The sequence below is a fragment of the Hyla sarda genome, chromosome 2 (genome assembly GCF_029499605.1).
Source record: "Hyla sarda isolate aHylSar1 chromosome 2, aHylSar1.hap1, whole genome shotgun sequence".
Lineage (NCBI taxonomy): Eukaryota > Metazoa > Chordata > Amphibia > Anura > Hylidae > Hyla > Hyla sarda.
This window is the reverse complement of record NC_079190.1, coordinates 108,263,428-108,335,516: the sequence shown is the minus strand read 5'-3', so window position 1 is coordinate 108,335,516 and position 72,089 is coordinate 108,263,428. Positions and strand designations below refer to the sequence as shown.

Here is a 72,089-nt window from a genome sequence, read left to right as displayed (position 1 = left end):
GCACATGTACTTCAATTCCAGCCAAATTCTCTCTCCAAAAGCCCAATGGTGCTCGTTTTCTTCTGAGCCTTTTAGTGCACGCGCAGAGCACTTTACGTTTACACATGGGGTATTTATATACTCAAAAGAAATGGTGTTACAAATTATGGGGGGCTTTTTTTTACTATTTCCCCTTGTGAAAATAAAACATTTAGGATAACACCAGCATTTTAGTGAAAAAAAAAATAATAATAATTTTCACGTCCAACTTTAATGAAAATTCTTCAAACACCTGTGGGATGTTAAGGCTCACTATACCCTTGTTATGTTCCGTGAGGGGTGTAGTTTCCAAAATGAGGTAACATGTGGGTGTTTTTTCGACCCCGTTTATGTCAGAACAGCTGTAACGATCAGCTACCCCTGTGCAAATCACCTCACATGTACATGGTGCGCTCTCTCTCCTGAGCCTTGTTGTGCGCCCGCAGAGCATTTTACGTCCACATATGGGGTACCTCTGTACTCATGAGAAATTGCATTACAAATGTTTTCCTTTTACCTCTTGTGAAAATGAAAAGTATGGGGCAACACCAGCATGTTAGTGTAAATTTTTTTACACTAACATTATAGAGTAGACCCCAACTTTACCTTTTCATAAAAGGTAAAAGGAAAAAAAGCCCACCAAAGTTTGTTAGGCAATTTCTCTCGAGTACAGAAATAACTCATGTGTTGCCGTAAACTGTTGCCTTGAAATAAGACAGGGCTCCAAAGTGAGAGCGCGCCATGCACATTTCAGGACTAAATTAGGGATTTGCATAGGGACGGACCTGGATGCAAGAATGACACTTGCCTCCGATACTCAAATTACCCCATGGAAGTGTTTCCCAAACAGGGTGCCTCCAGCTGTTGCAAAACTCCCAGCATGCCTGGGAGTTGTTGTTTTACAACAGCTGGAGGCACCGTTTTGGAAACAGTGCCGTACCAGGCGTTTTTCATTTTTTTTTAGGGGGATGTGTAGGGGTATATGTATATGTAGTGTTTTACTTTTTATTTTGTGTAGATGTAGTGTAGTGTATTTTTTTTAGGGTACATTCACACAGGCGGGGATTCACAGAGAATTCCCAGCTGGGAATTTTAGCTGCAGAAAATTTGCTGCTTCTCAAACTTGCAGCGAGAAACTCGTTGTAAACCCCCACCCGTGTTAATGTACCCTGTACATTCACTTGGAGGGGGGGGGGGGGGGACCTTCAGCTGTTGCAAAACTACAACTCCCAGCATGCCTTTTGGCTGTCTGTGCATGCTGGGGGTTGTAGTTATGCAACAGCTGGAGGCCCACTGGTTGCAAAACACTGAGAGTCTGTTACTTAACTCAGTGTTTCACAACCAGTGTGCCTCCTGCTGTTGAAAAACTACAACTCCCAGCATGTATTGTCTTTCAGTGCATGCTGGGAGTTGTAGTTTGTAACAGCTGGAGGCACACTGGTTGCGAAACACTGAGTTAGGTAACAAACTCTGTGTTTCGCAAACAGTGTGCCTTCAGCTGTTGCAAAACTACAACTCTTAGCATAGACTTACAGCCAAGGCGTATTCTGGGACTTGTAGTTATACAACAGCTGGAGGCACACTACTGCAACTCCCAGCATGCCCTTTGGCTGTCAGTGCATGCTGGGGGTTGTAGTTATGCAACTGCTTTAGGCACACTTTTTCATAGAAAAAATGTGCCTCAAGTTGTTGGATAACTACAACCCCCAGCATGCACAAACTACCAAAGGGCATGCTGGGAGTTGTAGTTGTGCCTTCTGCTGTTGCATAACAACAACTCCTAGCATGCCCTTTTGTGCATGCTGGGAGTTGTTGCTAGGCAACAGAAGGAGGCACAACCTCACCTCCTGCTGCTGCTGGACCTGTGGATCAGGGGACCCATGTCCAGGTGAGGACTACTGGCACCCGCTCTCACCCTCCGGACTAGGGGCAGAACGGGTGCCGTTAGGGACACCCCCATAGCAGTCCGTCACTGCCCGATAAATCAGGACAATCGTTAGGTGGTGAGGTGCCACCTCACTCCTGCGGATAAAGGGTGACAGGTGTTGTCTCAGACGGCACTATCACCCTTTATTTCCGGGTCACCGGGGACCCGATTGACCTAGAATCGCCGCAAATCGCCGACATGGGTGGGGGTTGTCTCAGGACCCCCCCAAGGGGTTTTCACGGGGTACCTGCTGAATGATTTCAGCAGGCATCCCGGTCCAGTACCCGCCCGGAGTGCGGCAGGGACTGGAATTCCCACGGGCGCACAGGTACGCCCTGGGTCCTTAAGGGGTTAAAGGGGTTATCCACCATAAGGTGATTTTAGTACATACCTGGCAGGCAGTAATGGACATGCTTAGGAAGGATCTGCGCTTGTCTTGGGGATAAAGGGCTATGTTGTGAGATTACCATAAAACTGTGGCTAGCTTTTTGTGAACTGGTATTTCCTGTTTGAATTTTATTTTTTTGACTACAAATCCCACAATTCAATTTTCATCCCTCCCAAACATCAGCCACCCCACCCATTGAAACAAAAGACCTGTGGTTTTCAATCAGGGTGCCTACAGCTGTTGCATTATTTTCAGATTGATCCCTCCACCCATTGAAGCAGACAGGTTCCCTGTCATTAGCTGACTAGTGAGTCAGGTCTCAGCCGCATTGCAAGCTGGGAAAAATCTGAGACAACAGCCATTTTGTATGCTGGTAAAAATAAATATTGGAGTGCAAATCACAGAAGAATTGTGAGAAAACCATCACACAAAGGTACAGACACTGTATTATGAATTACACTAACTTTAAAGCCCCTGTAGCATAGTCATATAAAAGAAATTCCTGGAATACCCCTTTAAGGGAAGACATAATAAACTTGTTTAAATTTAGTTATATACTACATACAGGATAGGGGATGTCAGATCATGGGGGTCCAACCGCTGAGACCCCATGATCTCCAGAAGGACACCCCAATTTCATTGTTTTAGACAGAGCAGTGACTCTAGAGCGGTGTGCATGTGTGTCTCACTGCTCTATTCAAAATAATGGAGGAAAAAAGTCAATCTCTAGAGGCAACAAGCCTTTTTTACTATAAGAACTATGGGGGACATTTATCATTGAGTTTACCCCTTTTTCTTGTGTATTTTTTTGCGTAAACATTTGCGCAGTGACTTTCATTGCATCTTTTTTATAGAATATTTTGCAATGTTCTCTACGTGCTCGAGTACCATAGAAAGAAAATTGCTTTGCACACTAATTTACTATTGCGCATTTGGTATTTAGATATTAAAACTTAAAAGGCAACAGATTATGCACAAATATAGAGCACCTAGGAGTGCACGTACCAATGTGTCAGACGGTAGAACCATGAAGGAATGTCTACGTTTGAGCAAAATATAAGCTTGCGCACGGCTGATGAATTTTGCACAGACATACAAAACATAGATAGCACTGACATGGTTTAAATGATTTCTACCTTCCACCAACATTGATAAATCTCCCTCATGAATCTGTGTCTACCTCCGGAACCGGTCACAGCAAAAACGGTCAAGGGCTTCAAACTAGGCTTAGATGATTTCTTAGGAAACTAATATAACATAATACCATAATACTTACAGTATGAACAGAATTCCTGTTTTAAATATTGATGAAATCTGACCACCACTCAGGATCAAGAGGGAAGTTCTTATTTAGGAGAGATTGTTTTATGCCTTGTTCTAGGTTATCAGAGGGGAAATAAACTTCTGAAGTTACCCATACTGCATCTCTTCATCCACACTTAACTCTTGATAAAACTTGATGGACATGTGTGTTTTTTGAGCCCTACTAAGGCCTGTTTCACACTACAAAATTACTCTGTTTTAAAGATCCGTACGAAAGTTCCGTCTGAAAATCAACTGAAAACGGCAGTTACAAAATCCTATACGGCTGTTAGAAAATCCCATTATAGTCTATGGGATTTTTCTAATAGCCGTGAACCAGTTATAGCCCGTTATTAATAACGGCCGTTATTTTGTGACGGAAGATGGTAATGGGAGAAATAGTGCATGCAATGTAATGGGATTTTCTAACGGCTGTATAGGATTTTGTAACTGCCATTTTCAGACGGAACTTTTGTACGGATCTTTAAAACAGAGTAATTTTGTAGTGTGAAAGAAGCCTAACTATATAACTTTGTAACTCCCTGTTGAATGTATAACTTTGCTGTGTTTCACTCCTTCGCTTGCGCTTGCTCTGTCTCATTGTAGGAAATTGTCTCCATTATAGTGTATGGAGTAAATCTCCGGCAGTGAGTTGGAGCTTGCACCAGGCCAGGACCCAGCTATATCGGAGTGGCTGTCAGCACTAAGACCCCACTGTTTAATGCCCCACTGTTTAGAAAAACAAAAGTTTTTCTAAATGATGGTAACGCTATAAAGGTCTAAGAAACCTATGACTGAATGACAGTGGCACGTTTTCAAAGTGTTTTCATTTTTAAATATATTTAAACCAGCGTCAATATAGATTTGACATATTTCTTTCTAATCTTTGACTTAAGTAACAAGAAGCTTAGTGCTACATTGATATGAAACCTATATTAGATGTAAACTGTTAAATTATCACAAAATGTAATCTATAGGTCATCTGGGTTATAAAGAACAAAGCTTACAGTGGGTTTTATTTTGTGGCAAGCATAGGGTTGTTAGTCAGTCACTATGCCACAATGCAGTATTTAGACATAATTTTTTTTATTACTAGCTCCTAATACTGTAAATAATACTAATAATATTGAATACTGTAAATATGCTAGAGATGCCTATTAATCCTCTAATATTTTTAAGGAGTTTGAACAGAGGTCCTTTTAATATTTCCCATATTTGTTGCTTTATAACTTTATATTCTAGTAACCATAATGTTTTAGCGGCCTAGTTTATCTTCTGTTTTCTGGAAAACCATAATGAGTATATAAGTTGGAATGAAAAATGTCAACCCTTCTAATAAAGATGATCTGGGCAGGGAAATTGCTGTAATATAGATATAGCATTTAAACACATTTTTATTAACCGAAAATGTACTTAATTACACTAATGTTAGCCACTGGAATGTTTCCTGTTCAAGGCTTGGAGGATTCATGAGGTTGGTTGAGCAATTTAAGTAAATGAAGAATGTCCTTCGGTTAAGAAAGGGAAAATATCCAAAAATTCTATTGATTTAGTACTTTTATATTTACATCTTATTTAGCAGTACTGATTACTTGTTGGTCTTTTAACTGGAACCCTACAAATCCTAATGATTCTTACATATTAAGTCAAGACTATTCCAGGTAAGGTACACCAGATGCCCATTAAAAGACTTTTCCAGAACTGCATATGCTGAAGACCATAATCTGCTAAGTACTTGATGGTGAAGCTTAAACATAGCAAAAGCAGGAAAAGGGGACTATATATTTTATTGAGGTTTCCTCAATGCTTAAAGCCTCCAACACCATTCGGTCCTTACTTAATGACAGATTCATAACACTACATCATGGCTACCAAGCTCCTGTTCATAGCCGAGTCATCTTCTATGACACTGGTGTTCACCTCTCATGCAATATGCACAGGACTCTTGCCTCAGTAAATACCTCTTACATAACCCCCACGACAGCCTGAGAAAGGGCCTAGCCCCAAAAAGTTGCCTAAAATCATTGCTGTTTCTCTGTCCCTCTCGTCCTGCATGCCTGCCGATAGGAATGATTTTTAAAGCAATGCAATAAAGTATTCAAGATTGTATCTGTAAACTAGTGGTGAGTGCCGTTTTCTACTATTCTACTATATATTGCAAAATATGCATAACAAAGCAGAACAGTCTGCAACACCTGCTGCATCATTTCCTGTCTGCTCCTCTACCTGTGGCATTGCTTAGCACAATGCAGCATGCTGTAAAACACCTAAACGTTCCAATAAAGGTCTAGATGTATATGTGTATATGCCAGGGATATGGTGATATAGGCTGGGGGGCTAGTTAGAGTTGAAGACATCACCCAGGGTGTGGGGCTTTAGCACAGAGACAACATCCAGCCACTCCTCCTAAGACAGCAGAGGAGGATGTATTGTCTCAGGAAAGAGGTAGGAACTAGGGGTATGTCAAATGGGTATTCAAATATTTTTTTTTTATTAGACTATGCTACAGGGGCTGTAAAGTTAGTGTAGTTCATAATATAGTGTCTGTACCTGTGTGTGACGGTTTTCACACAATTCTTATGTGATTTTCACCCCAATATTTATTTTTAACAGCATACAAAATGACTGTTGTCTCAGATTTTTCCCAGGTTGCAATGTGGCCGACACCTGACATCACTAGTCAGCTGATGACAGGGAGCCTATCTGCTTCAATGGGTGGAGGGATCGCTTGGTGGCAGAGAGATCAATCTGCAACTAATGCAATAGCTGTAGGCACCCTGATTGAAAACCACAGGTCTTTTTAATGGATGCAGCTCATTTATGTTTCAAAGGGTGGGGTGGCTGATGAGTGGGAGGGAGGAAAATGGAATTATAGGATTTGTAGGAAAAAAAGGAAAACTCAAACAGGAAATATCAGTTCACAAAAAGCTAGCCACAGTATTATGGTAATCTCACAACAGCCCTTTTGCCCCAAGACAAGCACAGATCCTTTCTAAGCATGTCCATTACTGTCTTCCAGGTACGTACTAAAATCACCTTTTGTTGGATGACCCCTTTAAGACAACACCACACCGAAATTTAAATAACTACACAACTTCCTATCGGGGTATTCCAAGCAAAAGCATGTTACAGACAGTAAAAATGATATGTCTTAGACTTCTTTCACATTGCCGTTAGTACACGGCAGTGTGACAGCCGCCGGGAGAGCCGGGGAGAATAGCAGGAGAAAAATTACTGCTTGTGCCACCTTTTTCTCCCTCTATTCATAACGGTGCCAGCTTCCCCCATAATAGTAAATTGGAGCCGCTGGGACCCATTGTTGCCCATTGCTCCCCTTCATGAGAACTGCCACTGAAGTCTGGGAAAAAAAGAGACTTTGACGGCTGTTCTCGACAGGGTGGGGTTGGTGGGGTTGCGGGGTCAACGGCAGTGTGAAAAAAGCTTTAGGGTGATAGTCTTAAATTTAGATTTCTGATAACTGAATATCCTTTTTAAAGTGCACCCCTTATCTCTCTCTCACCTGTGTAGTTTAATAGCTTTCATTAATGCAATCTGCTAAACAGTAGAAAGCTGCTGGGCACGGACATTAACTATGGTTATGTGACATCCTTAAAGGGGTTACACACCATAAGGGGATTTTAGTACGTACCTGGCAGATAGTAATGGACATGCTTAGGAAGGATCTGCACTTGTCTTAGGGCTAAATGGTTATGTTGTGAGATTACCATAATACTGTGGCTAGCTTTTTGTGAACTGGTATTTCCTGTTTGAGTTTTTTTCTTTTCCTACAAATCCCATAATTCCATTTTCCTCCCTCCCACACATCAGCCACTCCACCCTTTGAAACATAAATGAGCTGCATCCATTCGAAAGACAAGTGGTTTTCAATTTGGGTGCCTACAGGTGTTGCATTAGTTGCAGATTGATCTCTCTCCTACCAAGCAATCGTTTCACCCACTGAAGCAGACAGGCTCCCTGTCATCAGCTGACTAGTGATGTCAGGTCTTGGCCGCATTGCAACCTGGGAAAAATCTGAGACAACAGTCATTTTGTATGCTGTTAAAAATAAATATTGGGGTGAAAATCACATAAGAATTGTGGGAAAACCGTCACACACAGGTACAAACACTATATTATGAACTACACTAACTTTACAGCCCCTGTAGCAGAGTCAAATAAAAAAAAAATTCCTGGAATACCCCTTTAAATACATTTTTTTTACAACTGATATGCTTAAACTGGAAATGTAAGAAGTAACTCTGATGGTCTGGGGCACTCAGTTCTAAAGGATGGGTGCATCACTATTATGTGGTGGGTTCTGAACCGGTAAGTGGAAATGTCCATAGAAGGATTTCTTATTACTTACTGCAAAATAACTAGAATATGTGGATTGTTTTCTATTTAAAAGTTGTTAGAATACAAATTAAATTACATAACCATTGCTTAAATAGATTTTTATCAAAATCATAATGCCTTTACATAAAAAAACAAGAAATCTGTGATCTTTAGTAGTCTATTTCTATGGTTTGTATACTTAGTGATTTGGTTGGTGTATATATCCATCTAGAATAAACTTCAAACAAATTTCTTTAAATTGATGTTAATGTAACTTAATCTAATCTAGGAGTTCCATTGTATCCAGTGTGTCTAATCTGTTCATGTCCCTGATGTAGCTAAAATGAGTATGGCATTAAATTTATGTTGTTATTTTAAAAGATTCCTAAAGGTGAAGTTAAGGGGTCACAAACTTTGAACCTGAAGCTGTAACTATGGACAAAGCACATTTTTGAAAAGTTTCCACGTCCATTCTAAATCTTTTGACCTGAAGTTTTCATTTCTTTTCAATACAATAGGTATCTTCAAATAATCTGGTGGAAATTTGTTTTGCGAAAACACATTGGGCCTCATTTACTGAGGCTTTTCCGAGTAGATTTTGTAGGGATTTTTGTGTTGCATGTGTCGTGCGGCAGAATTTCCGACAAATTAAAAAACTACTGACTCTCCATTTTACAAAGAAGTGTGGCCATCGGGAATAAAGGGCATGCCTCCACAAAAACCAAATTTTTTTTAAATAAACCAATTTACTAATGTTTCCACAAAAAATGTGGTGGATTTGACCTCTGGAAACCTGAAGCTCAGAGCAGGCATAAAAAGAGCAAAATGTAGGAAAAATAATACAATAATAAAAGATACAATAATAAATACCATGGAAAAATGGAAACAAAAACCCACAAAGAAAACTAAAATTCATTCTTAGTAAATGAGGACCATTGTGATTATTAACAAAGCATAATGCTCCAGAATTCTAGCTGGAACTATGGAATACGTGGCAGGCACCAAACTGTTATATGTTTAAAAAAACTTTCAAAATTTAAAAAAATTCTTCCTTTGAAAAGCTTCTGAAACAGAAGCCTTACAATAATGAGTCATAAAATGTATCATATTTTTGTGCAAAATATGTCAGCCATAAGGTGCTGTAAGGAAGGGGAGACCATCAAACATGTCTTGCATATTGGACCAAGTGTATCATTCCAAGCCAGTCATTTTAATCAATATAAATGAATTTGTGCCATTTTTGCCATCTTGTCTGGCATTTTACAACACTATAAATAGGAATCTCCAGGTTAAGTAAAAATATTCTCCAAAGTGGGATTACAACTTATTTTGCATTATTTTCACTAAATACTGCAGATTTACAATTACTAAGGAAAGAAAAGCTTGTTGAGTAGCCATTGTAAGAGTAGCCATTTTTGCTGTCTTCTGTAGGCATTTTTTGTAAAATGCTCAACTGTAATCTTTTTAAGACATTTTTTTTTGTTGGATTTATGCCAAAACTATGTTTTCCATTTTTATTTTATTTTGGAATTTTTAGACCCAGAAGTTAAAGGGGTACTCCAGAGGAAAACTTTTTGTTTTTAATCAACTGGTGCCATAAAGTTAAACAGATTTGTAAATTACTTCTATTAAAAAATCTTAGTCCTACCAGTACTTATTTGCTGCTCAATACTACAGAGGAAATTATTTTCTTTTTGGAACACAGAGGTCTCTGATGACATCATGAGCACAGTGCTCTCTGCTGACATCTCTGTCCATTTTAGGAACTGTCCAGAGCAGCATATGTTTGCTATGGGGATTTTCTCCTACTCTGTACAGTTCTTAAAATGGACAGAGATGTCAATAGAGAGCACTGTGGTCATGATGGCAGCAGAGAGCTCTGTGTTCCAAAAAGAAAATAAATTCCTCTGTTGTATTAAGCACCTTATAAGTACTGGAAGGATTAAGATTTTTTAATAGAAGTAATTTACAAATCTGTTTAACTTTATGGCACCAATTTATTTAAAGGAAACCAAGCATCAGATTTTACCCTATATAACACTTGGCAAAGCGTTATATAGGGTAAAATCTTTATTTTCACCATTCACCAGCTTGTTACTACAGTGGTCACCTAAGGTGTGGGCAACAGGATTGTCACTTAAAAAAGCTTTAAGAAGATTAAAACACAAGTTAATTTGTACCTGTTGTTTATAGTGTGTAGATTTTACCCTATATAATGCTTGGTAAAGCGTTATGTAGGGTAAAATTGTTGTCCACACCATCCCCGGGGGACGCTCCTGCCCCCAGGGATGGTGAAGATATGAAGTTATAAACTAGTCACCGCCACGGCCGTAAGTTGTCCCCTGGGCAGGGAGCTCATTCTCACCTACTCCCGTTCTTCGGCCGGCAGCGACGCCCCCTCCGCTTGATTGATGGGCAGCGTCATCGCTCTGCTTTGTCTGTTCAGTGAGCGGAACAATGACGTGGCCCATCATTCAAGCGGAGGGGCGTCGCTGCCTGCAGAAGAACGGGAATAGGTGAGTGGAGCTCCACACCCAGGGGACTACTTACGGCCGTGGCGGTGACTAGTTTATAACTTCATATCTTCACCATCCCTGGAGGCAGGAGCATCCCCCGGGAATGGTGAGGGCAACAATTTTACCGTATATAACGCTTTACCAAGCATTATATAGGGTAAAATCTGATGATTGGTTCCCTTAAAAAAAAAAAAAAGTTTTCCACCGGAGTACCCCACTACACACTATAAACAACAGGTACAAATTAACTTGTGTTTTAATCTTCTTAAAGCTTTTTTAAGTGACAATCCTGTTGCCCGCACCTTAGGAGACCACTGTAGTAACAAGCTGTGGTTTATAACGGGGGCTGTCACTTCTTGCTAAGCCAATATTAAGTGCCAAAGAAAGAACATTTTTGGGGGAAAACAAAGAGCAATGATGGAGTAAATAATTGTCTCTCAAATTATTGCCTCTTGTTTAATTCAGACCAGAAATGATGGATTTATGGGGGCGTCTGTTGTTTAATTAAGCCCGGCTCCAGTCAGTGAGGGGGCTGAGAAGCGGCTTGTAGTTGGCTTTTTAATTTGTAGCCTTCATTCTGTAGCACTGACTGGATTCAGGTTTACTCATTAAAGCAAGCCTGCCTCCACTAGAATTCATTGCCACAGTAAAGAGGTGCAATTCTTAGGAACTTTTTCCTTTTAAAAGTCTGTATATTCATGCCACATACTGTACACCTCCTTGTTTAATAAACAGTGTTAGGTTGCATTCACACCACGTTTTTGCAATACAGTTCCCATATCAGGTTTTTGATGAAAAACGGATTCCTCAAAACCGTACTAAACTGTATCAAAACGTGTGTACAAATTTTAACCCGTATACGGTTAAAAATCTTATACGGGTTGAAAAATTATGTCCAGTTGCATCGTTTTTTTAAGAAATTAACAAATGTTTTTTAAACTTTTCACTCCATTATGAGTAAAGTTTCACTTGTTTGATTGAAATTACAAGAAAAAATCTGTGCAAGTCAAAAATTTGATGGTGAAAACCGATGGAACCGTACGCACATATGGTTCTCTACGGTTCTCATTGACTCCCATGTTAAAAAAATGTCTACGGTTTTCAATATGGTTCCATGCAGTTTTCAAATTGAAAACGTATACGTGAACTGTATTACAAAAACGTGGTGTGAATGCACCCTTACATGTGACTGTCGATAAGATACAATAATTACAATGTGGCAGTATAAAGCCAACACATTTGCAGCCTCTCATGTCTAGCTTGGAACGTAGATGTAGATTTCCCTTAAAGTGTACCTGTCATCAGGGCCGTTTGAAAGAATTTGGGGGCCCCAAGCAAAATGGACATGGAGGCCCCCCCCATGATGTTCACGCACATCACGCTCTAGGGCCGGCGTCAGGACGTAGTATCGCTGGCCCTTGAATGCTGGGAGCGTGACGTGAGCGAACGTCGATACGAGGCCCGCACATTAGGTGCAGCACAGTTCCCCCCACGTTAGGTGCGGCACAGTTCCCCCCACATTAGGTGTGGCACAGTTCCCCCCACGTTAGGTGCGGCACAGTTCCCCCCACGTTAGGTGCGGCACAGTTCCCCCCACATTAGGTGCAGCAGAGTTCCCCCCACATTAGGTGCAGTATAGTTCCCCCCCACATTAGGTGCAGTATAGTTCCCCCACATTAGGTGCAGTATAGTCCCCCACATTATGTGCAGTATAGCTCCCCACAATAGGTGCAGTATAGCTCCCCAAATTAGGTGCAGTATAGTCCCCCACATTAGGTGCAGTGTAGTTCCCCCACATTAGGCAGTATAGTTCCCCACATTAGTTGCTGTACAGTTCCCCTACATTAGGCCTTTAGTTCCCCCACATTAGGTGCAGTATAGTCCCCCTACATTAGGTGCAGTATAGTTCCCCACATTAGGTGCAGTATAGTTCTCCACATTAGGTGCAATATAGTTCTCCCCACATTAGGTGCAGTATAGTTCCCCACATTATGTGCAGTATAGTTCTCCACGTTAGGTGCAGTATAGTTCTCCACATTAGGTTGGCAGTATAGTTTACCCCACATTAGGTGCAGTATAGTTCCCCACATTAGGTGCAGTATAGTTCTCCCCACATTAGGCTATAGTCCCTCCACATTAGGTGCAGTATAGTTCTCCCTACATTAGGCTATAGTTCCCCCACATTAGGTGCAGTATAGTCCCCCCACATTAGGTGCAGTATAGTTCCCCCACATTAGGTGCAGTATAGTTCCCCCACATTAGGTGCAGTATAGTTCCCCCACATTAGGTGCAGTATAGTCACCCACATTAGGTGCAGTATAGTTCCCCCACATTAGGTGCAATATAGTTCCCCCACATTAGGTGCAGTATAGTTCTCCCCACATTAGACTATAGTTCCCCACATTAGGTGCAGTATAGTCCCCCCACATTAGGTGTAGTATGTTCCCCCACAGACATACAGCCTCCACCCATACAGTGTATGGCTGGAGGCTGTATGCCTGTTTACTGCCCTACTTCAGTGCTCCGACCACTGCTCCTCTGGTCCGGCCACCATAGCAGGAGTTCCCGAGTCTGGAGGAGCGGTGGTCGGAGCACTGAAGCTGATGTGCCGCTGCTCACTTACCATGCTGGCCAGCGCATGTCCTGTACACTGTTCTGCTCCTCCGCGTTGCTTTCCAATGGGCGCACGCACTGGACGGGGCAATTGCCCCGTTCCCCCCCCCTGTATCCGCCACTGCATGCATTATATACACACACAATACACATTACATACTGTACATGCATGCTTCATACACACACCACATACTGTACACATTACATACTGTACATGCATCATACACACAACACACTGTACACATTACATACTGTACATGCATTATATACACACACACACTGTACACATTACATACTGTACATGCATCATACACACACAACATACTGTACACATTACATACTGTACATGCATGCTTCATACACACAACATACTATACACATTACATACTGTACATGCATGCTTCATACACACAACATACTGTACACATTACATACTGTACCTGCATCATACACACACACACATACTGTACACATTACATACTATACATGCATGCTTCATACACACACACACACACACACTGTACACATTACATACTAGACTTGCACCATACACACACATACTGTACACATTACATACTGTACATGCATCATACACACATACTGTACACATTACATACTATACCTGCATGCTTCATACACACACACATACTGTTCACATTACATACTATACATGCATGCTTCATACACACCACATACTGTACACATTACATACTGTACATGCATGGTTCATACACACACATACTGTACACATTACATACTGTACATGCATGCTTCATACACACACACACATACTGTACACATTACATACTGTACATGCATCATACACACACACGTACATACTGTACACATTACATACTGTACATGCTTCATACACACACACATACTGTACACATTAGATACTATACATGCATCATACACACACAGCTAGAATAGATCAGTGTTTCCCAACCAGTGAGCCTACAGAGGTTGCAAAACTACAACTCCCAGCATGTCTAGACAGCCTTTGGCTGTCCGGGCATGCTGGGAGTTGTAGTTTTGCAACAACTGGAGTCACCCTGGTTGGGAAACACTGGTATAGATACACACATGCACTTTACATATAGTCATCCACAGTAGTAACACACACACAGGCACAGTACATAGACATACACAGATGTACACACACACATATATATATCCACACACACACACACACACACACACACACATATATATACATATATATATATATATATATATATGTATATATATATACAGGCAGGGAAATCTACTTTTAGTCAGGCCCCATGTAATACAGCCTCTGCGGTCTCTTTTCCTCACAGCTCTGTGCTCTCTCCTCCCCCTCCCCTCCCGCTCCTCCTGCTCAGACGGCTGAAGGCTGAGAGAAGAGTACTGGGCTGAGGGAAGATACCAAGTGCAGCAGGGGTGGGGGGAGCGTGATTGAGGTGAGGTGAGAAGAACTCCAAAGCTCTGGGGCCTGGAGCTCAAACTCCAAGAGCACGATTGTTAATCCGGTCCTGGTGATGGGGGGAATTGCCCTGTCGCTAAAGGACTGGCAAGCACTGGCTGTGCTCAGGACCCCCCAGCCAGCTCTGGGCCCCAAGCAATTGCTTGGTTTGCCTGTCCTGTAACGATGGGCCTGCCTGTCATCAACAAAAACTGTTTATATAATGTAGATAATAACATTATATGCATATTTGTAATATACATTGGTTAAAAAATGTGTATATATTTGGGTGAAAAAATGCTTTCTCTGCATGTGTTTCTTTGTGAGGAGTCCAAATACAGGAAGTGATGGAAGGACAAGCAGGGCAGGCTCCTGGCTTGTCAATCATCCTCATGTGTGACCTCTTAGAATGTCACAGAGCCTCACTGCACAGAGCCCTGATTTTCCTTAGTGTACAGAACCTTGCTTGTCCTCAGTGTAAAGAGCCCTGCTTGTCCTCAGTGTATAGAGCCTTGCTTGTCCTCAGTGTACAGAGTCCTGCTTGCCCTCACTGTACATAGCCCTGCTTGTCCTCAGTGTACAGAGCCCTGCTTGTCCTCAGTATACAGAGCGCTGCTTGTCCTCAGTGTACAGAGCCCTGCTTGTCCTCAGTGTACAGAGCCCTGCTTGTCCTCAGTATACAGAGCCCTGCTTGTCCTCAGTGTACAGAGCCCTGCTTGTCCTCAGTGTACAGAGCCCGGCTTGTCCTCAGTGTACAGAGCCCTGCTTGTCCTCAGTGTACAGAGCCCTGCTTGTCCTCAGTATCAGGGCTGGATCATCATGGGTGCTCATGGAGCGCCTGCTTCGGGCCCCGCACATTCGGGACATCCCTGAGTCCCGAAAAATCTTTTCAGGACACAAGGATGCCCCGGTTACCTCTCTGCTGCCCTGTGTTTACTTTAAAAATGCAGGGGCCACTGGGAAGTAGCGCACACAGGGACGTCACTGACGTCCCGTACGTGCGCCCATAGAAGAGCAGAGCGGAGCATCGTGGAGGAGGACGCGAGCATGGTAAGTCACTCCTCACCACTGGCACGTCATCTTCGGTGTTCCGACCCCCGCACCTCTCCGGGCCCGGGACCTATTGCTATGGCCCATAGGCCATAGCCCATAGCAGTAGATCAAACCCCAGACCGGATGAGTGGTGGTTGGAACACTGGGGCAGTAAACAGGCATACAGCCTCCAGCCATACACTGTATATGACTGAAGGATGTATGTCTGTGGGGGAACTATACTGCACCTAATGTGGGGGAACATACTGCACCTAATGTGGGGGTACATACTGCACCTAATGTGGAGGAAACATACTACACCTAATGAGGGGAACTATACTGCACCTAATGTGGGGGAACTGTACTGCACCTAATGTGGGGGAACTGTACTGAACCTAATGTGGGGGAACTATACTGCACCTAATGTGGGGAGCTATACTGCACCTAATGTGGGGAACTATACTGCACCTAATGTGGGGAACTATACTGCACCTAATGGGGGGAACTGTACTGCACCTAATGTGGGGGAACTATACTGCACCTAATGTGGGGGAACTATACTGCTAACCTAATGTGGGGGAACTATACTGCACCTAATGTGGGGGAACTATACTGCCAACCTAATGTGGGGGAACTATACTGCCAACATAATGTGGGGGAACTATACTGCACCTAATGTGGGGGAACTATACTGCACCTAATGTGGGGGAACTCTACTGCACCTAATGTGGGGGGAACTATACTGCACGTAATGTGGGGAACTATACTGCACCTAATGTGGGGGAGCTGTACTGCACCCCTAATGTGGGGGAACTGTACTGCACCCCTAATGTGGGGGAACTGTACTGTACCTAATGGAGGGAACTGTGCTGCACCTAATGGGGGGACTGCACTGCACACTGCACCCCTAATGTGGGGGAACTGTACTGCACCCCTAATGTGGGGGAACTGTACTGTACCCCTAATGTGGGGGAACTCTACTGCACCCCTAATGTGGGGGAACTGTACTTCACCACTAATGTGTGGGGAACCGTACTGCACCCCTAATGTGGGGGAACTGTACTGCACCCCTAATGTGGGGGAAGTGTACTGCACCTATTGGGGGGAACTGTGCAGCACCTAATGGGGTGAACTGTACTGCACCCCTAATGTGGGGGAACTGTACTGCACCCCTAATGTGGGGGAACTGTACAGCACCCCTAATGTGCGGGGAACTGTACTGCACCCTTAATGTGCGGGGAACTGTGCTGCACCTAATGGAGGGAACTGTGCTGCACCTAATGGGGGGAACTGCACCCCTAATGTGGGGATACTGTACTGCACCCCTAATGTGGGGGAACTGTACTGCACCCCTAATGTGCGGGGAACTGTACTGCACCTAATGGGGGAACTGTGCTGCACCTAAAGGGGGAGGGAACTGTACTGCACCCCTAATATGGGGGAACTGTACTGCACCACCAATGTGGGGGAACTGTACTGTACCCCTAATGTGGGGGAACTGTACTGCACCTAATGGGGGGGAACTATACTGCACCCCTAATGTGGGGAACTGTACTGAACCTCTAATGTGTGGGGAACTGTACTGCACCCCTAATGTGTGGGGAACTGTACTGCACCCTTAATGTGCGGGGGAACTGTACTGCACCTAATGGAGGGAACTGTGCTGCACCTAATGGGGAAACTGTACTGCACCCCTAATGTGGGGATACTGTACTGCACCCCTAATGTGGGAGAACTGTACTGCACCCCTAATGTGGGGGAACTGTACTGCACCTCTAATGTGCGGGGAACTGTACTGCACCTAATGGGGGGAACTGTGCTGCACCTAATGGGGGGGAGGGAACTGTACTGCACCCCTAATATGGGGGAACTGTACTGCACCCCTAATGTGGGGGAACTGTACTGTACCCCTAATGTGGGGGAACTGTACTGCACCCCTAATGTGTGGGGAACTGTACTGTACCCCTAATGTGGGGGAACTGTACTGCACCCCTAATGTGTGGGGAACTGTACTGCACCCCTAATGAGGGGGAACTGTACTGCACCCTTAATGTGTGGGGAACTGTACTGCACCCCTAATGCTTGCCCTCACTGCACGGAGCTCTGCTTGTCCTCAGTGTACAAAGCCCTGCTTGTCCTCACTGTACAGAGTCCTGCTTGTCCTCAGTGTACAGAGCCCTGCTTATCCTCAGTGTACAGAGCCCTGCTTGTCCTCAGTGTACAGAGCCCTGCTTGTCTTCAGTGTACAGAGCCCTGCTTGTCGTCAGTGTACATAGCCCTGCTTGTCCTCAGTGTACAGAGCCCTGCTTGTCCTCAGTGTACAGAGCCGTGCTTGTCCTCAGTGTACAGAGCCCTGCTTGTCCTCAGTGTACAGAGCCCTGCTTGTCCTCAGTGCACAGAGCCCTACTTGTCCTCAGTGCACAGAGCCCTGCTTGTCCTCAGTGCACAGAGCCCTGCTTGTCCTCAGTGGACAGAGCCCTGCTTGTCCTCAGTGTACAGAGCCCTGCTTGTCCTCAGTGTACAGAGCCCTGCTTGTCCTCACTGTACAGAGCCCTGCTTGTCCTCAGTGTACAGAGCCCTGATTGTCCACCCTCACTTCCTGTATTTGGACTCCTCATAGAGACACACAGGCAATAGCTGTAAAGACAAAAATATACATATTCTTTTTAACCAATGTACATTAAAAATATACATATAATGGTATTATCTATGTCATATAAAAAGATTTTGTTGACAACAGGTACACTTTAAGTCCAATATTCAATATGCCAAGATAAATATGCCTTACTGACAGTGTTGCAATTATTTCTGTGTTTTTGTTACATAGGTTTGCTCTGAAAGAAGCATATCTTGGCCTTTTTCTGTAAAGAACTTCCCCTCATCATCTGGTTGTCACAGTACTCATCTTTGTCCCCTTCAATAAAATTGGAGATGGCCAAATATCATGACAATTTGCAGTCTTCCCTTTAGATGTGTCCTTCATTTATGACCCATTACCAGTTTAGGAGTCGAACGCTGTATAAAGAAACCTGATCTTGGGCACCCACCCATATATATATATATACATATATATATATATATATATATGCATAGGTGTGCACAGCTTATTGCATTAGGGTGTGCACCCTAAAGCACAAACTCACGCTGCGCATGTGTATATATATATATATATATATATATATATATATATATACACACATACATACATACACACATATACACACACACACACTCACACACACATATACACTCTTGCTTGCATGCACACATACATAAACAGACCTGCACAATTTGCTCATGATCTCTATGTGAATTGCACTCAGTAAACCAGCCCAGGTCAGGTGCTCTGTGTGAACAATATGTAGTATCATGCAAGTTTAAAACAATAAATCAGAACAATCTGTATTTGAATCAAAACTATGAGTAGGTAGCCATTTGTCCCTTTAATATGTGACACAGATGGGTCTGACTGAGGCTGAACGAATGAGTGAATGAAATAAAAATGCAGCATGAAGGAAGAAGAAATAAACTCAGTGTACATGGCTGAGGAAAAAATAATAAATCAGAAAAATGTATATAAAATAAACAATAGCTGTTATTATTATTAAGGCTGTTAAACTAAAACATTAGAGTCACTAACTAACTAGAGAATCCATAGAAAGATGGATGGTAGTGCTAGCGTACACTATCATAATAATAAAAATAATTATATAACCAATAAATTACACAATTTATTACAAATTGATGATTTAAAAATGAAAAAATCGCTTCTAGCAGATATTGGCTGCCGTAAGCCATTCTGGGAGAGTGGGATACCGAGAGTAATGCTGCTGGTATTGCGCAGTAACCACCTGGCTGTGCCTAACCCTTGCATTGGCGTGACTCCGCCTCCAAGTGACGACACGGAACGCGCTGCTCATTCTACAAGGGAGGTCTGGAGGAGGAGCATGTCCGTCCCACACTGTGTGGCGATATTGCTCGCATAGTGTAGGAGGATTGGATGGGCAGGGAAACAAATGCAGGGCCGTTTGAAGGAATTTGGGGGCCCCAAGCAAAATAGACCTCTCCTTCTGTCCCACTTCAGACTCTGTGATTGATAGATTGAATTGAGATTGAATTGAGCGCAGAGCACACAGATAAATGTAATTCTATAGAACTACATTGATATGTATGAGGAATCTAATGATTCCTCCTAAAAGTCCTCTAAGGGGAGTAATAAAGTGTAAAAAACAAAGTTGAATAAAAGTTAAAAAAACACCCATTAACCCCTTCGATATTAAACGTTTAAATCACCCCCCTTTTCCCAAGTTCCATATAAAAAATATGTAAACATAATAAAAATAAACATATGTGGTATTTCTGTGTGTGCAAATGTCCAAACTATTAAAATATAACGTTAATTTAACCTTACAGTCAATGGGGTATATGTAAAAAAATACCAAAGTCAGAAATTGAGTATTTTTGGTCACTTTGTATACCCTAAAAAAATGTATAAAAAACTCCCATCAAAACAAAAATAATACCTATAAAAACTTCAGATCACAGAGCAAAACATGAGCCCTCACACATCCCATATACAAAAAAATAAAAAAGTTATAGGGGTCAGAATAAAACATTTTTAAACGTACTAGTTTTTGTGCAAAAAGTTATAATTTGAAGTAAAACAAAATCAAACCTATATAAGTTGGGTATCATTTTATTCATATCGATCTATAGAATAAATATAAGGTCTCATTAAGTGCTCTGTGTAGAATCAGAAGCCCCTTAAAAGTTACAAAATGGCATTTTTTATTTTATATTTTGCCCCACAAATAATTTTTGGGGGGTTTCTCCTTTTGTGGTGAAATTATTGATGTCATTACAAAGTAAAATAGGTGGTGCAAAAAACAAGTCATCATATGGGTCTGTACGTGTAAAATTGAAAGCCTTAGGATTTTTATAAGGTGAGGAGGAAAAAACGAAAGTCCCAAAAAAAAAAGTGGTCCTTAAGGGGTTAAGTTAAACCTTTTTCCCTGCAACGCCCCTAAAGACAGAAATGCATATTGCTCTTCTTTAAAAATTGCATTCTTAGTGTGTGAATTCTATTCCAGGATTTCCTTGTCTTCAGGTGAGACTGGAGAACTTGCAAAGTTTCTCATATGTCTTTCATAAAGGTCTGTTATTTACCCTATTTTTCGCCATATAAGATGCACTTTTTCTTCTTCAAAACTGGGGGGGAAAAGTTGGTGCGTCTTATACGGCAAATACACATTAAAACCCTGTGATATCGCGCCGGTCCCTGCGGCCATCAACGGCCGGGACCCGCGGCTAATACAGGACATCACCGATCGCGGTGATGCCCTGTATTAACCCTTCAGACACGGCGATCAAAGCTGACCGCTGCTTCTGAAGTGAAAGTGAAACTAACCCGGCTGCCCAGTCGGGCTGTTCGGGACCGCCGCGGTGAAATCGCGGCGTCCCGATCAGCTTACAGGACACTGGGAAAGACCTTACCTGCCCCTTCGGTGTCTGCTCCGTGCCGGGATCCCCTGCATGGCCGTCGCTCTCCTTCGTCATCATCACGTCATCGCGCACGCCGTCCCGTCATCCAATAGAAGCAGCGTGTGTAGCGACGTGATGGCGGCGACGGAGAGCAAGGATACCGGGCAGCAGAGATGTTCCGGAGCGACGGAGGGCGACATCCAGGGCAGCGGTGACGAGCGGTGACGGGTCCGGAGCGGCGGGGACACGTGAGTATTACCTCCTATATCAGTGGTCTTCTACCTGCGGACCTCCAGATGTTGCAAAACTACAACTCCTGGCATGCCCGGACAGCCGCTGGCTGTCCGGACATGCTGGGAGTTGTAGTTTTGCAACATCTGGAGGTCCGCAGGTTGAAGATCACTGTCCTATACTTTACATTGTATTTGATTCAGAATCTTTTTTTTCTAGATTTTCCTCCTTTAAAATTGGGTGCGTCTTATATGCCGGAGCGTCTTATATGGCGAAAAATACGGTAGTTTAAATACTATGTTATATGCAGATTATTTATTAGTATAAAAGAACATATTTCATACAAAAAAGGCTTTGGGGGTAAAAATGGGAAAAAAAATTTCCCCAATATTTCTAGGTTATTTTCCATGCCTTCCCATCTCTTCTAGTCTTCTTTATGGTCTATATCTGTGTGTGTACTGAAGCTTCTCTACAACTGACTACTGCCTTGGATGTAACTCATAAATCCATTGATAGATCTCCACCTGCGTACCTTATCATTATTGTAACAATTGCTTTAAGTGGGATATTTGATAGGGATCTGTGATTGTGCAGCGCTGCATTGTATCTCAAAGCTGTGACATTCACCTTCATGATCCTTCCTACAAAAATACAAGATCTGATGTAAATACTACATTTTTCTCATGCGCAATGTTCTTACATGAAAACACTAATAGATGGGAAGTGTAAAATGTCACCCTGAACGTCATAATCTGTCAAAGTGATGAAGTAGACCATTGCTGAGTACGGGAATCATAATGTATGAACTGAATGTGAAAACTGAATTTCATTGGTTTTCATATATTGAAAAAGCTTTATAGTAAAAATGACATCGGATTTCTCTATCATTTATAGTGGCAATAAACAAAAATTATACAAGCTCAACAGGGTACAATGTGTACAGTACCCTTAAGAAAAGTAATCCCTTGATCAATAATATGGCAAATACTAGTGACCTCCCAAACTCAGAATATTACAATTGCTAAAGAAAATACAAAAAAATACAATACAAAACAAAATACAATACAAATACTTTATCGGAACATGATAAAATTACATGAAAATAGGATAAAAGGAGAGAAGGAGAGAATCAGATATCAACAAAAGGCGATATCACCGGATATGCACAAAAGTAATGAAAGTGACATTCGCAGATTATAGCAGCGTACACATGCATGCGCATAAGAAAACATGTAAGGTGACAATTACAGGTTTGGCAAAGGGGACATGTATATTACACAAAGAAAATGTACAATCCAGGTAATGGGGACATATACCGTATTTTTCACCATATAAGACGCACTTTTTGTTCAGCAAAACTGGGGGGGGGAAAAGTTGGTGCGTCTTATACGACGAATACACACACCTATCGCGGTGGTCCTTGTGGCCATCAACGGCCGGGACCCGTGGCTAATACAGGACATCACCGATCGCGGTGATGTCCTGTATTAGCCACGGGTCCCTGCCGTTGATGCCCTGTGTTAACCCTTCAGACGCGGTGATCAAAGCTGACCGCGCGTCTGACGGAAAAGTGACACTAACCCGGCTGCTCCGTTGGGCTGTTCGGGACCGCAGTGGTGAAATTGCGGCGTCCCGAACAGCTTACAGGACACCGGGAGGGACCTTACCTGCCTCGGTGTCTGCTCCGTGCCGGGATCCCCTGCATGGCCGGCGCTCTCCTTCAACGTCATCACGTCGTTGCGCACGCTGTCCCGTCATCCAATAGGAGAGGCGTGCGTAACGACGTGATGACAGCGACTTGATGGAGAGCGTGGATCCCGGGGAAGAAGACGTCCGGAGCGTCGGGGACGCGGCGACAGTGATGGAGCGACATCCAGGGCAGAGGGGACACGTGAGAATTACCTCCTATCCAGTGGTCTTCAACCTGCGGACCTCCAGATGTTGCAAAACTACAACTCCCAGCATGCCCGGACAGCCGTTGGCTGTCCGGGCATGCTGGGAGTTGTACTTTTGCAACATCTGGAGGTCCGCAGGTTGAAGATCACTGTTGGGTGCAGAATCTTTTTTTTCTAGATTTTGCACCTTTAAAATTGGGTGTGTCTTATATGCCGGTGCGTCCTATAGGGCGAAAAATATGGTATATTACACAAAGAAAATGTACAATCCAGGTAATGGGGACAATGCAAAAAAGTGCTAAGTTCCAAAATGCTTATGCCACAAGTCATATACAAAAGCAAATATAAACCATACAGACTAAGGTAAGGTCCAAATAATGAGTGCAGAGATCGGAACAGCACCCCTCCAAAGCGCGTTTCAGCACATCACACCTTATTCTGGGGGCCTGGACACAAAACCGCCAGGTGTCCCATTTTGAGCCAGTCTGCAGGAAGTAACATTTGACATTGGATGACCAAACTTTAGGTACAGATGTTGGATCGTCCACTGCTGGCCCACAGGATGGGCAGCCTCCTGGGAAAATTCCAGTCCATACTTGGATTAGGGCACCATAAGCTATTTAGAGATTGTAACATCTCATTTTTGGGGGGTTGGCTACAGGTCCTCTTTAACCTGTATCATCTTAAAAGATGTTCATGTAGAAGCCACCCAATGAAGCACTATGTACAGCATGATTTGGATGCCTATTGTGTGTGTGTGTATATGTATATATATATATATATATACGCACACACATATATATATATATATATTTTTATATATATATATATATATATACATATATATATATATATATATATATATATAATAAATTTGAGTAGCCGTATTAGTCCAGTGATGCAGATGCAAATCATAAAATGTTGCAGTATCTTGTAATACCTTTTTTATTGGACTAACAGCATTTTGTAGAGACAAGCTTTCGGGATTCCTCTGGATTTGCTTTGGACTTGATAAAGGGAGGAATCCCAAAAGCTTGTCTCTACAAAATGCTGTTAGTCCAATAAAAAAGGTATTACAAGATACTGCAACATTTTATGATTTGCATCTATATATATATATATATATATATATATATATATATATATAGATATATTATACAGAATGGCAGGCTTCAGGCTTAGGGTTTGTAGTATCAATGTCAATCTTTTTGTAGATAATACAGCATTAAAAGTGTTAAAAGCCTTAGCGATACAGAACACATGAAAACAGGTGCTGCTACAGAGGCAATGGGATTGTTCTATAGATGATGTCAGAAGATTTACAGTTAGGAGACTCTTGGTGATTACACGATGGCCTGGCTAAGTGCTGGATTTCTCCCCCTACATTCTTGCACTCAGCACTCAGGGTGTGTGACACCTCGAATCTGTCATTATAACCAGTCATCATCTCATGTTCTGTATCAGGTGTTGGAAGAAAGAACTGTATACTTGTGCTATGAAGTATACTGTATCTCACAGTGAGTACATCCCTCCCATTTCTGTAAAAATGTTATTATATCTTTTCATGTGAAGACACTGAAGAAATAACACTCTGCTACAATGCAAAGTAGTGAGTGCACAGACTGTATTACAGTGTTTAACCCCTTAAGGACTGGGGCTTTTTCCGTTTTTTCATTTTCAATTTTTCCTCCTTCACTTTAAAAAATCCTAACTCTATAAAATTTTCACCTAAAATTCTATATGATGGCTTATTTTTTGCGCCACCAATTCTAATTTGTAATGAAATCAGTCATTTTACCCAAAAATCTAAGGCGAAGCGGAAAAAAAATCATTGTGCGACAAAATTGAAAAAAAAAAGCCATTTTGTAACTTTTAGGGGCTTCTGTTTCTACGTAGTACATTTTTCGGTAAAAATTACACCTTATCTTTATTCTTTAGGTCCATACGGTTAAAAAGATACCATACTTGTATAGGTTTGATTTTGTATTACTACTGAAAAAACAATCATAACTACATGCAGGAAAATGTATACGTTTAAAATTGTAATATTCTGAGCCCTATAACTTTTTTATTTTTCCATGTTCAGGGGGCTATGAGAGCTCATTTTTTGCGCCGTGATCTGAAGTTTTTGTCGGTACCATTTTTGCATTGATCTGACTTTATGATCGCTTTTTATTAATCTTTTCATGATATAAAAAGTGACCAAAAATACGCTATTTTGAAATTTGGAATTTTTTTGCGCGTACGCCATTGAACGTGCGGTTTAAAAAGCAGTATTTTTTATAATACCGAAATTTCCTCACGCGGCGATACCACATATGTTTATTTTTATTTACACAGTTTTTTTTTTTATTCTTGGAAATGCCGGGTGATTCAAACTTTTATTAGGGGAAGGGATCATTGAAAGGGTTAGTGTTTTTTTTGAACACTTTTCTTATGCCATATTATAGCCCCTAGGGGGGGCTATAACATTGCATTTACTGATCTTTAACAGTGATTGATGCATCTCCCTAGGAATGCATCAATCAGTGTTTTCGGCGATTGAATGATGAAGCCTGGATTTCAGGCTTGAATCATTCAATCGGTGATCGGACTTCAGGAAGCAAGGTAAGAGACCTTGCTCCTGAAGTATAGCTGTTCGGGATGCCGCGATTTCATCGCAGTGATCCTGAACAGCTCCCTGAGCTAGCCGGGCACTTTTACTTTCACTTTTAGCCGCGCGGCTCACCTTTTGAGCGTGCGGCTAAATGGTTAATAACGTGCGGCGCCGCGATCGGCGCCGGGCGCTATTAGCGGCGATTCCCGGCTTCACTATGACGCCGGGCTCGCCGTGATATGATGCGGGGTTACCGTGTAACCCCGCGTTATATCACCGGAGCAGGACCAAGGACGTACTGGTACGTCCTTGGTCCTTTAGGGGTTAAAGTATACGTCAACAATTTTTTTTTATATAATGTAGATAATACAATTATATGTATATTTGTAATATACATTGGTTAAAAAATGTGTATATTTATGGGTAAAAAGTGCTGTCCCTGCAGCTATTGCCCGTGAGGAGTCCAAATAAAGGAAGTGAGGACAGGACAAGCAGGGCACTGTGCAGGCTCCTGGTTTGTCAATCATCCTCATGTGTGAGCCAGGAAAATTTCAGAGCCTCAGTGCACAGAGCCCTGCTTGTCCTCAGTGCACAGAGCCCTGCTTGTCCTCAGTGCACAGAGCCCTGCTTGTCCTCAGTGCATAGAGCCCTGCTTGTCCTTACTGTACAGATCCCTGCTTGTCCTCAGTGTACAGAGCCCTGCTTGTCCTCAGTGTACAGAGCCCTGCTTGTCCTCAGTGTACAGAGTCCTGCTTGTCCTCAGTGTACAGAGCCCTGCTTGTCATCAGTGTACAGAGCCCTGCTTGTCCTCAGTGTACAGAGCCCTGCTTGTCCTCAGTGTACAGAGCTCTGCATATCCTCAATGAACAGAGCCCTTCTTGTACTCAGTGTAAAGGGCCCTGCTTGTCCTCAGTGCACAGAGCCCTGCTTGTCCTCAGTGTACAGAGCCCTGCTTGTTCTCAGTGTACAGAGCCCTGCTTGTCCTCAGTGTACAGAGCCCTGCTTGTCCTCAGTGTACAGAGCCCTGCTTGTCCTCAGTGTACAGAACCCTGCTTGTCCTCAGTGTACAGAGCCCTGCTTGTCCTCAGTGCACAGAGCCCTGCTTGTCCTCAGTGTACAGAGCCCTGCTTGTCCTCGGTGTACAGAACCCTGCTTATCCTCTGTGTACAGAGCACTGCTTGTCCTCACTGCACAGATTCCTGCAGCAAGAAACTCACTGTAAACCCAACTGTGTGTATGTACATTCACATGGGGGGGCAAACCTCCAGCTGTTGCAAAACTACAACTCCCAGCATGCCCTTTAGCTGTCCATGCATGCTGGGGGTTGCAGTTATGCAACAGCTGGAGGCAGCAAATTTTTTGCTGCAGCTCAAACTCCCAGCGGGAAACTAGCTGTGAACCCTCCTGTGTGATTGTACCCTAAAAACACTACACCTACACAAGATATAGGGTTAAACACTACATATATATATATATATATATTTATATATATATGCCCCTACACAGTTACCCCCCCTCCCCCCCAATAAAAATTAGAAACCTCTGGTATGGCACGGTTTCTAAAACAGAGCCTCTGGCTGTTGCAAAACAACAACTCCCAGTGTTGCCGGACAGCCATTGACCATCCAGGCAGGGAGTTTTGCAACAGCTGGAGGCACCCTGTTTGGGAAACACTGCTGCAGGGTAATTTTGGTATTGGAGGCAAATGTAATTTTTGCATCTGGGTCAGTTCCTATGCAAATCCCTTATTTAGGCCTCAAATGCGCATGGCGCTCTCTCACTTCGGAGCCCTGTTGTATTTCAAGGCTACAGTTTAGTGCCACATATTGGGTATTTCAATACTCGGGAGAAATTGCCTAACACATTTTGGGGGGCTTTTTCTCTTTTTAACCCTAATGAAAAGATAAAGTTGGGGTCTACTCCAGGATGTTATTGTAAAAATATAAAAAAATTTACACTAACATGCTGGTTTTGCCCTTTAATTTACATTTTCACAAGAAGTAAAAGGAAAAAAAGACATATGTGGACGTAAAATGCTCTGCGGACGCACAACAAGGCTTAGGAGTGAGAGCACCATGTACATTTGAGGTGATTTGCACAGGGGTGGCTGATTGTTACAGCAGTTCTGACATAAAAGCAAAAAAAAAAAAAAAATACATGTGACCCCATTTTGGAAACTACACCACTCACGGAACGTAACAAGGGATATAGTGAGCCTTAACACCCCACAGGTGTTTGACAAATTTTCATTAAATTGGACGTGAAAATACATTTTTTAAATTTTTTTCACTAAAATGCTGGTGATATTCCAAATTTTAATTTTCACAAGGGGTAATAGGAAGAAAAAAAAATTTGTAACCCCATTTCTTCGGAGTATGGGAATGGCCCATATGTGGATGTAAAATGCTCTGCGGGCGAACTACAATGCTCAGAAGAGAAGGATCGCCATTGGGCTTTTAGAGAGAGAATGTGTCTGGAATTGAAGGCCTTGTGCGTTTACAAAACCCCCCGTGGTGCCAGAACAGTGGACCCCCCCACATGTGACCCTATTTTGGAAACTACACCCCTCAAATAATGTAATAAGGGGTACAGTGAGCATTTACACCCCACAGGTTTCTGACAGATTTTTTGAACAGTGGTCCGTGAAAATGAAAAATGTAATTTTTTATTTGCACAGCCCACTGTTCCAAAGATATGTCAAACGTCAGTGGGGTGTAAATGCTCACTGCACCCCTTATTAAATTCTGTGAGGGGTGTAGTTTCCAAAATGGGGTAACATGTGGGGGGTTTCTGCTGTTCTGGCACTATGGGAGGTTTGTAAATGCACATCGCACCCAACTTCAATTTAATCAAAAATCGGTCTCCAAAAGTTCAATGGCGCTCCTTCTGTTCTGAGACCTGTAGTGCGCCAGCAGAGCATTTATCCACATATGGGGCATTTTCTTAATCGGGAGAAATTGGGCTTCAAATTTTTGGGTCCATTTTCACCTTTTACCCCTTGTGAAAAAGAAAAATTTTGGGTAACACCATCATTTTAGTGTTAAAAATCTAATTTTCCATTTTCATATCAAACTTCAACGCAAACTCGTCAAACACCAGTGAGGTATTAAGGTTCACTATACCCCTTGTTACGTTCCTTAAGGGGTGTAGTTTCCAAACTGGGTTATTTTGCTCTTCTGGCACCATTGGGGCTTCCTAAATGCAACATGGACCCCAAAAACCATGACAGCAAAAAAATTTTTTCAAAAATCCCACAGTTGCTCTTTCCCTCTTGAGCCATGTTGTGAGCCCGCAGAGCACCTTATGTCAACATATGAGGCATTTCCATACACAAGAGAAATTGTGCTACAAATTTTGGGGGGCTTTTTCTCCATTTACTACTTATAAAAATGAAAAAAAAAATGGGGCTACAAGAACATGTTATTGTAAAAAATGCAGATTTTTATTTTTCTCCTCCACTTTGCTGCTATTCTTGTGAAACACCTAAAGGGTTAACAAACTTTCTGAATGTCATTTTGAATACTTTGAATTTTTATGAAAATTTTGAAAATTGCTGCTATACTTTGAAGCCCTCTAATGTCATCAAAAAGTTAAAACATGTCAACATAAAGTAGACATATTGTATTTGAGAATCAATATAAAATTTATTTGGAATGTCCATTTTCCTTACAAGCATAGAGTTTCAAAGTTAGAAAAAAGCTACATTTTCATTACATTTTAGGATTTTTCACCAAGAAAAGATGCAAGTAACGCCAAACATTTACCACTATGTTAAAGTAGAATATGTCACAAAAAAACAATCTCGGAATCAGAATAAATGGTAAAAGCATCCCAGAGTTATTAATGCATAAAGTGACAGTGGTCAGAATTGCAAAAAAAGGGATGAGTCCTTAAGGTGAAAAAGGGCTGAGTCCTTAAGGGGTTAAACACTTTTATACAGACTGTGCACTCACTACTTCACATTGTAGCAATAGTCTCATGTTTTTACTGGTGTCACATGAAAACATATAATGAATAAATGAATGCATTTTCTTTTGTGAGGGGTGTACTCTCTTATGTGATTTACTGTATGATTCAGTAAGCGTTCCAACATTATAGACATCTTTCTGTGCTTCAAGTGGTTGCCCAGCGTATTGTTTTGTTACAGGATCAGACTAAGTTAAAAAAGAAATCATTACTCCCCATCTCCCGATGGTGTTTTGACACTCACTGAGTTTTTCGCTGATCTCCTTTTTCTGGTTCCATCTTGACACAATCACCGGCTGATGTAGGTCACCTTTGGGGCCACTACTGCATGGTCATTTCCTGTGTGTTGTGATAGGACCAGGAAAATGTGATCAACAGAGACCCACTGAGTGTCTAAACATCAGTTAATCGGGATTGGTAAGGTCAGTAACGTTTTTGGTATTTGTGGTCCTTTATTTTTTCCAACTGCAAACAGGATTTAAATAAATGGCTAACATAGCATACATGGCCATGTGGTGCATAGTACATCAAAGTCCTTTACATTAGCTCTAGCTATAAGAGAGAATCCAGAGTTGGCTACCCTCTATCACATCCACATTCCCTGTCTGTATAGGGGTTGATTAGTTAAAAAAAAAACCTATATGTATCTATCTGCTCTTTTGCTATTGTCTTAATGTGTTTAACAGTTAAACAGTTTACTTGAATGAACTTGGCAGAAGAAATGTTTTACAGGCTTTGGTGAAAACACTATCTTAGTCACATTAAAGCAATGGTACATGTAAGGAGGTAGTGCAGGAAGGTGCATATGGGGATATTAGTTAAGCAGTCTCTAGCTTTTGTTAGAAAAACAGTTGTAAAAATACTTGAATAGAAAAATATGTGAATAGAAAATTGTGCAGTAATTAGTGCATGCAAAGGTTGAGCTGCAGTCTCCTACAGCAGGATGCAGGCTTGAATGGAGAAGTGACATGGAAGCCACGAGTACTGGTCTTGACCAGAGGCGCTTGACCAGAAGCGCTTGTAGGTACTTGGCAAAACAAAGAGGCTCTCTAGACTACCTCTCACTAGAATGCCATGCCTTCTTGGAGGCAGTAGGGTTGCTTAAATCCCTATAGTAAAGACCAGAAGATTCAGCAGAGTACTTACTCCGCAGGAGTTCATGAGATAACCCTGTGCGCTCCAAGGTTAGGATTTGTGAAGCGGGTCCTGTGGTATTGAGGTTGGGGAATAAAACTTGTTCTCTGTGGTATACATTCTTTAGCTGGTTCTAACTATTACAATGTGCAAAAATACAAAATTTACACTATGTCCCATTGTGTCGATGCCAAAACCAGACTACAATCAATTTAGTATAGAAGCAGCAGAAGCTTTGCTGGGGTGCTGCTGCACCTTTATGTGACAAAGGGACCATTGGATTCCCTCGGCCCTGGTGCAATTGCAACCTTTGCAGCTTCCATTGTTGAGTTGTGGCAAACTTTGTTATGCTCTAAATACACTTCAAAGTATGCACATCAATAAAATAAATTAGTCGTTGGTTCATATTCTTAAGAATCCATTAAAGTTCATATAGTTAAACAAATGTAGCTGGACATTTTATGATGTACTCTAAATCTATATTTTCTCACAGGCTTGTACCGTGGTGCATTGAAATGATCACAAAGTCATTAAAGGACAACTGCAGCGTTCTAACACTTAAGTGTTTGATCGCGGGGGGCCTGACCGCTGGAACCCCCCGCAATCTCCTGAACGGGGCCCCCGCATTAGCGCTCATTGAGAGGTTGACAGTACGCCCCCTCCATGCCCCCTCCTCATACAGTTCTATGGGAGAGGCGGGGAGACATGAACGCTGCCTCCCCGCTTCTCCCATAGAACTGCATGGAGGAGGCATGTTGGCCGCAACATCATGCTGCAGCCAGCACGCCTCCTGCATGGGAGAGCCGCGGCGTTCGTACCCCCGCGATCGAACACTTATCCCCTAATCTGCAGATAGGGGATACGTTGTTTTTGGCCGCAGATGGCCTTTAATTGTAACAAAACTGAACATTACTTTAAGGCCAATTTTTTGGTCAGCATTTGGTCATGATCAGTATTTTTAGACAAAACCTAGAGTGGAAATGACACAGAGAAAAACTATAATAGAAAAACCTTTTTGTGTTTTCGCACACACGTTAATTTTGGCCAAAAATACTAGCTTCACTATAAAATCTTATAAAATGGTAGTATACAGTATAAGACTGCCAACTGCATTATAAACAGGGAGGAGAAAGAGGTCTACAGTCCTGTCAGGATAATGTTTGTGATACAAACAAGAGATGCTCAGACCAATGTCAAACCAAAAGCCCACACACCATGTGTAAGATGTCCAGATGTCCTGTTTACTAAGGTCATGTAGTCAAATAAAGGTTAAATCAAAGAATTACCATGTTTACAAAAGGAAATTAATAACCCAAATACCATGTCAACCATTATAAACAGTACCAGCAATGTCCATGAAACTAACAAAAACCTAGAAACAAAACAGTTTAACACAGAACTAACATACAGTTAAAATAAATAAAAAATAACATGCATCTACAAACTAAATATCTGCTCTACTTTGGGGCAAAGATCTACCAGTTATAACAGGTAGTGTGGAGCCACATCTTTAATGGCATTTTTGTTTAATACTTATAGGGGATATCCAGGATTTAAAATTCCAGGGCCTATCCCCAGCATAGGTCATTAATATTAGATTGGTGGGCAGGGCCGTTTGAAGGAATTTGGGGGCCCCAAGCAAAATGGACATGGAGCCCCCCCCCCCTTGATGTTCACGCATGTCACGCTCTAGGGCCGTAGTAATGCCTGCCCTTGAATTTTGGGAGCACGATATGAGCGAACATCGATACGAGGCCCCCACATTAGGTGCAGCAGAGTTCCCCCCCACATTAGGTGCTGCAGAGTTCCCTCCACATTAGGTGCAGCAGAGTTCCCCCCACATTAGGTGCAGCATAGTTCTCCCCACATTAGGCTGGCAGTGTTCCCCCCACATTAGGTGCAGCAGTGTTCCCCCCACATTAGGTGCAGCATAGTTCTCCCCACATTAGGTGCAGCACAGTTCTCCCCACATTAGGCTGGCAGTGTTCCCCTCACATTAGGTGCAGCACAGTTCTCCCCACATTAGGCTGGCAGTGTTACCCCCACATTAGGTGCAGCAGTGTTCCCCCCACATTAGGTGCAGCATAGTTCTCCCCACATTAGGTGCAGCACAGTTCTCCCCACATTAGGCTGGCAGTGTTCCCCCCACATTAGGTGCAGCACAGTTCTCCCCACATTAGGCTGGCAGTGTCACCCCCACATTAGGCTGGCAGTGTTCACCCCATATTAGGCTGGCAGTGTTCCCCCCACATTAGGCTGGCAGTGTTCCCCCACATTAGGCTGGCAGTGTTCCCCCACATTAGGTTGGCAGTGTTCCCCCCACATTAGGAAGGCAGTATTCCCCCACATTAGGCTGGCAGTGTTCCCCCCACATTAGGCTGGCAGTGTTCCCCCCACATTAGGTAGGCAGTGTTCCCCCCACATTAGGTAGGCAGTGTCCCCCCCCCCCACATCAGATAGGCAGTATTCCCCCACATTATATAGGCAGTATTCCCCCACAGAAATACAGCCTCCAGCCATATACAGTGTATCGCTGGAGGCTGTATGCCTGTGTACTGCCCCACTTCAGTGCTCCAACCACCGCTCCTCCGGTTTGGCCATAGCATTAGTTCCCAGGACCGAAGAAACGGTGGTCGGAACACAGAGGATGACGTGCCGCTGGTCACTTACCAAGCTGGCCAGCGCACGTCTTCCTCCTCCTTGATGCTCCGGTCTTCTGCGCCTCCGTTGCTATGGGCACACGCACGGGATGTCAGTGACGTCCTGGCATGCTCTATCTCCCGGTTGCCTCTGCGTTTCTAACCTGAACGTAGGGCCAGGGCTGCCATCAGAAATTTCGGGGGCCCCTCACACAGCCCCGTGGCCTGCCCCCAATATTATTTTATTTTCTAATTATACATAACACTGTGCTATTAAAGGAGTTGTTTGGTAAAAAATAACGTATCCCCTAGGGGATAAGTTATAGATAACAGGGGGTCTGAGCATTGGGCCCCCCGCTATCTCCTGCACAGCTGGAAGGGGGGCATGCCGTAACCCGCATGAACCGCCGTCCGACACACCCCTCCATGTACCCCATAAAGATACATGGATGGGGTGTGCCGACCCCGGCATCCTGCGGGGTACAGATGTCAGCTTCCATCAAACTGCCTGGGCCCCGCAAAGAGGGTCCCAGCACTTGCACCCCCCTGCGATCGATAACTTATCCCTTATCCTTGGATAGGGGATAAGTTAGTTTTCACCAGACTACTCCTTTAACAGAGGGGCCTACACAAACTATATAGGGGGCTCCATATTGTTTGGGTAGGCCCCTCTGTTAATACTTGCTAGAAACCACAGGGCCCCGATGCAAAAAATTACCTCGGAGCTCCCTACCCATCCCCCTGCCACCCCCAGGGCCATTATTTTTGGTGGGAGTCCAACTGCTGAGACCCCCACCGATCACCTCGGTTGAAGTGGTTCTCCAGCTGTTGGAAAGCTAAAACTCCCATCATGTCTTGAGAGCCTCTGGCAATGGCAGTTGTAGTTTTGTAACAGATGGAGAGACACAGATTGGACACAGTTTTACCCATCATCACTCCAGAACTACAACTCTGATGGGACAATCAGGAGAATACACAATGATATCAGTGACCTGAGTGACGTCTTCTGACTTGAGTGATTTCTTCTCTGTTATCTTTTCTTCTTCATCTGGTACAGAGACAAGATCTTCCTCCAGCTCCATCTTCTCTGCAGAGTCTGACATGCAGACATCATTGGCTCCTCACTTTGTCAGCAGAGCCTCATTCTCTGCATGAAGACAGTAATCATTATAACCTTGCCAGAAAGTGTACCCTAAATAAAATACTGCCCCACACTGTACCCTGAATATAATCCTGCCCCACACTGTACCCTGAATATAATCCTGCCACACACTGTACCCTGAATATAATCCTGCCATACACTGTTCCTACTAAATGTAATCCTGCCACACACTGTAACCTGAATATAATGCTGTCCCACACTGTATCCACTGAATATAATCCTGCCACACACTGTACCCTGAATATAATACTGCCATACACTGTACCCACTAAATACAATCCTGCAACACACTGTACCATGAATAGAATACTGCCACACACTGTACCCTGAATATAATACTGCCATACACTGTACCCACTAAATATAATACTGCCACACACTGTACCCACTAAATATAATGCTGCCACACACTGTACCCACTAAATACTACCACACACTGTACCCACTAAATATAATACTGCCATACACTGCACCCACTAAATATACTGCCACACACTGTACCCTGAATATAATGCTGCCCCACACTGTATCCACTGAATATAATACTACCCACACTGTATCCACTGAATATAATACTGCTATACACTGTACCCACTAAATATAATCCTACCACACACTGTACCCTAAATATACTGCCACACACTGCACCATGAATATAATGCTGCTCCACACTGTATCCTCTGAATATAATACTGCCCCACACTGTATGCACTGAATATAATACTACCCCACACTGTATCTACTGAATATAATACTGCTATACACTGTACCCTGAATATAATGCTGCTCCACACTGTACCCACTAAATATAACACTGCCATACACTGTACCCACTAAATATAATACTGCCACACACTGTACCCTGAATATAGTACAGCCACACACTGTACCCTGAATATAATACTGCCACACACTGTACCCTGAACATAATGCTGCCCCACACTGTATTCACTGAATATAATACTACCCACACTGCATCCACTAAATATAATACTGCTATACACTGTACCCACTAAATATAATCCTGCCACACACTGTACCCTGAATATAATGCTGATCCACACTGTATCCACTGAATATAATACTGCCACACATGCATACACATCATATATACATATACACCCCCTCTTATGCTCTGTGTCCTCATCACTCCTCATCACTCCCATAACCCCCCGCCAAACTTCTCCTCATCACTATTTTAACCCTCCCCCCAGCACCTCTCCTCATCACTACTATAACCAGGGGGGTGGGGGTTATGGGGGGGTGATGAGGAGAGGTGCGGGGGGCACCTCTCCTCATCACCCTCTATAATCCCCCCGTGCACCTCTCATTACCGCCCCCTGCACCTCTGCTCATCACCCCCATAACCCCCCTGAACCTCTCATCACCCCCCCCGAACCCCCCCCCACGGCACCTCTCATCACCCCCCCAGCACCTCTTATCATCCCCATATCCCCCCTGCACCTCTCATCACCCCCAGCACCTCTCATCATCCCCATAACCCCCTGCACCTCTTATCACCCCCATAACCCCCTGCACCTTTTATGATCCCCATAGCACCCCCTGCACCTCTTATCACCCCCATAACACCCCCCTGCACCTCTTATCACCCCCATAACCCCCTGCACCTCTTATCACCCCAATAACCCCCTGCACCTCTTATCAAGCCAAAAACACCCCCACACCTCTTATCACCCCCATAACCCCCCTCACCTCTTATCACCCCCATAACCCCCCTGCACCTCTTATCACCCCCATAACCCCCATGCACCTCTTATCACCCCTGCAACTCTTATCACCCCCATAACACCCCCCGCACCTCTTATCACCTCCATAACACCCCCCTGCACCTCTTATCACCCCCATAACACCTCTTATCACCCCCATAACACCCCCTGCACCTCTTATGACTCCCATAACACCCCCCATCACCCTTGTAGTCCCCTAACCACCATACGCCCCCCTCCACGCCCCGAGGCCCTCCGCGCCAGTTTACTTACCCTGCCGGGGATCGGATGCAATGGCGTGTGGCTGTTGCTCCTAGTCCTGTCAATGGATGCTGGAGATCGCGTGGGGACGTAGGCAGGGAAAGGTCAGGTGACTGAAGTAGACGTCACGTGCGTGCCTATACGGGCACGTGACGTCTCTACTCCAATCAGCCACGACCTTTCCAGCCCCTGACCTGTTTCTTAGGGGGCCCATGCCCTACAAAAAGGTAATTTTGATAGAAATGTGCGGGCCCCCTGGACTATGAGGCCGGTCATATTCCTGGGGGCACCCAGCGGTCAGTGAGTGACCGTCACAGTCACTCACTGACAGGCCAATAAAAAAAAAAAAAAAAAAAGTCCAGGGACGTTCGGGCCCTGATGGCAGCCCTGCGCAGGGCCGCAGACAGTTAATGGGACATCCCTGTGTCCCGAAAACATCTTTCGGGACACAGGGATGTCCTCAATAGTGATGGGGGGAATTGCCCCGTCGCTACAGGACGGACAAGCACCGGCTCTGCTCGGGGCACCTGGCTAGCTCGGGGCCCCAAGCAATTGCTTGGTTTGTCTATCCTGTAGCGACGGGCCTGTTGGTGGGGTTCAGCAATCAGAACTCCCACCAATCAGCTGTCTGGAAGTGCTGTGGAGCTTAGGCGAGTGCTGCAGCCTGTTCACACTTTATATTTGCCAATACTTGAATGTTGGTTGTGCTAGGGATTGAAGCTGTGGCCCATTCAATACTTAGCACAGCTGCTACATGTACAACATTAAATAGATGTGCCATGGCCTCTTCAAACAGCTGATCAACTGGGAGTGCAGAGTCAGATCATCACTGATCTAACATCGATGGTCTATTTTGAGGATATAGCATCATTTTTTTTTTATTCTGAAAACCCCTTTAAGTGTAAAAGGGAACAAGTCAATTAAAGTTATTGATGACCCACACAATTGCTAGTGCAACGGGTCGGTGGAGCTTTTTAGACTAAAGTGCACCACTGGCCTGGCACTAGTACTCCCAGAAAGAAGAAACGATCGTCCTTCAACCATAATTTGAAGTATGGAGAAGCCAAATTAGGCTAATGTAAACTTTCCGGATTTAATGTGCTGTTGCTTCTATTTTCTAGCCATTGGTATAAGTCTTTGAGACAGGACTTCAGTGATAATAGGCCATTGGTTCTCCTTTTATGTGGGTCAAGTATTGGCCTAAAAGGTTGATTATTGCCCCATGTAAAGACTATACTTTTATGCAAACTGATCAGGTCCTGCACAAGACCAGGTATAACCATTATGACCTCGCAATAGAACAAACACTATGAACACCAGCTGACCAATACTAGTGTAAAGGAGGTGCTTAAAATATAACTTTTAATAAAACACAAAAATACCATGTGTATCAGTGCCATAAGTATTAGTTACAATGTCCAAGAAATAATAAATGCTGCTATCAGCCATGTTATATCCGACCTCCCAGAGTGCTATTTGCATGTAGAAGTACCTCACAGGCCAATATACTGTAGTTATCCCCAATAGACAACTACAACTTCCAACGCGTTTGGTGCGAGATGGTCTTGGGTTCACAGCTGGCCTCTCTGCCACTGCGGGAGTGTGCACCGCTGGTATATCTAGACAGAAATCAATGGACTGTACTCCAGCTAAGGGATCATGATCGCCACCTGACCCTTGCTGGGAGTTGATACCTATGTTTGACCTTTCTCAATACCAATGTATGAAAAATATAAAAAAGGATCTTGATTTGTGACATAATATTTTGAGTGCATTGTCGGCTATATATGCTGTGGTTGGCTTTGGGATCAATTGGGGTGATAATTAACAGACCCTGGGGTCCTGAGTTTATATCTTGTATTCATCCATTTATATACTCTGCATTCTATACTCCCCTGAGGATGTCATCGTAACGGACGATAGAAACATGTTGGGAGTTGTAGTTATCTATTAGGAATAACTATATTGGCCCATGAAGTGCTTCCACATAACATGGCTGATAACAAAACATGGCTGATATTTTAGCAGCATTTATTATTTCTTGTACATTGTAACCAATACTCATGGCACTGATACACGTGGTATTTTTATTTTTTAGAGGGAAATAATTAAAAGTTATATTTTAAGCACCTTCTTTACACTAGTATTGGTCCCATGTAAAGACTTAGCCAATTCATGAGAAACCTCTTGTTTTTTTTTTAGCAGATCACTGTGATTGTGTGGCCCTAAAAATCATCATTGGCCAGTGGCATATCTATATCTACCTGTGTAAATTGGGGATGCATGGCAGATGATGACGTAAGTGAAGGGTTACATGAATGATCTATTGAGCCAGGGTTATGAACTGAGCGTCAATATGATTGACATGCACTAATAACAGGCATGGGTCTGATCAATATCAAAGGTTCTAAGTGGACAATTTGTAACAAATAAAAGTGCCTCCTCAGGGCTAGCTTAAGGTATATATATCCACTTGAGTCAAAGTCCCAATGGTCCACTTGTTAACTCATCTTGACAGAAGTACAGAACATTTACTCAGCTCTGCATGGGTTCACCAAAACAATACCGCGAGGGCTCTGGTATCTGATCAGTTTTGCTTGGTGTGAGCAATGTGCCTTTGTACAGTTTCTAAGCCCAGATGAGCTCCTGTTATACAACTTTTGTCTGCTTTTCGTTACTCTTCAACTAATATTTTATGTATCTCATAAAATAATTATAAGAAAGATTTACTTTAGATTCAGAATCAATTCCCTACTATGAACAGCTCACCATGCACTAGCAGTGATTCATGGATAGAACTGTTACTATTTACATAATTACATTCATATTAAGATTACTAACTGTAACGCTGCACAAAGTTGTTACCTACAAAGCACTTGACACAAAATAGCGATCATGAATAAAATTAGGATATAGAACCTTCAGGAAAATAACATATCCAATTTATAAATGGAGGTTGTTCTCAGTAAATGTGCCATGAAATAGATTAGAATTGATTATTATTTACAGACAACATGCCTTCTTTCATAATATGAATGTACTTAAATATATGTCTCTATGTAGGAGCTGCAATTGTAATAAATCAGGCTGCTGAATCAAGGGAAAGATAAAAGATAAAGAGGTTGTTGACAAAGGGCAAATAGAATAAACTTATGGGATGTTCTGTTTCCCTGACTGTATAGCAGCCATTGCTGCACCAATAAGACTGTCCATTATGTGAATATTGCTCTGATCTAATTAAGAACATTGAGTGATAGGGATAACTGAATATAGGGATAGAAGAGATATATCAGACTTGATCAGTTTCTGACCAGGGTAGTAAATATTTTCTTATCCATCACTCATTTGTACAGTACCACATGCACTGTACTGCTCTTTCTTTCTACTTCTTGTCCTGTGCTGTGCGCTACATACACTATATGTACCATATTTCCCTGTACCATGTTTACTGTCAGAGATAGCATTAGAGGTAACAGGCAAAGTGGGCATGTCCCCATGGCCCCCATCCCTGGAGATTCAGTACACTGGACTTTTGGCCTTGGTCCCTAGGGAGCACCACTTTCAACTATATATTTATTTTCAGGTGTGCTTCTTTGCGTGATCACATAGGGGGGGTAATATGATTATTTTAGCAATAATAACAATATTAATAATGATAATATCACTTTTTGTCCAAAATGTAAATACAGTGACCCCCCGACCTACGATGGCCCCGACATACGATCCTTTCAACATACGATGGCCTCTCAGAGACCATCGCATGTTGAAGGCAGCATCAACATACGATGCTTTTCTATGTCAGGGCCATCGCATAAACGGCTATCCGGCAGCGCAGACTGCTTCAGCTGCCACCGGATAGCCGTTTACGGTGCCCCATGAGCTCCGGGGATGTCTCTTACCTGTCCTCAGGGCTCCGGCGCATCCTCTTCGGGATCCTCTGCATCGTCGGTGCTCTCCATCGATGTCATCACATCGCTGCGCACGCCGTCCCGTCATCCAATAGGAGCGGCGTGCATAGCGACGTGATGGCGGCGACGGAGAGCGCGGATTCCAGGGAAGAAGAGGCCTTACCGGAGCGTCGGGGACAACTCGGGGACGCGGCGACAGCGATGGATGGCGACATCACGGGCAGTGGTGATGAGCGGTGACGGTCCGGAGCGGCAGGGACAGGTGAGTACAACTTCCTCTAACAGTGGTCTTCAACCTGCGGACCTCTAGATGTTGCAAAACTACAACACCCAGCATGCCCGGACAGCCAACTGCTAACTACCTGGGTGTTGTAGTTTTGCAACATCTGGAGGTCCGCAGGTTGTAGACCCCTGTCCTATACTTTACATTGCATGGATCCCTCAACATGCGATGGTTTCAACAGACGATGGTCCATTTGGAATGGATTACCATCGTATGTTGAGGGACCACTGTATACTGTTATGATCTGCATTACATGTACTGCTAACTACCTGGACTATATGAAAAGTTCAAAAGCCAGCCATAGGGGGAGATTTATCAAAACCTGTGTAAAAGAAAATTTGACTAGTTGCCCATCGAAACCAATCAGATCATTTTTTTTTTCATTTTTTAGGTCTCTGAAAAATGAAAGAAGCGATCTGATTGGTTGCTATGAGTAACTGATCAAATTCCCCTGTGCACAGGTTTTGATAAATCTCCCCCGATGGTCTCTAGGTAAAATATTCTTTATTCCAGAACAAATGAATATTTGAGGACATGTATAACAGAAGCCAAGACACAGTGCTGGATCATTCATAAGTAGAGAGATCCCATGTGTCTTTCTAAATACTTTTCCGGTAATAAATTTGCATGTACAATGAATTTAAAGCATTTGTATCCAAGAACCAATCAAAAGAAAAAAAAAAAGGAAAAACATTCTTAAATAAGCCCCAGAAAGTGAGTTCATAACAGAAGGTTTCAGTATTAAAATGTATTTAAAGGGGTATTCCAGGTTCTTTTTTTATTTGACTATACTACAGGGGCTGTAAAGTTAGTGTAGTTCATAATATAGTGTCTGTACCTGTGTGTGATGGATTTCTCCCAATTCTTATGTGATTTTTCACCCCAATATTTATTTTTACCAGCATACAAAATTACTCATGTCTCAGGATTTCCCAGGCTGCACTGTGTCGAGACCTGACATCACAAGTCAGGGGATCAGAGGGAGTCTGTCCTGCTTCAATGGGTGTTCTTTTTTTCTTTAATGGGAGTTCATTTTGCAACAGCTGTAGGCACCCTGATCAGGAAACACTGGTGTATTGCATTGAAGGGATCACAGGTGTGTTTCAATGGGTGGGGCGGCTGATGTGTGGGAGGGAGGAAAGAGACCTCATATTACAAACTATGAAACTATGGGATGTGTAGTTTAGAGAACGAAATTCAACAGGAAATACCTAGTTCTGGCAGGTACGTGCTACTAAAATTACCTTATGGTGGATAACCCCTTTAAGGACACTGATTTAAAATAGGATGGGCCCATAGAAACCTATGGTTAGACTTGGTGTACAGTATATGTTAGCAGGTTTATCCACCAAGTTTTCTTTCCTATATCATGTGTATAAAATTTGAACTGCCTTCATTCTAATATGGAATTATATTGAGGTGCAAGTATCCTTTGGCTGGGTTTACACGGACGAAAAATGTGCAGAATGTCCCCATGAAAAACAGGTGCGGACATTCCACACATTTGACTAACTGGTCGGTGCTAGGACCACTCGTAAATGCGCCATGTTATAGATGGCAATGCATTCCCTTGCAGTCTCCGCAGAAAGAATAGACTTGATTATTCTTTCTGTGGACACTGGAATCTGAATTTCCGTGCCAGAAACATCTGGTGCAGAAATTCCGCTGCGTGAACAGTGCAGCAGAATCCCATTGAAATCGATGGGACTCTGCTGCTGTGGAATGTCCTTGCGGAATATTCACGCGAATTCCATACGAACATTCTGCCATGTGAACATGGCCTTTCTATCAGGGCTACCCATAAGCAATAACATTTTTTAGCCTTGACCCTTGCCATGAAGCAATGCCTCAAAGTGTCGGGTTTAACAGAGTGTATAATCAACTTGGCACCTTGCAGAGTGTTGGATTAGCTGCAGGAAGTGGTGGATAGAACATGTACAGAGTCAAATTAACTATTAACTTCCTACGGTACTGAAAATGGTAAGATCCTTGCCAATCCAAGGAATGGTGCAAACATCAAAATACGTTGACAAGTGATGTGTTCTGCATTTTTTTCCCTGCTAAATACTGTAGTTGAAATATGGCAAAAATGCTACCTATGTAAACCTATGATTAGAGGTGTTTATTATGTAACACTGAATTTATGGATTTCTGGATATGCTATTGACATATACTATAATTACATTGTGTGCAGGCAGGCAGCATGGTCCATGTTCCCCTTTGCTACTTTAAAATGTTGGGTGGTTTAAAGGGGTACTCCGGTGGAAAACTTTAAACAGAAAGTTAAACAGATTTGTAAATTACTTCTATTAAAAAATCTTAATCCTTCCAGTACTTATTAGCTGCTGAATAATACAGAGGAAATTCTTTTCTTTTTGCAACACAGAGCTCTCTGCTGACATCATGACCACAGTGCTCTCTGCTGACATCTCTGTCCATTTTAGGAACTGTCCAGAGCAGCATATGTTTGCTATGGGGATTTTCTCCTACTCTGGACAGTTCTTAATATGGACAGAGATGTCATCAGAGAGCACTGTGGTCATGATGTCAGCAGAGAGCTCTGTGTTCCAAGAAGAAAATAATTTCCTCTGTAGTATTCAGCAGCTAATATGTACTGGAAGGGTTAAGATTTTTTTTAATAGAAGTAATTTACAAATCTGTTTCACTCTCTGGCACCAGTTGATTTTCCACCGGAGTACCCCTTTAAGTTAGGTTTTTGCCAAGAGTTTTGCCTCCCCCCCAAAAGATGGTGTTCTCTCTGCTACTGGCATGGCCTTTTATAGTTCACACACGCTAAAGTTTATAAAAAAAAATAAAAAATCATCAGTTCATAATGGCATCTGGGTGAGCGAAAATTTATAGCTGACGGTTAGAGAGAGAGAGTAGAGTAAAGAAGCCGGAGCACAGCGAGCGCTGAAAATTGAGATCAGAGTATAATTCTGAGCTAATTACAAGTGGGGGTAAATCTATGGCGGTACGCTATAAATTCACACGCCTGGGCTGGGGGGGCCAACATAGTCTTGCTACAGCAGAAAAATGTCTCTGTCACTATAAGAAATATTTGGCTTTTAATTCCTGGAATTTCCAGCATGCACATTTGACTTGGTTTAACCCTTTAAAAAAAAATATGCATTGCAGTAATACTGGCGAGAAAAATGCAACAACGTAATGCGGACAATTAGATTCAAAAAATGCAGAAGTAATACTCCTAAAAAGACAATTACATATACTACATATTGCTATTACTGTAAGATTATTTTAAAGGAACAACTCAGGCAAAACCAATATAAAGTGTGATGCTTGGTGCAGGGCCTGATGGATGGAGCCTGAGACAGGGATTCTCTGTTTTGTGCTCTCGAAATCCTTGTGTATAGTCCAGCGTTTCCCAGCCAGGGTGCCTCCAGCTGTTGCAAAACTACAACTCCCAGCATGCCCGGACAGCCTTTGGCTGTCTAGGCATGCTCGGAGTTGTAGTTTTGCAACAGCTGGAGGCACCCTGGTTGGGAAACATTGGTATAGCAAGCTATAGCCTTGCAAGGAAATGTTGCTGTCGATTTGCAGCAGACTCTAACCTTAACATTGCAGAGTCTGGAATATTAAGCAAACATCTGAAACAAATCCTGGCATAAAGGGTTTGGTAATGATTTGAATATCTGCAGTGATTGTTTCTGACATGTCTAAATGGGAGCCCATTTAGCTGGTTGTCCTGGGAGCCCAGTGGTGCTCTGGTTTGGCACCATACCGAGGAAGTAGAGGAAGGAACAGTAGGGCAAATAACCTGTAACCATTAGGCTAGGTTCACACGGTAGAATTTCTGGGAAGAATTTCTGCCGGAGATCAAGTCGGCGCTAGGACCGAGCAGACTGCATTGCTGCCCCATAGATTGCAATGCATTTCTGGGTGGATCTTTTGGGAGATCTGTCCAGAAATGCATTGCCCTCTATGGGGACGGCAATGTAGTCCGCGCGGTCCTAGTGCCGCCGGCTCGATCTCCGGCAGAAATTCTGCCCAGAAATTCCACAGCGTGAACCTAGCCTTAGTGGCAGCAAGGAGGAATGTTTCAGAGACTGCTCAGACTTGGCCTGGTAAGAACTAAAAGAGATCTTTTAGTGGGTGTGAGAGGCCTGAGGACAGGTCCGGCGTTAAGGCGGGGCAAACTGAGCAATTGCCGGGAACTATACTGCCAACCTAATGTGGGGGAACTATACTGCCAACCTAATTTTTGGGAACTATACGGCCAACCTAATGTGGGGAAACACACAGCTAACCTAATGTGGAGAACTACAACCTAATGTGGAGGAACTATACTGCACCTAATGTGGGGAACTACAACTTAATGTGGGGGAACTATACTGCCAACCTAATGTGGGGGAACTATACTGCCAACCTAATGTGGTGGAACTATACTGCCAACCTAATGTGGGGGAACTACAACCTAATGTGGGGAAACACACAGCTAACCTAATGTGGGGAACTACAACCTAATGTGGGGGAACTATACTGACAACCTAATGTGGGGGAACTATACTGCACACCTAATGTGAGGGAACTACAACCTAATATGGGGGAACTATACTGCCAACCCAATGTGGGGGAACTATACTGCACACCTAATGTGGGGGAACTATACTGACAACCTAATGTGGTCAAACTACAACCTAATGTGGGGGAAACTATACTGCCAACCTAATGTGGGGAAACATACAGCCAACCTAATGTGGCGGAACTACAACCTAATGGGTGAAACTATACTTCCAACCTAATGTGGGGCAACTACAACCTAATGTGGGGGAACTATACTGCCAACCTAATGTGGGGGAAACTATACTGCCAGTCTAAGGTGGAGGAACTATACTGCCAACCTAATGTGAGGGAACTACAGCCTAATGTGGGGGAACTATACTGCCAACCTAATGGGGGTAACTACAACCTAATGTGGGGGAACATACTGCCTACCTAATGTGGGGGAACTGTGCTGACAACCTAATGTGGGGGAACTACAATCTAATGTGGGGGAACTATACTGCCAACCTAATGTGGGGGAACTATGCTGCCAACCTAATGTGGGGGAACTACAGCCTAATGTGGGGGAACTATACTGCCAACCTAATGGGGGGAGGGGACTACAACCTAATGTGGGGGAACATACTGCCTACCTAATGTGGGGGAACTATACTGTCAACCTAATGTGGGGGAACTACAACCTAATGTGGGGAAACACACAGCTAACCTAATGTGGGGAACTACAACCTAATGTGGGGGAACTATACTGCCAATCTAATGTGGGGGAACTGTACTGCCAACCTAATGTGGGGGAACCATACAAAATTGTACTATTCTGATCCCTATAACTCTTTTATTTTTCTTTATATGGGGATGTATGAGGGTCATTTTTTGCGGTGTGATTTGTAGTTTTTATCGGTACCATTTTTGGAATTTTCAATTGCTTTTTAGATATTTGTTATGGTATTTGAAGTGACCAAAAAATGTGCAAATCTGGTTAGTGCACTATTATGACTTTTGATTTTGCCCAGGGCCATTTTAAGCCTAAAACCGGCCCTGCCTGAGGAGGTTGAGAAAAGGGACAAACATACTGGATTTCAATTGCTGTATTGTTCTCTAAGATAGGTGGAGCTAGAAAAGTCTGGCAGTGGCTTACCTCTCTCCCTACAGAGAACACATTAACTGAGCAAAACATTTAACTGTATGGAGAGATCAGGAGTGATATCTGCAGGCCGAACAAATGTTTTGCCAACAACTGCTGAAGGTGGATGGTTACCACAACACACTGGAACAGATTTATGAAAGCTGTCTAAAAGAAAAAAAAACAGTGCAGCTTTTATTTCTTAAAGCATTACTGTCATTACAAACCTTTTGACATGTCATGTAGACATGTCAAAAGTTTTGATCAGTCAAGGTCTCGATTACCTCGACCGACCCCTAGTGCACTTCACTTTCCAGCTTGGTGTTACATCCACTTTGCAAATGATGGGCTCTATAGACTATAATAGGGCACATGTCCTGCAGTGATCACCAAGTGAGGGAGACCACCCTCCCCCATATGTAGACTCCAAGTGCATGGTCCCTATATGCCACGAGATGTTATAAATGACAAATTGTTGCTTGCATTCAAGAGGGGGTTAAAAGACATGCATTGAGGGGTAACGGTATCCCACTCCTGCTCCAACCATAGCATGGTGTAAGGAGTTGGTTTGGAACCCGCCCCCATGATTGTGACCACAGTTACAAGGCCATACCCTACCTTTGCATTCCTCTAATTTCACATGAAAGCATACAGAAATTTCTAAGAAAATGGCACCATGTTTCATTGGATGTTTCCTCACATATTTTTCCTTCTGGGGGAGAATAGCTCTGTACTAAAGTGCCATATATTGGTAACATATGTTGCCACATGGTGTGCCTATGGCCTACCAGCATACAGGCTTCCTATACTGTGTGTATGTAACCTAAATATGTAATTATACCGCCAATATGTCCTAATCGCTTTGGCATCAAAATGGTCTCACAATGTATTTTATTTTAAGAGTATGTTCACACTGTGTAATTACGTGCAGTGAACATGAACATCAGTGTTAATGGGTCTTCCACATGATCCGTTAACACTGAGATATTGATCGGTGCAAAGAAAGAACATGTTCATTCTTTGCGTGGAAGTCTGCGAGCCCTACATTGCTGTGAATGGTGATGGGGCCACGGGGTCCTACCGCCAAAGTATTTCAGTTGTGGCCGCCAGATGGAATTTCCATTTGCGGAATTCTGCGAGTGGAGATTCCGTTCACAATACTCAGTGTGAACGTACCCTAAAGGTAAAAGAAAAGTGGAAGCGGCCCAGAGAGTCAGCTGAGGTCTATGACCATGAAATGTAATCGCTCAAATGAAATTTTCTTTGCACTAGTCCTCCAAGTGAGAAAGTCAGTTTTTTGTTTCCGATATTGAGCTAAATAAATATTGCCTAAGCTATAGGAAATGTGGTCCTGCAGGTACACTGGGGACTTAACTTAATGTAAAGGGTATATAGTGATGGGGGGAAGTGCCAATAGGAAAGTGTAGTTGGATGTATTGGGTATCTGAGAACCATCTTGTCAAAACTCACAGCCTTCCAAGCAAACTCAAGAATAGCTAAAGAAAATATAGATTTTCCAGCAGATTTGGAATTCAAATGACAACGGACTTGGCAGCCAGTTTAGAAATAGTTTTGTTATTTTGGTAATACATTCTTTAGCATATGGGTGGCTCAGGGCTTTGCACTATTGGCTTGTAGCACTGAAACCCTGGGTTAAAACTAGGTATTTATGTTGAGTTTGAATGTCCTTTAAATTTTTGCATGGGATTTCTTTCAAAAAAATGTTCAGTTTGATTGACCCTTTATAAAACTAGTCCCACCATATTTGTATATTCCTACGATGATGAAAAGCTGATGTTGCTGTAGAGCTCCAGAAAGCGTTGATGCCCATCCATGTTTATCGAGGCACAACAACACGTCCATGTGTGCTAGGCTGGGTATTCCTGCCCACCCCTATTCCAGTGGCATCTCTATGTGTTTAGATTACATACAACATGCTTTGAATCACTCACATACATGGAAAGTTGTGTAGCATTAGGGCAGATCCAAGTATCCCTGCTCTTATAGTGGTATGCCATTATTTTATGAGGTTTCTTAGTAGAGGACAAAAGGTTAAAATGAACTGTCATGGGAATGACACCAAGAATGTGCATTCTAATTCTGCACTATAAATCTCTTTGCAGGGTGTGTATTCAGCCTCGGGTTCTCTGGGTGCAATAGAAGACATTACAGACTATTTCCAGACCAGACTGTGGCAGCTGACCTTACATCATTTGTGGTATATCCCCACCCCTGCTAAATACCCTTGTGTATGTGTAAATAACCATACAGCCATTTTTGTTTTTTGCTGCGTGATAGCCGTCCACAGTTTTTATTAATTCTCCAACAAGAAAAAACAGGTATAACTTCTCAAGCTTTTGAAAGCAGTATGGCGCCGCAGGACTCCTGGTGAGCAAGTCTGCCTTCCCAGCTCAACTAATCATAGAATCTCACCAGAAAACCTCCAAATGGGACTTCACTATGAATTCCACTAGAACACCACCAAATAAAAAACAAAAGAAGAAACACAAATGCGAGGGAGGGCAGGTGAGTCTGCTCCAGGAGCCAAACAGGAAGAGGAGGGACACAACTAAAAAGGGGGGGGGGGGTAGGTGAGGGGTAGGAGGAAATGCTGATACGCCAAACCAGAACTAAACCCCGCCCCATGAAACCTTATTGGTGCACCCAACAGTTAACCCCTTCTATCAACTTACTGATGATGCAGGAGTGTCTATGCCCTAACCCAATGATATTTATATTTCCATTCACAGACCCATATGAGGGCTTGTTTTTTGTGTGACCAGTTGTACTTTGTATTGACATCACTCATTTTACCCGAAAATGTATGGTAAACCCAAAAAATAATTTATTGTGTAAGGAAAGTTCGCAAATTTCAGGGGATTTGTTTTCATACTGTACACTTTACAGTAAAAATTACATGTTTTCTTTATTCTCTGGGTCAATACGATTAAAATGATACCCATGGTTACATACAATTCTATTCTTGTACTGCTTTTAAAAAATCTTATACTTTTTTTTACAAAATCAGTACGTTTTAAATTGCCCTATTTTGACTACCTCTAACTTTCTTATTTTTCCGTATTTAGGCATCTCTGAAGGCTAATTGTTTTGTGCCATTATCTGTAGTTTGTTTTACTACCACTTTTGCATATATTTGACTTTTTGATCGCTTTTTATTCATTATTTTTTTGATGTGACAAAAAAGCAGAAATTTGTAACTTTTTTTTTTACATTTATGCCGTTAGCTGTACGGGATCATTTACATAACATTTTTATAGTTCGGACATTTAGGCACCCGACAATACCAAATATGTTTAATGTTTATAGTTTTTTTTACGCTTTTTTGTATTAATATGGGGAAAAGGGGTGATTTAAAACTTTATTGGGGGAAGGGCTTTATTGGGGGAGGACCCGCCATGAATTAAGCGAGAGCAGCTCCTGCGCTCGCTACACAGCTGCACCTTAAATGAACGGCCCTGTGCATGAAGTATCGCAGTGCAGCAGCGTGTCCTTAAGGGGTTAAAGGGGTACTCTGGTGGAAAACAAATGTTTTCAAATCAGCTGGTGCCAGAAAGTTAAACAGATTTGTAAATTACTTCTATTTAATAATCTTAATCCTTTCAGTACTTACATGCTGCTGTATGCTCCAGAGGAAGTTGTATAGTTCTCTTCTGTCTGACCACAGTGCTCTCTGCTGACACATCTGTCTATGTCAGGAATTGTCCAGAGCAGGTGCAAAATCCCCATAGCAAGCTTCTCCTGCTGTGGACAGTTCCTGAAATGGACAGAGATGTCAGCAGAGAGCACTGTGGTCGAAAAAGAAATACAGCAGCTGATAAGTGCTGGAAGGATTAAGATTTTTACCCCTCAAAGGACAATGGGGCACTCTGAGGAAGAAAAGGTTTGGTCTTAAGGAGCAACAAGTCTTCTTTACCATAAGAACTGTGAATTTATGGAACAGTCTACCTCAAGAACTGGTCACATCAGGAACAATTAATAGCTTTAAAACAGGGTTAGATACATTCCTAGAACAAAATAACAGTAATGCTTATGCACGAATATAATCACATCCCTTCCCCTTCATCCACCATACCCCTTCCCTTCAATTCCTTGGTTGAACTTGATGGACGTATGTCTTTTTTCGACCATACTAACTATGTAACTATAGATAGAAGTAATTTACAAATATGTTCAACTTTCTGACGCCTGTTGATTTAAAAAAAAAAAAAAAATTCCCATCAGAGTACCCCTTTAAAGTAAGTAGGACTTTAAAAACAGCTCTGCACTATTATAGTGCCACCACCTGTATCTAATCACTCCCTTTCCCTCTGTTTAGTCTGCAGGCTTTGCTTCAGCAGCAGTTCAGGGCTTAACCTGTCAGCATTTGTGGCAGCAGGGAGGAGTATGTCAAAGAGATTGCTGAGACTTATGGCCTGGTAAGAACCAAGTCCTGGTTCACATAAGCGACGATCTATGCTCAGGGGTGCTCTGTTTAATAAATACTTTCAAATGATGAGAGGATAAAAAAATACTACAGTCAATGGGACTGTCTGGAGTCGGGACCCATTGGTGTCCATTGTGCAACAGACTGTCCAGGTCCGTTGTTTGTCACTCTTTACTACTTGTAAAATAGGAAAAGGAGGTGTTTTAAAATCTATTAGGCGAGGAGCTTATTTATATATTTTTTTAAACTTTTTTTTTCTTTACTGTTCAGTGCTATGCATTGGCATAGCAATAATCAATACAATCGGCAATCTACTTGTATAGTCTGCCAGGCGGTAGACCATACTAGAGCACCACCGAAGCTGCTGTGGAGAAGGGGAAGAGAGCTCTGGCCACTATATTGACTTATTGGATCACCGCAATCTCACTGTGGGTGGTCTAATGAGTCTCTTTATACCGCAACTGCTTTATGTGCCGTAATCAGTATTGATCACGGCATATAAAAGGTTAACGGGCGACTTCAACGGGATTGCTGATGTCTGCCATAAGTGGCGAGGTCCCAGCTGTGCATGAAGCAAGTGCAGCTCCTTGCTTCATGTTCATGATGTAAATGTTTGTCAGGGCACCATGACATAAATTTACGTCATGGGTCCTCTAGGGGATAATCTCCCCCTGTATATATTACTGGCAAACAGCCCAGTTCTGGTCCCACCCACTGAAATATAGAGGATGAGAAAAATCTGAATACTATGGAGGGGGCTCTTAAGGGCTCAATAACAGCAATGGGGCACTAAAATAACCTTCTCACCCCTCTGAAGGTTATTTAAAAAAAGCCAAGCTGATTTTTAGAAATCTTGTAAAAAGACAGTGTTATTGCAAGTATAATGTTCAAAATGGGAATTCAAATAAGTAGACCTAAGGAACACTTTAACCAAGGCTTCAGTGGCAGTTTTCCCCCCAAAAATGGCAAGTGGAAACACAACCCAAAGATGTAACAAATTTAGCAAACAGCCTGAGTCACTTTAATAAATCTGGTGCATTCTTAGAAATGTCCACATTGCGAAATTTCCATGCAGAATTCCATGAAAGAATTCTGCTGTAAATTCTGTCAACATGTAATGCCCAATAATTTCAATGGGATTCTGCAGTCCCATTTAGACAGCAGAAATGTTACTCTCCGCATTCCGCAAAAATATTAAACCATTCTTAGAGTTTGTGGAATTCTGTGGCAGAATCCCATTGAAGTCAATTAGGTTTGCATTTCGGCAGTATTCTGTATTCTGACACAGAAATTCTACCGGATTTCTGCAATTCTGTTCAGCAATCTTTGCTAAACAGAATTTGTGTGGAATTGTGGAAATTTCACCATGTGAACATAGCTTAAAAGGGTACTCCGGTGGAAAACTATTTATTTTAAATTCACTGGTGCCAGAAAGTTAAACAGATCTGTAAATTACTTCTATTAAAAAATCGTAATCCTTCCAGTACTTATGAGCTGCTGTTTACTACAGAGAAAGTTCTTATCTTTTTGAATTTCTTATCTGTCTGACCACAGTGCTCTCTGCTGACACCTCTGTCCGTGTCAGGAACTGTCCAGAGCAGGATAGGTTTGCTATGGCGATTTGCTCCTACTCTGGATAGTTCCTGGCATGGACAGAGGTGTCAGCAGAGAACACTGTGGTCAGACAGAAAATAAATCAAGAAAGAAAAAAACTTTCTCTGTAGTATACAGCAGCTAATAAGTACTGGAAGGGTTAATATTTTTTTATTGAAGTAATTTACAGATCTTTGTAACTTTCAGGCACCAGTTGATTTAAAATAAATTGTTTTCCACCGGAGTACCCAATTGACCCATTTTAAAGTCAGTGGGATCTGTTGGGAACAGTTATTGACTGTTGTGCAATGGACCTGTTTAGTGGCCTAAATTTACTATAGTAAAACCACCATCATTTTGATGCAATCTTAGAAAAACTGGCTTAAAGGACTTCTACCACATTATTAGGCATTTTCCACACTTTCTGGACACTTTTCCATTATTTCTCCAAAAGGAGCAAGTCCTCTGTAAAAGGGGCATAGCTTCTTAGAAACGCCAAACATTTCACTTAATTCTAGCCCACACTCTGGAGCATGTTTAAAAAAAAAAAATAGTTAAAGGGGTACTCCGGCCCTAATACATTTTATCCCCTATACAGAGGATAGGGGATAAGATGTCTGATCGCAGGGGTCCCGTCGCTGGGGAAACCCGCAATCTGTCATTCGGCACCCACCTTTGTGAGCTCTCCACAGCGCTGGAGGCTCAGAGTGTGCGGCGTGATGACCACGGGGCCGGAGTATTGTGATGTCAGGACTCCGCCCCATGTGACATCATGCCCCGCCCCCTCAATGCAAGTCTATGGGAGAGGCCGTCATGCCCCCTCCCATAGACTTACATTGAGGGGGGGCGTGAGGTCACACGGTGTCGTGACGTCACGGTACTCCGGCCCTGTGGTCGTCACTATGCACACTCTGAGCCTCCAGCGCTGCGGAGAGCTCACAAAGGTGGGTGCTGAATGACAGATTGCGGGGTCCTAAGCGGGGGGGGGGGGGGTTCCCTTTGGATAGCGGATAAGATGTATTAGGGCCGGAGTACCCCTTTAATATAAGCTTACACTTAGATTCACCAGATTCATTAATCAGTCTGATACACCTTGATGAGTCTGTCTGTTGTCGCAGGTAGATTGGTAAATCTGGGCCATTTTCATTTTTTGGCCCCGAACTGAGCCTGTGACAGAGCTCTTCAAATGGAGCTGAATGCTGATGTGCACTAAGCCTTAGATTGTTTATACTGTCGCAATGAGTGAGATTTAGCAAACCTTGTGCAAAGCAAAAGTGTAGTAGGTGCCCATAACAACCAATCCGATTTCTTCTTCTATTTTGAAAAGACCTCTGAAAAATGAAAGCTTGAATCTGATTGGTTACTATAAAGTTTTAATAAAACTTACCCTATGTGTTTTGTGTGTGATCATGTAGGTCTCCTCGAGGTAGTCAGTGGTTTTCAATTCCAAAAACCTGATAAAAAATTACTATCAAAAACTGAAAAAATGGTTTTGTTGGAGCTTTTGTGGATTTGCTCGATCAGCATGGTACTACTTACAATGTCTTTTAGTATATTTGTTTAAATTGGGTATATCCATATTCTTAAAACCAATCCACTTCATGCAGCTTCTCATCAGACATGGAAACTTGACTTAGTACACCCCATAAGGGTCTTGGATCATAAATTCAACAGAAGACAGAAGAGGTCTCACTTCAGACCACCCCTCACCTTGCAGAATCACCATTCCTTGATCATTGGTCATCATTGTGCCAATAAATCCAAGGCTTGTCTAAAGGTCAAGCTCTCAGGCTTTCTGGAATATTATGTGCCATATGGTGCATTAAAACTTCCTCCTCAAGAGACACTTCTGTGGCCTGAACTGCACTAGACATCCAGAAGATTCCGTATTGATCTTGTATTTTATTCAACAAATTAAAGGAAAGACTGTTACAAATATGTAATTTTCTTGTTTCTTATTTCATTACTGTTAACAAGTCAAATTATGTTACAAATTCATCATATAAAATAGTGCTAGAGATATCTAGGCCTTCATGTGCTCCCCATGACAGCAACTGAGATTCCATTTTTCCAGATCACAATAGTTTTATGAGCAGCAGAGACATTTTGTAGGGTTGTATGTGTTGTAAGTTTATTAATTCATGAGTTTTTTCCTCATTTATTTACTATTCATTAATAATGACCTCTCCCCTACTAATAATGCCCCCTCTCCCCTAATAGTATTGCCCCCTTCTTCAGTAATAATGCTTCCTTCCTCATTTATAATGCTGTCTTTCTTTGTAATAATACTACAATGATCCCTCAACTTATAATGGCCTCAACATACATGTTAGGAGTCACGCCGCGGCGGGACATGCTGGCAGCGGACACACTCCTTCTCTGCTGCCCAGCGTGGTCTGCACTGTGATTCGCATTCCGCGATGCGATCGCGCCCAGCCCACTGCCCGTTACCTTCCCCGTCGTCCCCGTGTCTCCTTTGTTCTTCCTGCCTCCCGATGCGTGCATCTCTCTGAAATTTAAAGGGCCAGTATGCCACTAATTGGCCCTTGTTGTTTCCTGCCCCTATATATGTCTGCACTTCCTTTAGCCCCTGCTGGATCTTTGTGCCCCATACCTTAGAGAAAGCGTTCCATTCTTGTGTTCTGCCTTACTTTGTACCTGACCACCTTGCTACGTTTCCTGACCATGGTCTCAACATACAATGGTTTCAACATACAACGGTTGTCCTGGAACCAATTCATATTGTAACTTGAGGGACCACTGTAGTTTCCAAATAATAATGCCATTCCTCTAGTAATAATGCCATCTTCCCCAAATAATAATGATACCCCTTTCCCTATACATAATGTCATTTTTCTTAGTAATAATGCCACCTTTTCCCCCAGTAATAATGCTCCCTTCCTCATTAAAAATGTCTACAAAATAAATGAATGAATAAATAAATAAAACATTTAACTCACCTTTTCACTCCTAAACCAAACTCTGGGTCCACTCTTCTGGTAGTGCAATTCACCTGTACTGATAAGAGGGCATCTTCAGATGTTAGATTCTCTTGCAGGCTGCAGACATAAAGAAACCTGCAGCCTACAAGTGCAAGTGACAGGGCGAAAACCCGATGGCTCTCTGTCCTGCTACAGCTTTTTCTGATTCTGCATTCTGATGACGCAGATCCATTTGAAAATGCCAGTGCATGGCGAACCAATGTTACCCCTGAACCTGCAACGAACATCACCTAGGGTATATAATGCAGACTGACAACTACTGTTCTTTACAATGCTTTGCATTTGTTGTATTTTTTTTTTTTTACATTTAATTTTGACTTTGTATACTTTACCTAGAATAGTAATTTAATACCTAGATATTCTATAAACTGTCTAACTTTTTTTGTCAAGTATAATATGATAGACAATAGGGGTGTCACATGTGAAACTCAAACTAATTAAAAATGTAATAGACAATAGATGAGAAAATGTTATTAACAAACAAAACCTAACATTGCATCAATGACATTTTGACAGAAATGAGGACATTTTATTAACAAACTGTTATCTGAACTCTAAAATTGCATCATTGTAGTCTTTTATTTATTGCAGTATTCTTAACTTGATGACATTTTGAATTGCATAGTACATTTTTTTCAACTTAAAAACAATTTGCCTATTTGTCTTACACATCCACTTCAGAAATCCTTGCCCATTTCCTGTGGATTGTTGTATTGAAGATGACCTGAGTGAGATTTATCCATCTCATTCCAATGCCAATGAAAAGCTTCCTGCACACAGAAACTGCATTGGCTAAATTCCTGTGAGCGTTTCCATGTCCTTTGTCACACTCAGGAATTAATTCCGAATGGAAATCCAAACTGTAGCACCATGCGTAGCTGGAAACACAGGGCCTCATTTATCAAAAGTGTTTAAAAAAACAAAAAACACATCCTTGTTGCCCATAGAAAGCAGTCAGAGCTCAGCTTTCATGCCTTAACCTGCTGGGATGAAATGAAAACTTCACTGTGATTTGTTGCTATAGGTAATACAGACAGTTTTTCTGTTGGTTTCGATAAATAAGGCCCAGCGTAAGCATGCACGAGGTCCCTGAAGGCTTCATAGGAATGACATTAGCCACATGTGCAAAGGAAATAAATGCTTGGTTGCCTCCCAATACCTAGGTATTCTATATACTACCTAATGTCATAGAATAACATATACTGTGACCTCAATGATATGAAGTACACAAAAACTAAAAAATTCCCTGTAAAAAGAACAGAATATTTTTTGGAAAATGTTTTGGAAATTATGTACGCAGTACTGTGTTAGTATCTAATGTAAAGTATTCAACCCTTCTTCAGTATTTTCTTTCTCCTTAGATTAAATGAAGGTTTAATCACTAAATCCCCTAATGGGTTAATGGAAACAATGCTACATATTGGTTTGCATTCTTACTCTTGTGACAGGGCCATAAAATCTGTCTCTGTTTCTTTGCTGGGCTCCTGATCCCTTTCTTCTCCTTTTTTTTTATAACAAGGGCCAGAAATCTTGGCCATTTGTGAAAAGCCCTGAAATGACAAAAGCAGCAGCGCAGAATGCCGGGCGCAGTCACATTCAATCAGCTCGCTCCTCACCAGAAAGCAGCAGGCGTCTTTTCAGAATCAAAAGTTCATCAAAAATGAATCAAACCCTTAATTAAAACCTGACTCGGCATTGTAAGATGTTTATTTTGGCCTGCCAGGGGACGGTGGTGAATTAAGACATGCGAAAGTTGAGGGAAAAAATGGGAGCAAGACCAGAGTGAAGCTGGATTAAGAGATACAACAATAGACAAAGGGGGGAATAGACACAGAGAAGGAGGGAGAAGCTTAAAATGACACCCAATAAAATGTTTAATAACAGCTTGTCTGATGTGAATGTGCTAAGCTCATATCCTCATCTTCCCGTTGAAGCCTTCCAGTGCTTCTTGTTTCCATTAACTCTTTGACTTTTCCACTGTTTCACATACTTATGGTTTGCCAGCTCTCAAACAACCTCTAAATATGGCCTATTAGAATAGGCTTACCTAGAGATGGCTGAATCCAGACTTGGATCCCCACTACCATTAATGTACCCTAAAGTTGTCCCAATACAGTCACACCCTTCCTCCTACATAGGCTAAAACAATTCCCCTATGGTCATTACATGTATGAATTCAATTTCACAACCATCCAGATCAATTATATCCTCTCAAAACCTTCCCTTCACTGTCCGGTATTATGGTAAAGGGGTGGTCTGGGTAGGGCGTTTTTATAATATGCCACCTAGGCTGCAGGTAATATAACAAAGAGGTATGCTTAACCGGCCCAGTCAGTTACTTGTGGTCTCATTTTCACTAGTTCCGGTGATGTGTTCGCATGACACTAGTAAGAATGTGACCACAGGTACAGGACATTGACAGCACCGGTTTTTGTTATTTTCCCTGTAGCCCGGGTCACATATTAGAAAACACTTCTTTCCTGGACAACCTCTTTAATGATATATCTTAAGATCATAAAACAAGAGCCTAAATGTTGAAACAATTTCAAATGAAAGGTAAATGTGATGATAATGGTAAAGCCATCCCTACCAAGTCACCCATCCTGACAGGGGTCTTATTCTTAGATATTCTTTGAAAGCAAGATGCAGAAGGGGGTCCCCTCCTGTTATATAAAAAATTATACCATCCTACCCACAGCACTTGACCACAGTGCCTATTCATGGTGGGGATACATATGGCACATTTGACCACTGTTAAAGGGGTACTCAGCCAAAAATATCTTATCCCTATCCAAATGATAGGGGATAAGATGTTAGATCATGGGGTCCTGCCACTGGGGACCCCCGCGATCTCTGGGACAGCAGCGGCTGCGTCCAGAACACGGAAGCTTGCAGCTGCTGTGTTTGTGATGTAAGGCCACGCCCCCTCCATTTATGTCTATGGGAGGGGGCATGACGGCTATGTACCAGCCGTCACTCCCCCTCCCATAGACGTGAATGGAGGGGGTATAGTGGCTGACGACTCCAGTCATTGGCACAGAGCTGAGTACTTTCCGTGCACCGAATGACAGGGGTGCTGCAGCGGAGATTGCGGGGGTCCCCAGCAGGCAGCATTCCTTAGTAAAGGCTAAAAAAATACCTACCATATATTGAAACTTTTACTTATCCTTCTTCTATGTCTTGTCTGTAAAGCACTGGAAGGAATTTCAAGGTCATGCTACTAAAGTGGTAGACGCCTAGGCCAATGTTCCCCAAACAGTGGCTCTCCGGCTGTTACAAGACTCCAAATCCAACAGCTGAAAATCCACAGATTGTGGAACATTGCTCATTTTGACACAAGCTATAATAGCACAAGCTAAAGATGTAATAAATATGTGTCCTATCATTGGGTAGTGATGTGTCAGATATAAGAAGTGCCTTATACATTGTATGGAACAACAATGGGCTTATTATGATGGTGGTAGTGTTTTTAATTACAAACATAAATTGAATGTTGGGACAGTAGACAATCTGATTGACATTTTCTTCAGCAGTGAAAGCAGAAATATATGAATATGAAGGATGTGGGGGCACTCAGGGAATAGGGAAAATGAAAGAAAAACAGAGAAAATGCCCAAGATTAAATATAAATACGAGAAAATCTCTCCCCCAACGTGAAACAGGTGATTTTCATTTTTAAAAGAATGTCTGAAACATTGCCACATACTGCTGGAACCATTCTTTCAGAGCGTGGTAATTGTCAGCCAATTTCCAAATCAAGTTTGTTCTCCAATAAAAGCATTTTTGTAGCAATGTTTGAGTTATACTTTTATATATTGGTTATGATACTAACGGGAAATTACTGCCATTCATTCTGAAATATAACTCAAACGTAGCATTTGTACTGAAACATTAAGGCGTGTCACTGGACTTTTAAGAAACTAAAGAATAAAATAGGAACGGAAGATGGTGAAGAAGGAAAAATGTGAAAATCTGGATTTCCATTGGCAGCTACAAATATCCGATTCCCATGGGTTGAGGGTTGAAAGCTTGTACTATGACTGCATAAGTATTGGTTATGGAGACAATCTTTATTGTCCAGTAATAGCTGGACACGTGGAAATAGCTAAACACGTAGCAATGGTCAAGGAAGGCCTCATTGACACATTGTCACTCAAGTCATTTGAATAACTTTCCAAATGCATTAAATCAGTTATCTCATATTGATCCTGAGTTACGGCCTGTAGTGTAACACAGAGACAAGTTTACAGGCTTCAATGCTTATATCCAAGTGACTGCACAGCTTCGGGTGGTGTTTTCATTATAGGAAGGGTTCTCTTCAGGCAATGTCTGACACAGGAACTAATGGGATAATGTTTCTTCTTAAGGAGAGAGTCATAAAGTCATGTTAGACATATGCAATTGGTTTTTCATTAATTTATGGAGTTTTCATTTGTTCAGATCCATCTGAAGGTTAAAAAAAAAAAAAAACTAAATCATATATACCAACAAAACAGATAATCCTAATAAGAAGACAATAGACAATATGAATAATAAGGAAAAAAAAATGACAAAAAGACTACATACAAGAAGGGGGTTGTTTATGTTTTAGTAGGAGGAACCCCAAATGTAACTTTAATTCAGTTACGAATACCATATTAGACCAAAAGGATAATAACACATAGTTTGGAATAACGAATGAGGTTGAAAATCGAAAAAAAAAATTACTGAGCTGGGACCCCCGCGATCTCCCTGCAGCACCCGGCATTCATTTAGAATGCCGACTGCGGCATCGGAGGCTCGTGACGTCACGCCCCCTCATGACGTCCCGTCACGCCCCCTTAATGCAAGTCTATGGGAGGGGGCCTGGTTGCCATCACACCCCCTCCCATAGACTTGCATTGAGAGGGGGGGGGGTGATGTCACGAGAGGGCATGGCCGTGACGTCAGCACCGCATCGCTAGTCATTAGGCATGGAGGTTTAGTCCGTGCACTGGATGACTCCGGTGCCGCAACATAGATTGCGGGGGGTCCCAGCGGCTGGACCCCCATGATCAGACATCTTATCCCCTATCCTTTTGGATAGGGGATAAGATGTCTAGGAGCGGAGTACCCCTTTAACAAATAGAAAAAAAAATCATGACTAAAACTTACTATTTTTGAAAAAAAAAAAAAAACTGCATCTAGGGAGTGCAAAATAGGGAGGCAGTTTTTTTGTTTTCCTGGGGCATTTTTTTGCAGGTCAAAAAAAGTCAACAATAAATAGTGTGAAAAAACATAGCCTTATAGTGTTCTTTTATGCATAACCATAGTGAAGATTTTTTTTTATACTAGCTTTGTATATGAATGGTACACTAGTACTTTTCTCCTGTGCAATGTTCCGCATATTTTAACATGTTTTAACTTAGAATATATTCACACTCTGAAGGGCCACCAACTTTTTTTTTTTAAATATCCGAATATATAAAAAAAAAGAGTGGGGTTAATTACTCATAAATATGATTTTTAGCTTTTTTGTGAACTTATGGTACAAAACTGTTGTAAGTACATTAATAAATCTGCCCCAATGTGCTCAGATTGAAAGTCCAACACATAGCGCTATATGGCACAGAATGATAAACTGCTTTGGTTTACTCGAATATATCCACTTTTCTGGCTCTTTAGAACTATATTAAGAAACTGCTCACTGTTATATTTATGGACAAATATATAGTACTGTACATCTGAAATCACTGGTTTTGATGGTAATATCAATTGCCCTATTAGCAGCAATGTGCTCTATAACCAAAATCTTTAACTGTTTACCTATCATTCTGAAATGCGTTTTCATTATTATAGTTTGCAGTCAGCAAAAGCTGAGATTACATAATGGTTTCGAGTCCCTATAAAATAGCAATATATCATCTTCCAATATAAGAATAAATGGAGTTTTCATTTTCGAGTTTAGTTCCACTTTAATATCATTGACATTGTAGAAAATCGAAACAGCTGTATTTTCTGTGAGCCATTGTAAAGGTAACTGACGGAGAAAGGTTTTTTTTTTTTTATCTGTCGCTTTTGCTCCCAACATCTTCTACAATCCATTGACAAAAGATTACAGTGGGGGGAGATTTAGTGCTTGAGCCCAAAACAGATTGAGACAGATCTGCCAATATGTGATCTGCAAGTGATTTAATTTGCGCAAGGTCCTCATGGTTCACTAATGAATATGCTGCAATAAAGTACGCATGTACAAACACTGCCAAGTGTCTAAATCTTCCTGCTTTAGAGATAGAAGTACTTTAGCAGGTCAAGGAACTTCCCAAAGTGAATCGTCTGCAAAGTGAATCTATTATGGAGTTGTAGTGATATTTCATAGAAGTAAAATGCAATGGTACATTGATAATGTTACAGTTTAATGGCATCATTTGTATTTTTGTTGTAAAACTTCACAAAGGTGGGATTACAGGAGAAGGGAAAACCTGGAGAAATCAAACTTGCAATTTTATTACAACATTTTATTACACTGTTTGCTGCCCCCAGGGGAGAATAAAGGCAGCTGTAAAGGGTAAGCTAAATTCTGCTAATAGATTATGAAAGGCTGTTAGGCTGCATTCACATCTCGTTTTTTACATACGGGTGCCGGATCCAGCTGGGGGAGGGGAAAACCGGGCGCTCCCGTACCCCAGCCGGATCAGCCTGTAAATCCATTTACTTTAATGGGCCGACCGGAGTCAAACGGTGACTCCGGTTGGCTCAGTTTTGACCCGCATCCAGTTTTGTGACTGGACCGTACACTACGGACCGTACACTACGGTTTTAGGTCCGGTTGGGAAACTGGATACAGGTCATAACTGAGCCGACCGGAGTCACCGTTTGACTCCGGTCGGCTCATTAAAGTAAACGGATTTAGGGGCTGATTCGGCTGGGGTACGGGAGTGCCCGGTTTTCCCCTCCCCCAGCCGTATCCGGCACCCATATGTAAAAAACAATATGTGAATATCGGCTGGGTTCACACCACGTTTTGTTAAATACGGTTCCCGTATACGGCTGGGAGGAGGGGGGACGGGGCTTAACCCCTTAACGACGCAGGACGTATATTTACGTCCTGCGCCGGCTCCCGCGATATGAAGCGGGATCGCGCCGCGATCCCGCATCATATCGCGTGGGTCCCGGCGCTAATCAACGGCCGGGACCCGCGGCTAATACCACACATCGCCGATCGCGGCGATGTGCGGTATTAACCCTTTAGAAGTGGCGGTCAAAGCTGACCGCCGCTTCTAAAGTGAAACTGAAAGTATCCCGGCTGCTCAGTCGGGCTGTTCGGGACCGCCGCGGTGAAATCGCGGCGTCCCGAACAGCTGATCGGACACCGGGAGGGCTCTTACCTGCCTCCTCGGTGTCCGATCGACGAATGACTGCTCCGTGCCTGAGATCCAGGCAGGAGCAGTCAAGCGCCGATAATGCTGATCACAGGCGTGTTAATACACGCCTGTGATCAGGATGAAAGATCAGTGTGTGCAGTGTTATAGGTCCCTATGGGACCTATAACACTGCAAAAAAAAAGTAAAAAAAAAGTGTTAATAAAGGTCATTTAACCCCTTCCCTAATAAAAGTTTGAATCACTCCCCTTTTCCCATAAGAAAAATAAAACAGTGTAAAAAAAAAAATAAATAAACATATGTGGTATCGCCGCATGCGTAAATGTCCGAACTATAAAAATATATCATTAATTAAGCCGTACGGTCAATGGCGTACGCGCAAAAAAATTCCAAAGTCCAAAAAAGCGTATTTTGGTAACTTTTTTTAACATTAAAAAATGAATAAAAAGTGATCAAAAAGTCAGATCAAAACAAAAATCATACCAATAAAAACTTCAGATCACGGCGCAAAAAATGAGTCCTCATACCGCCCCGTACGTGGAAAAATAAAAAAGTTATAGGGGTCAGAAGATGACATTTTTAAACGTATAAATTTTCCTGCATGTAGTTATGATTTTTTCCAGAAGTGGGACAAAATCAAACATATATAAGTAGGGTATCATTTTAACCGTATGGACCTACAGAATAATGATAAGGTGTAATTTTTACCGAAATATGCACTGCGTAGAAACGGAAGCCCCCAAAAGTTACAAAATGGCGTTTTTTTTTCGATTTTGTCGCACAATGATTTTTTTTTCCGTTTCGCCGTGCATTTTTGGGTAAAATGACTAATGTCACTGCAAAGTAAAATTGGCGACGCAAAAAATAAGCCATAATATGGATTTTTAGGTGGAAAATTGAAAGGGTTATGATTTTTTAAAGGTAAGGAGGAAAAAACGAAAGTGCAAAAACGGAAAAACCCTGAGTCCTTAAGGGGTTAATCACGGCGCCCGCACTCAGCCGTATTCGGGAACCGTATTTAATGTATGTCTATGAGCCGACCGGAGTGAACCGCAGCCTCTGGTCGGCTTCGTTTTCGGCTGTATGCGGTTTCCCAACCGTAGGCAAAAACGCGGTCGACCACGTTTTTGCCTGCGGTCGGGAAACCGCATACGGCCGATAAACGAAGCCGACCTGAGGCTGCGGTTCACTCCGGTCGGCTCATAGACATACATTAAATACGGTTCCCGAATACGGCTGAGTGCGGGCGCCGCGATTAAGCCCTGCCCCCTCCACCCAGCCGCATACGGGAACCGTATTTAACAAAACGTGGTGTGAACCCAGCCTTACTGGTCATGTGTCATAAAAGCCTGGCTAAGAATAATAAATCTGGACCAATGACATGGGCTGCAAACATTCCAAATCTGACTGAACATTTTATGTGGATTTTAAAAATGGGTCGATGAGAAGGCTCCATCCTTTAAAGCTAATCTGTAATCCACTGTATAAAAAAGTATGAACCAGCTTAATGATTTTGGAATATGGTCTGTCACATGAATTACCCCTCCAAACTGCCGATACAGTATTGCAAGGATCGGTGTCAGCATTCAAGGCATTTTTTAAATGGATTTGGTATCTTTATTCTGTATAAAAACCATTTTGTAGATGGTCTATATGAGTCAGTGAGGTGCGCTATGCCCCAGGGCCGCAACGCCTCTCTCCTCTCATGTAATGCCCGCTCCTCCTGTTGATTTACACACAGGGTCTATCTACCAGCACAAGTCCTGTCCACCATCTGTGAGTTGCACCAGCATCACCATGTATATGCCACAATAAACATTGAGAATGTGTCAGCATTAAAGGGGTACTCCGCCGAAAAACATCTTATCCCCTATCAAAAGAATAGGGGATAAAATGTCTGATCACAGGAGTCCCACCACTGGGAACCCCCACGATCTCCAGGCATGCAGCGGTGGCGTCTGGAACACGAAGCTATGAGCTCCCGCATTCGTGACGTCACGCCCCCTCTATTTATGTCAAAGGGAGGGGGCATGGTGGCTACTACATAGCCGTCACGTCTCCTCCCATAGAGCTAGGATCACACAGTGTATTTTCAGGCATATTTATCTGTACAAATTGCATTCATAAAATCACAGAAAAATTGCATCCGTTTTTTGTTTATCATTAATGTGATCTATGTAAGTCTATTGGAAAGTGGTTCTTTGTGCAGACATTATGTCACTTATCCCTTATTTTCGGGGATGTGAAAGATCAATACTAAGTAAAGTTTGGAAAGCTGACATTATTTCTAAGAAAATCCATACAATTTGCCCACTATCTAGTATAGCTGCTTATATTTAAATTTCCTGTTCATTACAGCATTTATATACTTATATAGGAAACATTTCCAAAAAACAGACACTGTAAGGTAAACATCAGAGCAGTGCAGGACAATGTTCCTGGAAGCCATTCTAATGGAGAGAGACAATCACAATGAATGCTGAGGCTTTATGTACCACAGTGACACGGTGTCATGGCTTATAAAACTGGACAAATTATGTAAGCGTAAAAGCTTTCAGGGTCATACAAAAAAGCTGGAGCTCAGAATGTCAGCTGGAATAGATAGAAGAAAAGCAATAAATACAAAGGAACAGAGAAATAACTCTAGGTTGAAAGAACTTAAGTTGTCTTCTGTTAGTGGTTATGAGCTTGTAGCTTGTATTTGTTACACGTGTGTCTAAATCTGTGCAGAAGTGGGAGACTGGGTGGGGAAAGAGCATCCTGGGCTATTTTGGAACTGAAATTTAGTCTTTCAACTTTTACATCAATGATAAACTCAAAAACATTAACAAAATGGCCATTACCAAAATTAAGACCCCACAAATGGCTGCTTTCACAGGAGTGAATGTTTCATTAACCCCTTAGGGGCTCAGCCCAATTTCACCTTAATGACATTTTTTGCAATTCTGACCACTGTCACTAAAAGCATTAATAACTCTGGGATGCTTTTACTTTTCATTCTGATTCCGAGTTTGTTTTTTTGTGACATATTCTTCTATATGTTAGTGATAAATTTTCGTCGATACTTGCATGATTTCTTGGTGAAAAATTCTAAAATTTGATGAAAAATTTGAAAATTTTGCATTTCTTTTTAACTTTGAAACTCTCTGCTTATAAGTAAAAAATGGACATTCCAAATAAATTATATATTGGTTCACATATACAATATGTCTACTTTATGTTGGCATCATAAAGTTGAAAAGTTTTTACTTTTTGAAGACATTAGAGGACTTCAAAGTATTGCAGCAATTTTTCACAAAAATTTCTAAATCAGAATTTTTCAGGGACCAGCTCGGTTTGAAGTGGATTTGAGGGGCTTTCATGCTAGAAATGCTCCGTAAATGACCCCATTATAAAAACTGCACCCTTCAAAGTATTCAAAATGATATTCAGAAAGTTTATTAACCCTTATTAACAGCAAAGTGAAGGAGGAAATTCAAAATCTTCATTTTTTACACGCGTGTTCTTGTAGAGCCATTTTTTTTATTTTTACAAGGGGTAAAAGCTGAAAAATCCCCCCCAAAATTTGTAACCCAATTTCTTGCGAGTAAGGAAATACCTCATATGTGGATTTTCTGCGGGCACAGTAGAGGGCTCAGAAAGGAAAGAGCAACAATGGGATTTTGCTGAAATGTTTTTTGGGGGACATGTCATATTTAGGAAGCCCCTATGGTGCCAGAACAGCAAAAAACAACATTTATCAGACACCTGTGGTGCGTAAATGCTCACTGTACCCCTTATTACATTCCATGAGGGGTGTAGTTTCCAAAATGGGGTCACATGTGGGGGGTCCATTGTTCTGGTACCATGGGGGCTTTGTAAACACATGTGGCCTTCAATTCTGTTCAAATTTTCTCTCCAAAACTCATTGGCGCTCCTTCGCTTCTGAGCATTGTAGTGCGCCCGCAGAGCACTTTACATCCACATATGTGGTATTTTCTTACTCAGAAGAAATGGGGTTACAAATTTTGGGGTGGCTTTTTTCCTATTTTCGCTTATGAAAATGAAAAATTTGGGGTAACACCAGCATTTAAGTGAAAACATTATTTAAATTTTTTTTTCATTTTCACATCTAACTTTAACGAAAATTTGTCAAACACCTGTGAGGTGTTAATCCTCACTATACCCCTTGTTACGTTCCGTGAGTGGTGTAGTTTCTAAAATGGGGTAACACGTATGTACAGTGACCCCCCGACCTACGAGGGCCCGGACATACCATAATTTCAACATGCGATGGCCTCTCAGAGGCCATCGCATGTTGAAGACAGCATCAGCATACGATGCTTTTGTATGTCGGGGCCATCGTAAAAATGAAAAGTGTGGGGCAACACCAGCATGTTAATTTAAATTTTTTTGATTTTTTTACACTAACATGCTGGTGAAGACCCCAACATTTTTTATGCAATTGCTCCCGAGTGCGGAAATACCCCATATGTGGGTCTAAACTGTTTCCTTGAAATACGACAGGGATCCAAAATGAGAGAGCGCCATGCGCATTTGAGGCCTAAATGAGGGATTTGCATAGGGGTGGACTCGGATGCAAGCGTTACAATTTCCTCCACTACCAAAAATATTCTATGCCAATGATTCCCAAACAGGGTGCCTCCAGCTGTTGCTAAACTCCCAGCATGCCTGGACAGTCAGTGGTTGTCCGGAAATACTGGGAGTTGTTGTTTTGCAACAGCTGGTGGCTCCGTTTTGGAAACAGTGCCATAGGATAAGTTTTTCATTTTTATTGGGGGTGGGGGGGGACAATGTACGTGTGTGTATATGTAGTGTTTTACCCTTTATTTTGTGTAGTGTAGTGTTTTTAGGGTACATTCACAAGGGCGGGGTTTACGGTGAGTTTCCCGCTAGGAGTTTGAGCTGCGGCGGAAAATTTGCCGTAGCTCAAACTTGAAGCAGGAAATTCACCAAGTACATTCACATGGGGGGGTAGACCAGACAGCAAACTGCTGTGTGGGCATGCTGGGAGTAGTAGTTTTGCAACATCTGGAGGGCTACAGTTTAGAAACCACTGCATAGTGGTCTCCAAACTGTGCCCCTCCAGATGTTTCTAGGTAACTACTCACCTCTTGGCACCTGCAGAAGGATCGCCACCCGCCGCACCAGCAGGAGGATCACCGCCCCCTGCTAATCGCCGCCCGGTAAGCCACCTCCACCACTGCCGCCGCTCACATCGCAGTTCCCCAGCTCTGCCCGGACTACCGTGGGTGGGCAGAGTGGGGAAACCGAACTTTACGCCCTGGGTCCTTAAGGATCGGGGATGCAGAGCCTCCCTAAGAGGTCTGTCACCAAAGAAAACTGTCACCAAAGAGTACCTGTCACCAAATAAAACTTTTAACATAGTGTTTCTTGTGTAATTCGCAGACACTTTCCCATTCACTTGCTTTTAAAATTATCAACATAAATACAGTATGTTTAAAATGTGATAGAAAAATGGCCAATAGGTTGCTCTGTTCTGTTCCCTGCCACAATTAATACAGTGAGTTTTGTCTCCTCCTGGCCTGGCAGGAGTCCAAACTCAGGAAGTGTTTCTCTTCACTGAGCTTGATTGACAGCTGCACAGAAAGTGAAAACTCCACAGATTCCCACAGAAAGATGCACAGACTGAAAGCTGCAGGAGAGCCACACTGATTGCAACACAGACTGAAACATGCACAGAGGCTGAGGTCTTCTATTCATCACAGCTCTGCAACCATGTGAGGGTAAAAGTGGTCCCCCAGCAGGCTTCAGTGATGTCATGCCTGTTGGGAAATGCCCTTTCTCCTGCTGGGAAATGTGAGCAATAAGTAAGGTATGATACACAGCTTTTTAAAGCTCTGATTTTTTTTCAAGGGTGGGAGGGGTGTTAGGGGTAGTTAAGGAACATAGCCTGAGTTAGTTTAGAACAGTTTATTTGGTGACAGGTAGAGATCAGTTGCCGGCGAACTTAGCAATTTCGCGTTCGCATCGCCGGACGAACATATGTGAAGTTCGATTCGCCCCCTATACTTTAACATTGCGGTAAACTTTGACCCTGTGAGTCAGTCAGCAGACACATTACAGCCAATCAGCAGCAGTCCCTCCCTTCCAGACCCTCCTACCTCCTGCACGGATGCCATTTTACCTTCATTCAGCATGTTGCAGGCTTAGAAAGTGGAGGGACAGAGAAGCTGCTCCTGCTGTAAAAAGGAAAGCGATAGCTAGGTTGCTGCTAGGTGGTGTATTCAGGGTCCACTTTACTCTTAAAGAACTAGTCTAACATCTGCTTTAAGGACAGCACCCAAAAAAAGCCCTTTTTAGGGCTCAAATATCAGTCTGTGTGTCTTGCAACACCTGGAGGCACCTTGGTTGGGAGGGAACCGCTGGTTAAAAGGGGTACTCCAGTGTAAAACTTAAGTTCCTTCAAGCAACTAACTACAGTATTAAAAGGGCTATAAGTTCAGTCCGTGTGTCTTGCAGCAGCTGGAGGCACCCTGGTTGGGAGGGGACCGCTGGTTAAAAGGGGTACTCCAGTGTAAAACTTAAGTTCCTTCAAGCAACTAACTACAGTATTAAAAGGGCTATAAGTTCAGTCCGTGTGTCTTGCACCTGCTGGAGGCACCCTGGATGGGGATCTCTGATTAAAAGGGAAACTCTGCTGGCAACCTTTTTTGCTCATTGTCACACTAGTGCAAATCACATTTGGTGTGACAGTCGTTAAAATAAAAATAAAAAAATACCTTTTTTGGCTGTGAAATAAAACCAGTGCTGCCTAAAGGGGGCTCTAACTATGTGCTGCTTAATATGGGGGAATCTATGTGCTGCCTAAAGGGGGGATCTAAATATGTGCTGCCTATAGGGGGCTCTATGTGCTGCCTAAAGGGAGGCTCTACCTATGTGCTGCCTAAGGGGGGGCTCTAACTATGTGCTACCTAATATGGGGGAATCTATGTGCTGCCTAAAGGGGGGGTCTAACTATGTGATGCCTAAAGGGGGGCTCTATGTGCTGCCTAAAGGAGGGATCTAAATATGTGCTGCCTAAAGGGGGCTCTATGTGCTGCCTAAAGGGAGGCTCTAACTATGTGCTGCCTAATATGGGGGAATCTATGTGCTGCCTAAAGGGGGCTCTATGTGCTGCCTAAATGGGGGGGCTCTAACTATGTGCTGCCTAACATGGGGGAATCTATGTGCTGCCTAAATGGGGGATCTAACTATGTGATGCCTAAAGGGGGGATCTAACTATGTGCTGCCTAAAGAGAGGCTCTACCTATGTGCTGCCTAAAGGGGGCTCTAACTATGTTCTGCCTAATATGGGGGAATCTATCTGCTGCCTAAAGAGGGGATCTAACTATGTGATGCCTAAAGGGGGGCTCTATGTGCTGCCTAAAGGGGGCTAAAGCACGTTATTCCAAACCATTTAGGAATGATAGATGATTTATGCCCTTTATGGATTAAAACTAGACTCTGCATCAACTATGTACTTTTCCATGGGAGTTTTGCCATGGATCCCACTCCGGCACGCCACAGTCCAGGTATTAGTCCCCTTGAAACAACTTTTAAATCACTATTGTGGCCAGAAAGAGTCCCTGTGGGTTTTAAAATTCGCCTGCCCATTGAAGTCAATGGCGGTTCGCCCGGTTCGCCGGTTCGCGAACAATTGTTGAAGTTCGCGTTCGCCATTCGCGAACCGAAAATTTTATGTTCGCGACATCTCTAGTGACAGTTTCTTTTTAATATTCCATTCATTTTTGTCTGTAATACAAAGCTATTGTTAGTCTATTAGTCTGTTTACATGGATATATAAAATAAATTTTTAAAGTACATTGCATATCTCCTGCCCAGCAAGTAAAGAGATATGTAGCTATGCTGTACATCACTACTTAACTCTCATGGGACATAAAGTAAACCAGCAATATATATAGATTACTTGTTCACTGTACCTCCCACTCCTGACTGGGCTCTGCACCGGCTCAGCAAGATAAAAGGTTAGGAGGTGAGTAATAAACAGCATTGATCCTTAATAATTTGTGAACACTATCCAGTGATTTATATATACAGTGTTCCCCCTCCTGCAGGGTAAAGCATTTTTTGCCAGACCAGAACTGAAGAGGTTAACTTGCTATTTCTATATAGATGGCTGTATACTGTATAAAGTCAAGATCCTGCACTTACTGGTCCGTGTTCCTGTCTGTTCTTCTTTCTTCTGTAGCCCCTCCTCTAATGATATCATGGTTACTAAAGGTAGGAATGCAGAAGATTACAGTACAGACAGGAAGCCCCCCCCCCCCCCCCCATTATTACCCCATTACCCACCGCCACAGGAGTACTTAGAAGACCTGAGTAACAACAGACCTGAAGCATCAAAAATGGCACTCCTGGGCCTAGATAGTACTAGGCTGACATTATTTAGGTTGGAGAGGGCAAAAAAAAAATGTATATATAAAAAAACATATATATAATATATGGTCCTCACCCACCCAAGTCATGTCAGGCTGCTACTGTTTTGGTTATTATCTGGTCAATTTAGAAAATTTTGCTATACACATGTTTATTCCCTTTGTGTGTATTGGAACTAAAACAAAAAAGGGAGGAAAAACAGCAAATTGGACATAATGTCACAACAAACTCCAAAATTGGTCTGGACAAAATTATTGGCACCCTTTCAAAATTGTGGAAAAATAAGATTGTTTCAAGCATGTGATGCTCCTTTAAACTCAACTGGGGCAAGTAACAGGTGTGGGCAATATAAAAATCACACCTGAAAGCAGATAAAAAGGAGAGAAGTTCACTTAGTCTTTGCATTGTGTGTCTGTGTGCCACACTAAGCATGGACAACAGAAAGAGGAGAACAGAACTGTCTGAGGACTTGAGAACCCAAATTGTGGAAAAATATCAACAATCTCAAAGTTACAAGTCCATCTCCAGAGATCTAGATTTGCCTTTGTCCACAGTGTGCAACATTATCAAGAAGTTTGCAACTCATGGCTCTGTAGCTAATCTCTCTGGGCATGGGCAGAAGAGAAAAATTGATGAAAGGTATCAATGCAGGATAGTCTGGATGGTGGATAAGCAGCCCCAAACAAGTTCCAAAGATATTCAAGCTGTCCTGCAGGCTCATGGAGCATCAGTGTCAGCGCAAACTATCCCTCGACATTTATATGAAATGAAACGCTATGGCAGGAGACCCAGGAGGACCCCACTG

General features: G+C 42.5%; 1 long non-coding RNA gene across 1 annotated transcript; it reads left to right on the top strand.

The window, feature by feature from the left end:
• Positions 1–36,809: 36,809 nt before the first annotated feature.
• On the top strand, positions 36,810–54,449 carry LOC130357684 (uncharacterized). Its single transcript, XR_008889223.1, has 4 exons — positions 36,810–36,897; positions 48,629–49,031; positions 50,842–50,941; positions 54,150–54,449. It is a non-coding gene; the product is annotated as an uncharacterized LOC130357684 (long non-coding RNA).
• The last annotated feature ends 17,640 nt before the right edge of the window (positions 54,450–72,089 follow it).